This window comes from Triticum aestivum, chromosome 5B (genome assembly GCF_018294505.1).
Source record: "Triticum aestivum cultivar Chinese Spring chromosome 5B, IWGSC CS RefSeq v2.1, whole genome shotgun sequence".
In the NCBI taxonomy this organism is placed as follows: domain Eukaryota; kingdom Viridiplantae; phylum Streptophyta; class Magnoliopsida; order Poales; family Poaceae; genus Triticum; species Triticum aestivum.
The window spans coordinates 582,238,971-582,311,059 of record NC_057807.1 but is presented as its reverse complement, the minus strand read 5'-3'; the positions used below and the strand labels follow the sequence as shown (position 1 = coordinate 582,311,059).

The window sequence follows — 72,089 nt, the reverse complement described above, 5'->3', positions numbered from 1 at the left end:
CTCGTCGCCTTCCCATCCCTCCCCGTGACCCTTGGCCATGCCTACCGACGATGTGTCGTTGCCAACGCACGGACACGTCGCCTACCGCATGCCACCTCACCCCTCCCCCTCGAGCTCTCCCCGCGGCTATAAGTAGCAAGTCCCAAGCTCCCTCGCAGTCCCCATCCCTTCTTGCAGCTCTCCCACTCGCCTCGGAGCTCCCCATCCATCTTCCCATCGCCATGGCCGCCGCCTGGGGCCCTGCTCGATTCCGGTGCTGCCCCCTCCCCTCGCTGTTCTTCCTCCACCAGCGCCTCCCCCAAGGCCCGGTGAGACTCCCCGTAGCCTCAGCCCCCTCATTCCCTCACCAGAGTCCCTAGTTCGCCCGAGCCTGAAGCTTTTCCCCGCCGTCCGCCATTCTCAAATTCATCGTCGCTCCCCTCGTTGTTGGAGTCCGTGGAGTGCGGGAATGGATGCGCCACTCCGTGAGGAGCACGCCAGTTGCCATAGCCTCGCCGGAGGTGGCCCGTGTCGCCGGGGCTCGTCACTGGAGCACGGTCGTCCTCTGCCCCACGGGCGCGCGTCGGGGAGAAGAAGGGAGCGGCCAGGAGGAGGCGTTGACCTGGCCAGGCGGGCCCCGCGACCCCACCTGTCAATGGCCCTGGCGCCCGGCCCTGCCTCTGCCACTTTGACCGGTCCACGCCACATCATTTAAGTGGAGGCGCCCTCCACGAAGTTGTTTCCCCCGATCTAAAGCGCACTTCTGCAAAAACGCTTTCAGCTCAGCCCCAGCCCGCCGAAGTATTTAATTTGTGAACGTTCACTGCTTTAGTGCATTTTCTGCCTAAAAAGTGAACGGCCACAACTTTGCGCTCATAACTCCGATTGAGGTCAATCCAATGTCCACGTCTTCGTCTCGTCGAGCCCGTTCTGTTCCCATCATTTTCACTATTGAAAAATTGAAAATGACTACTTTGCCCTTGTCCGTAAACAGCCCCTCCGAGAGAGAACTGTTTCCGGCAAATTTTTCCGCGGTCGTTTCTCACTTCTTCCCTGGATATTTGTCGACCCCATGCAAGCCAACCTCTTATCTTGAGCCCTGAACTTGTAGGTTGACTTTGCTTCCACCTTGTGTGTGTGTAGTTGCAGTTGTTTCTTACGTTTTCGTTGTAGTTATTTCATTATGCTTACCATGCATGCTTGTGTGCTATCTTTTGCTATGATAGTTAGAATGTTGTTATTGATAATGACATGCCACTACTTTGCTTTATTTTCATGTCATTGTTATAAAATGCTATGATGATGGTAATGCACCATTGGTATGCAAGTACTTAGTACGGTCATATGCTATAGTTGTTCACCTGAGAAGTTCGGTATTTTATTAAAGCATTTGTATGATGTATGTTCATTGTTGCATTCGTGTTCATGATGATGGAGAAGGTAATAAAATGACTTAATAACAAAACCCCTCCGTCATCGATGGGATCGAGTCATAGTGCCTCCAAATCGAACTTTTCCAATGCAACCACATTTGGCGGTATGGGACGGCCCTAATGCGGTCTATTGTCGTGCCTCTCGCCAGTGCCTCCAACGAGGGAAGGTTATGGGTGCGCGCTACCCTGATCAGGTAGGCGGACATAAGCCTTGTGTGCCCGTAGTTGGATTTTGCGCGCTTTTGTCCCTGTGTGGGATCATTTATGTTTTGGCCACGACGGTGGTCGTTGAGGTGTCTTGAGGTAGACACGGGGCCACCCATGATTTAGCCCAGAGGGGAGTGAGTCGGAGTGGCCGGGAGAGTGTCATGGCAGTAGATCGGTTTTGTCGGAACGCCGTTGGTCCACCCGAATGGGATGACGAGGCCATGGGTTCTGTGGTGTGGGTACAGTGCGCTACCTCTGCAGAGTGTATTTAAACTATCGATAGTCGCGTCCTCGGTCATGGGCATAAGTTTGTAGTAGGGTACACTATCGGGTCTTGGTCAAAATGGAGGATAAACCTGAAATAATTAAGCTGATTAATGTGGTTGTGATCGCCGTAAGGATCACGGGCCATTTATTGGTCGGGTTGTGATCGCCATAAGGATCACGGGCCATTTATTGGTCGGGTTGTGATCGCCGTAAGGATCACGGGCCATTTATTGGTCAGGTTGTGATCGCTTAAGGATCACGGGCCATTTATTGGTCGGGTTGTGATTGCCGTAAGGTTCACGGGCCTTTTATTGGTTGGGTTGTGATCGCCGTAAGGATCATGAGTTTGTCTCTATTGGTGATCAGGAAATGAGGTGATCACCGTTGGTAAGAGAGTCCGAGGGACTCAGTGCACAAGTTTGGTTGCATTGCATGAGTAATATGTTTGCATTTAAAGAACCATGGTAGAACATGAGATGGTTGCATACAGTTAACATGCTATGTCTGCATTTGATATAATTGGTAGTTGACTTTCAGCATAGTTTCATGATGCCATGTCATGCTTTGATTGATATGATTGAGATGATATGCTATGTTTTGATGTTGCCAGGTTAGAAATAAATTTGCTATGCCATGTTGTTGCCATGCTAGTAGATGCCATGATGTTAGTCTGATTTATGTCTTTGGTTGATATCATGCCATGCTTAGTTTCTGATATGAGCTAGGTTGTTGCAGACTCTTGGTTCTTGCTTTGTCTTCTGCTTATTTGGATGCTATGTATTTGGTTGTCTTGCAAGTACATTCAATGTACTGACCTGGCGTGTCATGCTAGTTTTGTAGGTCGTTCACTTGTTCCGTCGTGCTAGGCCGTAATCTTGCCAGTCCTGTGAGTTGTGGAGCCCAGCCAGAGTGATATGCTGGCAAGTCTTCCGCCGCCGTTTTAATAGACTTCCGCTGCCATGTAAATAGCCTTAGGGTTATGCCAGAATGCTGTATCATGGACCTGTCGTGCGTCAGGTGTTATCCTGGGCTGACGTGCGAAGGCCCCCTGCTCCATGCGGATCGGGGTGCCACACTCTGAACCTAGGAAAATCCAATTCCCTGAGGTCGAGTTGGGCCCGATCGATGAGGCCATCACCGAGGAGGTGAAGGCAGCGCTATTCGACATCAACCTGGAGAAAGCGCCAGGGCCGAACGGCTTCTCTGGATTGTTCTTTCATGCCTGTTGGGACATAATCAAGGAGGATCTGATGCGAGCAGTCTGCAAATTTCAGTCTTGCAACACACAAAACCTGCACCTCCTCAACCCCGACATTCATGATCCTAATTCCGAAGCATGGATGGGGGAGCCAACCATCCAAACAACTTCAGGCCAATAAGCCTTATACATAGTTTTGCCAAGATCCTAGCACGAAGGCTCCAACTACTGATGTCCAGTCTGATTCTGCTGTGTCAAAATGCCTTCATCAAGAAATGCAGCATACACGATAACTTTGTCTATGTGCAAAGCCTAACCAGAGCACTAAAGCAAAAACACACACCTGCCTTCCTACTAAAGCTTGATATATCCAAGGCGTTTGATTCGACCTCCTGGGAATTTCTGCTCCAGTCGCCTGCACACAGGGGATTCAGAGGTCGATGGAGAGATTGGATATCTGCACTTTTGCTAACCTGCTCCACAAAGGTGTTGGTCAACGGGGAGCTCTCTACTAGGATTGACCACAGGAAAGGATTTCGCCAGGGTGACCCACTCTCCCCTCTCTATTTCGTCTTGGTTATAGACTGCCTGGCCAGGCTCATGGACAAGGCAAGCGCCGATGGAGTTCTCACCCGCTTTGAGAATCAGAGCATGTGGTTCAGAACTTCAATCTATGCTGATGACATAATCATCTTCTCCAAGCCGCTAATCCACGACGCTACGGCGATCAACGCCATCCTCAAGCTGTTTGGACAAGCAACGGGCCTCCAAACAAACTTGAACAAGAGCAGCTTCTACCTGATCTGTTGTCAGAATTTGGACACCTCACAATTGCAGCAGACGCTGGGATGCACCCAGGGATCATTCCCTTGCACGTACCTGGGCATGCCCCTGTCCGATAGGAAGCTACGTAGGGTGGACCTACAGCCAAACATTGACCGCCTAGCTGGAAAGTGCTCTGGATGGAAGGTTGACTTGATAAACCTGATAGGCAGAGTGGTGCTCATGCGATCGGCCCTCTCGGCCATGCTAGCCTTCCAGATGATTGCAATACCACAAGCGAAGTGGCTAGACAAGAAAATTGACAAAATCCGCAGGCCCTTCCTTTGGGCCGGCAAGAATTCTATTTCAGGAGGAAAATGCCTTGTCAGCTGGAAATCTCTTTGCAGACCGACTGGACTTGGGGGGCTAGGCATCTCAAACCTCGAATTCCAAGGGGCGGCGCTGAGGGCACGCTGGCTTTGGCAGCAAGCTAAGTTCCCGGACAAGCCTTGGGCGGATCTACCTTTTCCCTCTAACAAGCTCTCCGCTGCCATCTTTACCGCAAGCACTGTAATTGTTGTGGGATCAGGGGTGTCGTGGTAATGATTCCGACAATAAGAAAGGGGTAGGATAAAGGAGCATGATCTATCGAGATGCATATGGGTGACATGGTGGTTTTAACAAGTTCGGGCCTCTCACGGTGGAGATAACAACCCTATGTCTCGTGCTCCGGAGAGGCTTTGTTTTATCTTAGTATGTATCCGGAGATTACAATCAGAGGAGAACAGATCCCCGTGGTCCTGAGACTAATGGTGAAAGAGAGAGAGAGATGGAAGAAAAAGAGCCCCCAAGTCTAGTGGTGGGGGTGGCTTATATAGAGTGCGCCACCCCCTCACCTCCTATGTTACAAAGTGGGGCATGAATGCCATAATGCCAGCCCACTATCAAGCCCTATGAGAATGATGTTGACTACTTTGTTGCCTGCTGGTCTGCGTATATCCGAGTGAGTTGTACGGTCGAGTGGATAGTATGCTACTTGTCCGAGTGGATAGTATGTCTGTATGAAATTTATCTGGACCCACATGTTGTGTGGACCCCATGCTTTATGATACTTCGACCCTTCGTGGGCCTACCTATTATGTGTATCCCCAACATTAGCCCCCGAATAGATTGCGATTTTGCAGAACGAGTTTGTGAAAGACACAACTTGGCCCGAGTGATTACGGAAATACTCGGTACCTATCATCGTACTTTTAGACAACCAAGGTTTGAACAAAATCTCAATGGATTCCGGTACTATGCTTCCGACTGATCTGGGGTAAGTGCCCGCGAGGAGCAACTTGGTGACATTCGATCATCTCTCAGAAGAGGTTAACTCGTGATCAGAATATGGATGTCTCATTAAATCCAGGTAACAAGATCGACGCATGGACTGCTCTCTCGGTGAGATGCCATTCTTATCCCGGAGGAACGTCAATACGAGTCGGCTCTAGATCCAAACTTATGAGTTTCATGCATTGAGTCCTAGAAGAAGGCTCAAAACAGGTCCACAGAGGAGCCTTAAACTCACCTTATAGCAATTTTTTTTGGAAGTAATTTGGAGCTGGTCCTGCATCGAGTAACTGATTACTCGGAATTTCTTCACGCATGGAACATTTCTTTTTTTATTGTTTGGCCGTCACTCGGACCGGGCGGACCGTTCCGAGTGGATGCCATTCCAGTGGGGGCACGCTGAGTGCACCCACTGGGTGTAGTCCCCGAGACTGCAGTCGACTGCGGGCAGTCAGTGGCAGTCTTAGAGCTTATCTTTTTGTTGTTGTTTGGCCGTCACTCGGACCGAGCGGACCGTTTCGAGTGGATACCAACAGTTGGCGGGGGTCTTAGAGCCTGTCTTTTTTGTTGTTGTTCATCACTCGGACTGGTCAAGCCATACCGAGTGGAGATTACTCCAGTGGGGCCACGCTTAGTGCACCCACTGGATGTAGTACCCGAGACCGCCATCGACTGCGGGCAGACGGCGTGGGTCTGAGAGAACTAAAATTCTTTTTAGCTGGTACTGATCGAACTTGTTCTTTTCTCGGATTGGTTTTTGTTTGCTTGATACAGCTTCTGAAGAGAAATCAGCAGTCGACCAATTGGACGATCCTTGAGCAGCATTGATCAGCTCATCAGCAAGGCCCTCAGCAATGGTCTTGACATTCCTGTCTCAGCTCACCAGCAAGGCACTCAGCAATGGTCTTGATGTTCCTGTCAGCCGTCTGCTTTGGCGCCAGCCGTTGGATGGGCCTTTGACAGTGCGCACAATCTCGTCCTTCTTCTTGACGGTGCAACCCTGAAGTGGTGGTCATGGCCGACCCGCACTTTGCTAAGCCCCCGAGTGGGAGGATTGCTCACCACTCGGTAAGATTTTTCAAACTTAGGCGAGTACTGGACTGCAGCTAAGCCTCCGAGTGGGAGGATCGCTCACCACTCGGTAGGATTTTTCAAACTTAGGTGAGTACTGGACTGCAGCTAAGCCCCCAAGTGGGAGGATTGCTCACCACTCGGTAGGATTTTTCAAACTTAGGCGAGTACTGGACTGCAGCTAAGCCCCCGAGTGGGAGGATTGCTCACCACTCGGTAGGATTTTTCAAACTTAGGCGAGTACTGGACTGCAGCTAAGCCTCCGAGTGGGAGGATCGCTCACCACTCGATAGGATTTTTCAAACTTAGGCGAGTACTGGACTCCAGCTAAGCCCCCGAGTGGGAGGATTGCTCACCACTCGGTAGGATTTTTCAAACTTAGGCGAGTACTGGACTGCAGCTAAGCCCCCGAGTGGGAGGATTGCTCACCACTCGGTAGGATTTTTCAAACTTAGGCGAGTACTGGCCTGCAGCTAAGCCCCCAAGTGGGAGGATTGCTCACCACTCGGTAGGATTTTTCAGACTTAGGCGAGTACTGGACTGCAGCTAAGCCCCCGAGTGGGAGGATTGCTCACCACTCGGTAGGATTTTTCAAACTTAGGCGAGTACTGGACTGCAGCTAAGCCTCCGAGTGAGAGGCAGGCTCACCACTCGGTAGGATTTTTCAAACTTAGGCGAGTACTGGACTACAGCTAAGCCCCCGAGTGAGAGGCAGGCTCACGACTCGGTAGGATTTTTCAAACTTAGGCGAGTACTGGACTGCAGCTAAGCCTCCGAGTGAGAGGTAGGCTCACCACTCGGTAGGATTTTTCAAACTTAGGCGAGTACTGGACTGCAGCTAAGCCCCCGAGTGAGAGGCAGGCTCACCACTCGGTAGGATTTTTCAAACTTAGGCGAGTACTGGACTGCAGCTAAGCCCCCGAGTGAGAGGCGGGCTCACCACTTGGTAGGATTTTTCAAACTTAGGCGAGTACTGGACTGCAGCTAAGCCCCCGAGTGAGAGGCAGGCTCACCACTCGGTAGGATTTTTTCTTCGACTTAGGAGAAACGGATTCGCAACTAAGGCACCCGCTGGGGGATTTTAGAACATGTAAAAAATGAACAACAATCATTCGGAAGACTGTAAAATCATGTCTTTTGATAATCAAACTAAAGGGTACTTCTTTCTGAGTTCTCTTCCAGTGGGGGCACGCTGAGTGCACCCAATGGGTGTGGTCCCCTAGCCTCTGTCGGACTAGATGAGTCTGGCAGAGGGTTTAAGTCTCCCAGTAAACCTCCATGCAGTTGGCACGGTAAATATCTTTGTCTGGAATTGAATCAATCGGATGGATGCGTAACAAGGTGGTTGTACGAACGAAGTTTGACGAGTAAGGCTGCCTGTACGATTCAGCGATGGCGCTTCATTTTTACCCTTTTGCATGAAAGGGGAATTTATCCAAGTGGACGTGCTTCCCGACTGATCGGGGTATGTTGACTACAAGGAAAAACTTGGTGGCACTTGTATGTCTCCCGGAGGAGATAGACTAGTGGTCTGACATGGACGTGCCGTGAAACCCGAGTGATGAGGCTAGTGTGTGGACTGACTCTCCAGAGAGAGGCCACTCATTATCCCCGGGGGAAACCACCACATGCCATCTCTGAGTCCAAGTTTGTGAAACTGACGCCTTGGAGCCTAGGATAGGGCCAAGTGTAACCGTAGAGGAGCATTGTTTTCACCCTTTTGCAGTCCTGAAGATGGCTTTAGGTAATGATTTGGGCGATCGTCCGAGTGGACAATACTACCCTTATAGATTTTCGGCAGACTGAGCAAGTATGGTCAGAAAGATATTCCTGATGTTATCAATGGGTTGATTGAATGGGCGTAACCCCTGAGGGCGGCATGGCCAACGGCTGTGCGTAGCCCCCGAGTGATGCTCGAAAGAGGCAAGCTTGCTACAGAGTGTTATATGAGGTTTGATCATACGAGTAACTTAGTCGTTCCCGTGTTGGGGTGTAGAGGTAAAGACATGTCCAACTGATGGTGACGCGCGAGGCGGCCGAGGAGCGATGATGTGTACAACCGAGTGACGACGCGCGGGGCGGCCAAATGGGGAAGACGTGCACAACCAAGTGGCGACGCACGGAGCGGCCGAGTGGTGAAGACGTGCACAACCGAGAGACGACACATGGAGCGCCCGAGTGGTGAAGACGTGCACAACCGAGTGGTGTGGTGTGGGACGGCCGAGTGAGGATGTGCGAGGCGGCCGAGTGACATATTGTGTGTGCAGCCAAGTGGCTGAAATGGTCTTCGAAGGAGTTAGCCAGATGCTTTCGAAGCTAATGTAACGATGAGGTCGGTGTAGTTTGGTTGCGACACAACAAGACCGGCGTGACAACTGAGTCTGAATAAGAATGAAGATGGCGTGCAGAGCGTCTGGGTGATTATAAAACTTTTCAAAGTGGCGGATCGAATGCACTTGTTGAAGTGAAGGATCTGACTGGTGATGAAGTACTTGACTACTCAGGAGAGTGTCATTCCAAATGAGATGCAGCCTCCAAGTGTGGTGTAGCCCCCGAGCGTACTACATGCTTCGACAACGGACATGTCGGAATACGAGAAATATAGTTTTGAATGGATGACTTGCAATTCATCGAGTCGGACTCGGGTAAAGATGAGGAGAAGTTTCTGAGTGATGCTCGAAAGAGGCAAACTCGCAAAAAAGTGAAGTGTGTGAAGTTTAATTATAAAAGGGACTTATATGTCTCATGCCTGACGAGGTCTATATCATTGATATGATGAAAAGGATTCGACAGAGGGGTTGGCTGGATGTGTTTGAAGTCAACAGAGCGACAAGGTCGGTGTTGTGGTGTGCTAGGACCAGTACGGTGATCAAGTCTGAGCAGCGATGAAGTTGGCGCATAGGGCCGTCGAGTGATCGCGTAACTTGTGTAAGAAGAAATTCCACAAGCCAATGAAATAATTTCTTGAGAAAATTTGATGTGTGCTGATATGATTTGTGTAAATAACACCCATAGACACCCACTGGGAGTGCAAGGGGCTTGCCGGTTCAAAACCAACAAGATTCTAAAAGAGTGAAGGATCTAGTCGAACTTGACGAAGTAAAGGATCCAACTGGACATGTTGGAGTGCTGGCTCAAATAAAATGTAAGTGTAGTGTTCCGACTGAGTTGTAGCCCCCGAGGACTGATGCAAACTCGAAATGAAGAACACATGGTGTTCGTGAATGACGTATGCGTTAAAATGGAAGTTGGACTCAGGAGTGAATACTAAGCAAGTATGTGAAAATAAGAAACCGAGCGTAGGGGCACACTCGGTGGCGTGGCCTCCGAGTGTACATGATTTGTGAATTACGGGATACTCAGGCACGGGGAAATAATATAATGTAGTGCTAGAATGACTTAGCTGTCTGAAGGCGCCCGAGTGGCCGAGTGGTGAAGATGTGTTCAACCGATGGCAATGCGAGGGGCGACCGATTGATGTAGATGTGTCCAACTGAGTGGCAACGCACGGAGCGACTGAGTGGTTATGAGGTGACCAACCGATGGCGACGCGCGGGGCGGCCGAGTGGTTATGAGGTGACCAACCTGTGGCAACGCACAGGGCAGCCGAGTGGTTATGAGGTGACCAACCTATGGCGACGCGTGGGGCGGCCGAGTGGTTATGAGGTGACCAACCTATGGCGACATGCGGGGCGGCCGAGTGGTTATGATGTGACCAACCTATGGCGACGCGCGGGGCGGCCGAGTGGTTATGAGGTGACCAACCTATGGTGATGCGCGGGGCGGCCGAGTGGTTATGAGGTGACCAACCTATGGCGACGCGCGGGGCGGCCGAGTGGTTATGAGGTGACCAACCTATGGCGATGCGCGGGGCGGCCGAGTGGTTATGAGGTGACCAACCTATGGCGACACGCGGGGCGGCCGAGTGGTTATGAGGTGACCAACCTATGGCGACGCGCGGGGCGGCCGAGTGGTTATGAGGTGACCAACCTACTGGCGAAGCGCGGGGCGGCCGAGTGGTGATGAGGTGACCAACCGATGCTGACGCACAGGGCGGCCGAGTGGTGATGAGGTGACCAACCGATGGCGACGCACGGGGCGGCCGAGTGGTGATGAGGTGACCAACCGATGGCGACGCACGGGGCGGCCGAGTGGTGATGAGGTGACCAACCGATGGCGACGCACGGGGTGACTGAGTGGTGATGAGGTGACCAACCGATGGCGACGCGTGGGGCGGCCGAGTGGTTATGCGGTGACCAACCAAGTGGCGACACGCAGGGCGGTCGAGTGGTGATGAGGTGACCAACCAATGGCGACGCGCGGGGCAGCCGAGTGGTTATGAGGTGACCAACCTGATGGCGACGCGCGGGGCGGCCGAGTGGTTATGAGGTGACCAACCGAGCTGCGACACGCGGGCGGCCGAGTGGTGATGAGGTGAATGATGCGCATCCAACGGAGTGATGATGCGCGGGGCCTCCGAATGAAGTAGAGCCATCCCGTGGAGTGGCGACGTGCGTGGCGTCTCAGTGAAGTGGACGCGTTCCGCAGAGTGACGATGCATGGGGCCTCCGAGTGAAGTAGAGCCATCCCGCGGAGAGGCGACATGCGTGGCATCTGAGTGAAGTGGACGCGTTCCGCGGAGTGATGATGCGCGGGGCCTCCGAGTGAAGTAGAGGCGTCCCGTGGAGTGGCGACGCACAAGGTACTTGTGTGAAGTGGACGCGTTCCGCGGAGTGACGATGCGCGGGGCCTCCAAGTGAAGTAGAGTCGTCCCGTGGAGAGTCGACGTGCGTGGCGTCTGAGTGAAGTGGGCGCGTTCCGCGGAGTGACGATGCGTGGAGCCTCCGAGTGAAGTAGAGGCGTCCCGCGCAGTGGCGACGCGCAGGGCGCTTGTGTGAAGTGGACGTGTTCCGCGGAGTGACATTGCGTGGGGCCTCCGAGTGAAGTAGAGCCGTCCCGTGGAGTTGCGACGCGTGGGGCGTCTGAGTGAAGTGGACGAGTTCCACGGAGTGATGATGTGCAGGGCCTCCGAGTGAAGTAGAGGTGTCCCGCGGAGTGGCGACACGCGTGGCGCTTGTGTGAAGTGGACGCGTTTCATGGAGTGGTGATGTGCGGGACGTCCGATCGATGAAAACGCATCCATTGGAGTGGCGGCGCACAGGCCATCCTAGTGTTGTAGACGGGTTGAATGCAGTGGTCAAGGTCGTTGCTGTGGAGGATCTGTCGAGGGTCGTCGCCTCAGGCATCACCGGTCCGTTACAGTGGCTGGACATCAGCCGGCAGAGTAAAAGGGTTTACCGGCCGAGTGGACCCCGCGACCTCACGGTCGACTGAGCCCTGTTTGAGCGGACGTCTCATCCGAGTGCTCCCGCCTGTCCGAGTGAACCGCAGTTGTCGTTGTGGACAACGATGGGACAAGTGACCCTGCAAGTTAGTAGCAAGTATAGCTACAAATATATTTTCTGCTGGATCAAAAACGTCCCTGCAAGTTAGTCGTCTGGATGCAAACTCCATCCGAGTTACCCTGCATATTAGTAGTTGGCCGAATGAACTTGAGTCTGTGTGCGAGTCACCGAGTGGATTCATCTGTCTGAACTATGAGCGAATCTGGTCCGCAGCTGTCCGAGTGAAAGATCCATCGGGTGACCCTGCAAGTTAGCACTAGAAAATACGGCCACGAAGTTGAAGGCTGGATGGTCATACAAGCATGCATGCCCGAATTAACTGGTGCGGAACCTGTGGAAGTCGTGGAAACAGCTGCTTGGTTCTGGCCGCAGCAATTAAGTGGCGTTAGTAATCCTCATCAATTGGCCGCTTAATGAGGCAACCAATTAATCTGACGTTGAAGATCACCACGTCCTCTCGTTTCCTATAATACTTGCGCGCATTTACCTGCATGCAGGTAATCAAGGGGAAGGTGGCCCACTGACCTTGCATGGTTAAAGGAAAAAGGGCCATGGCAAGCAGACGGCGATGGAGGAAGAACCGCCGTGCCCGGAGGCGTGACCGACTTCCTATTTCCGCGCCGCACGGGGTCTGCGCGTACGCCGCAACAACCATGCGTGAGAAGCTGATGAGGGAGGAGCGCATCGCGCCTGCGACGCCAGCGGAAGAGGCGCCTCCACCATGGAGATCACTGCCGAGCGGGCGACCGGACCGAGGAGTTCCGCACTGCCGGCCAGGCTTGTGTCTCTGCTGAGCAGAAAGGGAGGAGTGCTGCACCATCGCATTATGCTAGCCGTACGACTCAGGAACATCGCTCGAGGGCGGTTCTAGCGCAGATGGACGCGCCAGAGGTCGGTGAAGCCGGACGGGCGGCGGTTGACTCAGGTGGACCGTCCATGTCGGGAGCTCGGCCTCCATGCCGCTGTTGTTCGCGTTTTCTTGTTGATGTGAAGAAGATGATGCGGCCATCCTCCTCATGAGTACATGTACATACAGAAGAAAAACAACCATTGTTAGATTAAAGATCGACTGTAAAGAATTAGATAGTATGGAATGGAACTTCCTGATCCCTCTGTACGAAGAGTATCATGACTCCCCTGTGAATGGAGTGATATCCGAAACATCCTAGATCAGATCCTCCATTGATGATTGTTGATCGGCGGACGAACATTGACGAATAAAAACCAGTTGCATCATGGCTCGATAAACGCCATGCCCCACGGTGGGCGCCAACTGTCGTGGTAACGATTCCGACAATAAGAAAGGGGTAGGATAGAGGAGCATGATCTATTGAGATGCATATGGGTGACACGGTGGTTTTAACGAGTTTGGGCCTCTCACGGTGGAGATAACAACCCTACGTCTCGTGCTCTGGAGAGGCTTTGTTTTATCTTAGTATGTATCCGGAGATTACAATCAGAGTAGAACGGACCCCCGTAGTCCTGAGACTAATGGTGAAAGAGAGAGAGATGGAAGAAAAAGAGCCCCCAAGTCTAGTGGTGGGGTGGCTTATATGGAGTGCACCACCCCCTCACCTCCTATGTTACAAAGTGGGGCATGAATGCCATAATGCCAACCCACTACCAAGCCCTATGAGAATGATGTCGACTACTTTGTTGCCTACTGGTCTGCGTATATCCGAGTGAGTCGTATGGTCGAGTGGATAGTATGCTGCTTGTCCGAGTGGATAGTATGTCTGTATGAAATTTATCTGGACCCACATGTTGTGTGGACCCCATGCTTTATGATACTTCGACCCTTCGTGGGCCTACCTATTATGTGTATCCCCAACAAGGGGCAACGATCTCCTTCTGGCACTGCCACTGGTGGCAAGGTACACCGCTCAGAGATCAATTCCCACACCTATACTCACACAACAGAGGGCGGAGGCTTTCGCTCCTGGCAGCCCTTACGGGCCGCAAATGGATAGCATGCATTAGAAGCAACCCTACTGCCCAGGTGCTTGCTGACTATGTGCATGTATGGCACATCGCTTCCCAAGTGAACCTCACGCCGGGGCAACCTGATGACATCCACTAGAAGTGGACTGCTGATGGTCAATACTCTGCTAAAACAGCCTACCGGATTCTTTTCCAAGGCATGATCAGGGCCAACTACAACTTGCTGATAGGGTCTTCCAGGACAACCCCCCCCCCTAAGTGTCAGATGCATGCATGGCTGGCCATTCAAGGGCACTGCAATACAGCCGACCAACTGGCAAAGAAGAACTGGCCTCACACGCCAATTTGCACCCTGTGCGAGCAGCACCCGGAGACTTCCCTACACCTATTTGCTCAATGCCATTTCTCCAGGTTGGTGTGGCAGCAGATCATCCAACGCTTCAACGCCCAAATCATGCCTCCATCGGCCATGGAGCCCTCCCTTGAAGACTGGTGGTACCGCTCTGTCAAATCCCTATCCCTGGCTGGTAGGAGGAAGATCAACAACCTCGTTATTTGCGCCTGGTGGTGCATCTGGAAGGAGAGAAATGCTCGAATTTTTAAGCACCAATCGACAACGGTCGATGCGGTTTGCTCGCTCATCAACGAGGAACTTCGGCTCTGGTGCACGGCCGGCCTTATCGGGGCAATGTGGATGCCACCGGACTAGAGACTGCGCACTCGTCTACTAACCTGGCCGCCGGCCTTTATTTTCGTTTTCCTTTCATTTGTAGTTGTCCTTTAGTAGCTACTAACCAACCTGACACTGTAACCCGGCCGTCTTGGCCTTTCTCTTAATGAATGAAATCAGCGCTGGCTGTTTTTCGTCAAAAAAAAGACTGGAAATAGACGGACTTGAAAATCAGAAAATGACTCGTTTGAGAAATTTCCAGCCCTGAAGCCCACGCAGCAGAGTCGGCCCTGTTCTCTGTCGCTAGTCGCCCGCTCCAAGTTGGCTTCGTCCACCGCAGTTAGGGATGGCACCCGCAGGGTTTGGGTATGGGTGGAGCTACCCCATACCCTTACCCGTCCGCTCCTAGCTTATCCATTGCCCTTACCCATACCCGTCAATGGGTACAATTTTTTCCCATACCCGTTACCCAACAGGGTAGATGGGCACCTGCGGGTAAAATTACCCACGTTTGCAAAGCATCAGCTTGACCAACTAATAGTCATAAACGACAACATATAATTATAATCTATAAACAAATAATAGATTATACAACAAGACACACTTTTAAACAACAATACATCATAAACAACACCATACTTAATAAACAACATCACTTCCTATTAAATAACAATACATTAAAACATCTTCACATAAGTCATATATTTTGAGTTCACAAATTCATGACAAAGTTTAGAGATAATTTCGAGTTCATACATATTTTATATGGGTACATGGGTACGTGGGTATGGGTCATACGATCCCATACCCGTACCCGCTCTACTCGATCGGTTTAATTTTTCCCTATTTATATACACATGGGCAATTTTTTGTCTCATACCCTTACCCTAATAGGGTTTTTACCCGCAGGGTACGTGGGTAATGGGTACCCATTGCCATCCCTAACCGCAGTCTCGTGTCCCATCACCGCAGTCGCCTGGTCCACCCCCTCGTCCGCCATGAAGGAGGGCATGAGAACCAGGTCTTCGGCGACCCCACGTCACACGCACCGAGCAAGTCAACTTCCTCCACCGTTTCACGATCGTCCCCATCTTCTTTTCCTCTTCATCCAGTACGCGCATCTCCTCCGTGTCGCCCAAAACTGGTAGTAATCCTCCTCCCTTAACACCCTTACTCACTACCAATATGAACGGTGTATGTATGTTTCAATTACTGAGTCCAGTACCCGAAATCTTTTGCGCTTGTAACAGATTATTTGTGTTGTCATTTTGATGAGAGAAACTAATTAAGCAGGCGAAATAGGCACTTTTTGCCCCCACAAAGTTTGATGCTTGACATAATAAGTTTTAGTACATCAAAGTTGATAGAGCGTCGGTTTGTTTATCGCCTGTACCTACGAATTCCCATATAATGCTCTTTACATAGGATCTTGTCCTTGTATTGCATCTGGTGGTGCCTCCACTGTGTTTGCATTACAACAATTTAGGGTGGACAAGAATTTAGCATCTAAAGTACTGTAGCTATTTCAGGAAAACATGCATAGTGATTGACCTCAGGAAAACATGCATAGTAGTGGATGAAAATTAGTAGTAGATCATCTGGTTGTTATTTCTAAATGTCAGTGTATTATTTTTTGTTCATTTATTTGAACCTTGTCTGCTTACAGGAAGACTAGTATGTAAAACCTTGTGGAAGTCGTCAAATTGGCAAGACCTGGCCTAATACACCGCTGGACGAAGTATGCCGCTGGATGAAGACCCTCAAGTACACACTGGAACAACACAACTGTCGCGGAAACCATTAGAGAAGATGAATGCTTGCTGATGGAGTAGACTTAGATTAGGGATGTCAAATTTTGCAAACTTGGAATTGAATTCATGACAAATGTTGAAGCAATGTAAAACTAATTGTTGTCCTTGACAATGTTCAATGTACCTTTTCATCTGAAATACATATGGATGATTTTTTATGGACGTGTTAAGAAGGTGTTATTGTTGCTCTTATTTATTTGATTGCTGTCCAAATATAATGTACAGTTGTACATTGTGTTGTTTCATCTAAAATATATAAGAATGATTTGAGAACTTCAATTTGGTGGGTCTCAGAAGATGCTACTTTTTTGTCTTGTCATTTAGTTGAAGTCAGACAGTATATGTCTGAAAATTCAAATGTATTGAAAATCCGTAGGCATGAAACTCAATTAGATCAGGGATTTTGTTTAGTATGAAATATGCAAGCCCTTTTTTGTACTCCCTCCATTCCTAAATATAAGTCTTTTTAGAGATACCACATAGGGACTACATTCGAATGTATATAGACGCCTTTTAGAGTATAAGTTCACTCATTTTGCTCCGTATGTAGTATATAGTGAAATTTAAAAGACTTATATTTATGAATGGAGGGAGTATGAAATTGCTAGTTTCCTTCACCTTCCATGGAGGCTGTCTCGTTTGCCTTCCTCCTCCTGACATGACGTGCGGCGGCAAGTCCATGGCGCATGTCGTAGTGTGCGTCATTGTGGACGGCATACAATACAAGGTAGAGGAGGCAACCGTTTTTGCCTGCTAGGTTAATGTGGTTCAAACCAGCCGGCGGCATAGCCACAAGGGTCATCATTATAGGCCAATGCAAGGTAAATTGGGACGCAGTGTGTCGGCCAAAGGACACTAGTAGAAAAGGGGGCAATGGTCCAGGCCGGGTCAGCCCATTAGTCCTGGTTCAATCCAGAACCGGGACCAATGGGCGCATTGAACCCGGTTCGTGAGCCCTGGGGGCCGGTCGGGCCACGTGAGCCATTGGTCCCGGTTCTTCTGGACCTTTTGGTCCCGGTTGGTGGGACGAACCGGGACCAATGGGCCTTGGTCCTGGCCCACCACCATTGGCCCCGGTTGGTGGGACAAACCGGGACCAAAGGCAGCCCATTAGTCCCGGTTGGTGGCACGAACCGGGACTAAAGGGGTGGTCCTCGTTGCGGCCTGAGTTTAGTCCCACCTCGCCAACCGAAGGGGGCTCACACCGGTTTATAAGCCCCTCCCTCTCTGCCTTGTTGAGCTGCTCTCAAAGTGAAAATAGATGCCCTTATACAGGAAATTTGACCTAAATTCATATTGAATTTCTCTGAAGTTAGTAGAAATTTATTATGAATTTAGGTCTAATTTTCTCTATAAGCGCATCTATGCTCATTTCTGAGTACTTTTTTATATAGTTTTTTTCTTTTCTGCTATATTTATTTTTTTTCTATTTTTTTCTGAGTTGTAATAAGTTATTAAAAATAAAAAAGATTTTAGTAAAGTTAATCACAACTGTTTTTTCTTCTAATTATTTCTGAGTAGTTTTTTATATAGTTTTTTTTCTTTTCTGCTATATTTATTTTTTCTATTTATTTCTGTGTGGTAATAAGTCATTAAAAATAAAAAAGAGGCGCAATGCTAGTTAATTCGCTTCAAGCCTTTCGGAATAGTGTAAACTGCACTGCACATAGCTCCGTGCAGTCTACCTTATTCCTCAAGGCTTGAAGCGAACCAACGTGTAGGTGAGCATTGAGCCTCTTCTTCATCGTCTCTGCACTCAGGGCTTATAAACAGCTGCGAGTGCCTCTCGCTTGGCGAGGTGGGACTAAAAAGGGGGCAATGGTCCTGGCCGGCCGGGTCAGCCCATTAGTCCCGGTTCAATCCAGAACCGGAACCAATGGGGGCATTGGACCCGGTTCGTGAGCCCCGGGGGCCGGCCGGGCCATGTGGGCCATTGGTCCCGGTTCGTAATTTTTCTAAAACAAAAAGCAAAAAGAATTAAAAATTAAAGCAAATAAACAAAAGAAAATAAATAATGCAGAAAACAAAACAAAAAATCTGGGAAAAAAATAAAAATAGCAACAATAAGTATTTTGTTGTAAGTAGAAACAAAATAAAATAAATAAAGCACGAAACAAAACAAAAAAACAAAAAAAGTGTTTTCAAATTTGAGAACTAATGGCACTAACAGAAAGTTTAAAATTGTTCTAAAACTAAAAGCAAAAGGAATTAAAAAATAAAGAAAAAAACAAAAGAAAATAAATAATGCAGAAAACAAAACAAAAAATCTGGGGGGAAAATAAAAATAGCAACAATAAGTAAAGGGAAAAAAGTGCCTCCTACTGGGCACCCACGGCCTGAATACGACTAGAAACCCACCATGGGCCAGGATTCAGGCCCACGGGTGGCCCAGTAGGCCCATCAGGCAATGCGGTAGTAAGTAGGCCCGTAAGCCTTCAGTGGAGAGGAGCTCGAGAGGGGTGTGGCAGTGGGGCTTATAAACCACTGCACGCCCCTCTCAGCTAGCGAGGTGGGACTAAACTTTCGTGCCGCACCGTGGCAGCACACGACCATTGGTCCCGGTTCGTGGCTCCAACCGGGACCAATGCCCACCCTTTAGTCCCGGTTGGTGGCACCAACCGGGACCAAAGCCCTCTGCTTCCCGCCCTTTGGGCTGCTGAAAAGTGACCTTTGGTCCCAGTTGGTGGTACCAACCGGGACTAAAGGGGGCATTGGTCCCGGTTGGTGCCACCAACCGGGACTAAAGGCTTTGCTATATAAGGAAAATTTCAGAACCGCATCCCCACTTCGATCTCTCCTCCTCCTCTCGATCTCCCGACGCCGTCGCCTGCCGCCACCTCGCCGTCGCCGCCCCGTCACCGTCGCCGCCCCGTCGCCGTCGCTGCCCCGACACCGTCGCCGACCCGCCCCGACACCGTCGCCGACCCGCCCCGCCCCGCCCTGCCCTGCCACCCCGACATCACCGCCCCCGACGCCGTCGCCGCACCTGGCCTTCGTCGTCGCCGTCACCATCGCCATCGACCTCGCCGTGAGAAATTTAGATTTTTGTTAGATTTTTGTTAGATTTTTTTTAGTTTATCGATTTTTTTTGTTAGATTAGATGTGTAGTAATTTAGATATGTAGTTCATAGTATGTTAATTTAGATTGTGTAATTAATTTGTTCATATTGTGTTAGATTTTTTTTCTGTTAATAGATTTTTTTTGGTGTAATTAATGTGTTCATATTGTTTTAGATTTTTTTTCTGTTAATAAAATTTTTTTTGGTGTAATTAATGTGTTCATATTGTGTTAGATTTTTTTTCTGTTAATTGATTTTTTTGGTGTAATTAATTTGTTCATATTGTGTTAGATTTTTTTCTGTTAATAGATTTTTTTGGTGTAATTAATTTGTTCATATTGTGTTAGATTTTTTTCTGTTAATAGATTTTTTTTGGTGTAATTAATGTGTTCATATTGTGTTAGATTTTTTTTCTGTTAATAGATTTTTTTGGTGTAATTAATGTGTTCATATTGTGTTAGATTTTTTTCTGTTAATAGATTTTTTTGGTGTAATTAATGTGTTCATATTGTGTTAGATATTTTTTTCTGTTAATAGATTTTTTTTGGTATTAATTTGTTCATAGTATGTTTGGTGATATTATTGTTAATAGATTTTTTTGGTGATATTTAAATTGTGTTAGTAATTAAGTACTATAATTGAACTAGCTAGTTAGAAAAATATAATTACTACTTTATTTATTTATAGTAAGTGATTAGTAGTTGAACTAGATAGTTGATTTAATTAATAAAACTACTTTATTTAACTATATATAGAAGTACATGGTTCCCGCATCGACGTCGACGATGCCTATCCTGCATCCTCGTCGTCGTCGACTCGGCGGTGGAGGCCTGCTTGATCAGGGCCATGTTCGGGACTGGGCTCCACCGGGCTGGTATTGGGAGGTGCTACCTTCTGAGGGGCGTAGGTTGGTGAGGAGGCAGCCCGTTGTTGACCTGATCCTTGTTTGGTGGCGGTCGCGTGGGCCAGTGACGGTGCCGAGGCTTCCAGACACTGCGGAGGTGGTACGTCACCGTTTCAGCGAGGAGGACGAGCACGTCCGTCGCTACATGGTTGCATTGGAGGGCAGGTTTGACAATAATTGGCAGGTTCTTCAGGGATCTCACTGGAGCTATGATCCTGTGATCGTTCCTTATCTTTGAGTGTCCACCGCCCGCGACGATACCCGTCGGGCGCTACGGTTCTAGCTGTATTAATTAGCGATGCTATATGTATGATAGTATTCGAGGAGTATTCGACGATGTACGGACACAAGAGATGATGTACTTTTAGTTATAATTGAATGCATGCTAATTTGAATACTACTTTATTTTATGATTTGGTTTTGCTTATTGAATGCTCATATTGGAAAAGTACTCCTACTTTGAATGCTCATATTTGGTTTATGCCGTCGTGGGGGTAGCTTCTCCTTCATTCCCGTGTGCTAGATAATTTGTTGTAATAATGCACTCGGGAATGAAAGGAGGAGCTACATACCATCACCGATAGTCAACCCGTGATTAATAATAATGATCTAATTTAGGTTTTTTAGTACATATATTTAATATTTGAATTATGAACTTAGGCTGGAAATGTCATACTCGGACGATGAAAACCGCCCGGGGGAGTGCGACTGGTGCCACGACGACCGAGGTATGTGCGACAGGTTCATTGAGCTAGACGAAGATCGGCGCTTCAGCATTAAGTTCGAGGAGACCTTCGATGTTCATACGGTACGCAACGACGACAATAGTTTTTCGTAATTAAGCAGGACTTCAACTATTTTAACGTGTATTTTTCATCTTTTCCAATTTTACTAGCTTATCCCATGCTTTGCAAGACGCTATGTCTTGGAGAGGATGGGTTTTGAAGACCATAAAAGTATGGAAACCAAAAAAATTATCCTAAGTACCCATCATGGTGTAGATTTTCAAGTAAAGCTGTACAATGCTCAGAGTGTAACCCATTTTGGTTGCAAAAACTGGGAAGCACTTTGCAAGATGTATGGTTTTGATGAGGGTATGCTTGTCACCATGGATCTTGGTGATCCTACAATCGCGCAAGAGAGACCTACAATTTTCGTCCTTGTGGATACACCTCCAATTCTTCCCCCATGTGAGCTTAACATAGTTATTAAGTAATTTATATTGTTTATTTCAAAATAGTTGACAACTTATTCTCCATTGACAGCTTATTTTCATTCTTCAAAGAATGTGCGGAAGATGGTAGACAGAACCTACTACACCGAAGGCTCCGAACTAACTTATCAGGAGAAAAATCATCTGGTCGCATTTTGTACTGATCTTGAGAATTACAATGTCTACAATCGAACTCCTCAACATTATGGTCAATACGTGCCACTAGTGCACGTGTTGAACTACGGTAACTACCATGGAGATACCCTGGTAAGATTTTTTACTATTACGATATCCGTGCATCTTTTTGCACACTTCTAAAACTAGTACATCATATCATTGCTAACTACGAAGTTATTACTATGTTTTTTAACTGATAATCCCGAATGATTGTGTGCCTCATCTGATGTATACACACGGTAGCCTTCATGTTTTGAACATACAACCAGGTCTTCCTATGAATCTGAACTGTCCATACCGGGTTTCTAAAAGAAGTGGAGACATGACAATCAAAGAATGGAAAAAATGTATGGACAGTCATAAGGAGCTTCTTGGAAGCAACATTCAGCGAAGGGCAAAACCAGAGACAGGATGATCGCCATTCTTCATAATGGAGAGTCAGGGTCTATATTGTTTTATGCTATTTTACCTTAAGGGTGTTTAGGTCCTACCTGATACTGATGATCATGTGCTAAGAACAATTATGTAGGGTTGGGTTCGATGACTATGAGGATGATGATCGTATGACTTATTATTAATAACGAGTAGAAGTTGTATGATGATGCATGATTAGTAGGACGAGTACTTGTTATTATATATGCTGATGTATGCAAGCATGCATGAGTTATTATATCAGCGGGTAAAAGGAACATATATAGCAGCAGCGTTGGTAAACCAAGGACGAAGATATAAGAGAGGACACTTCTCTCTATTAGCTAGCTAATATAACAACCTAAAAATAACCCCCCAAACCCCTAAAGCAGCCACTTTCCAAAAAAACATGGACTTTTGGTCCCGGTTGGTGCCACCAACCGGGACCAAAGGCCCCCTGACTGGGCTCGGCGCACAGGGCCACGTGGAGGCACATTGGTCCCGGTTTGTGTTTGAACCGGGACTAATGGGTGGAGGTATTAGTAACGACCCATTAGTCCCGTTTCATGAACCGGGACTAAAGGCCCTTACGAACCGGGACTATTAGGTGTTTTTCTACTAGTGGGACCTTGGAGGCCTTGGCATACTCAACACGGAGAAATTTGCTCGCGCTCTACGCCTGTGTTGTTTATGGTTTGAATGGAAAGACCCAACCAAGCTTTGGGTGCGCATGGGAAACCCCCGCGACAAGATGGATTATGCCTTGTTTATGCCTCCACTCCATCTTTGTTGGAAATGGAGCAAGGACGCCTTTCTGGGATGTGCCATGGGTGAACGACCGCAAGCCGAAGGACATCGCACCTCTGATTTACGAGGCATCTAAGAGGAAAAACTGGAAGGTGCGTGAATCTCTCAACAACGATGCTTGGGTCTTGAGAATTCACATCTCGGCCTCCTTTTTGTTGAATCAGTTGCGTCAATTTGTCACCCTGTGGACAACGATTCATGGCTTCCACCTTGAAGAAGACGTCGAGAATGATATTGTGTGCAAGCACACAACTAGCGGCTAATACACGGCTGAGTCGGCATACAAAGCCCAATTCCTTGGCACAATTAAATCCCCTATGGAACGTATTGTGTGGAAGGCTTGGGCTCCCCCCAAAGTCAAGCTCTTCGCTTGGTCAGCTATTCAAACCAAAGTTGGCCTTTGTACACTATACAAGCAGGAGCAAGAATTTATGGACTACCTTTTCTACAAATGCCGCTTCTCTACCCCCTTTGGGGTTTAGTAGAACTGGCTCCAGTTAGTGAACATTGATACTTCCTCATGGAATCTCTCAAAAAACATCAAAGATTGGTGGGTGGGACTTTCCGACACATCTATCCCCAACAGTAATGCGATGGCCTCACTCATCATGCTTGTTGGAACCATTTGGAACGAGAGAAATGCGCGAGTGTTCCGTCAGAAGAGTGCTCCGCCGACGGTCCTCCTCGCCAACATCAAGAAAGAGGCCAGGCTTTGGTTAACTGCGGGTGCTAGAAAATTGGTATATATAATGCCGTGAGAGTAGCTGATCACTTTTATTTGGGCTATTGTGGCGCCATCTATGCTGTAACATGAACGGTAATATTATTCCTTTTATTTAATGAATGAGGCAATTATTTTGCCTCTTTAAGAAAAACACTATTGGATTCCGGCATGGCCGCTCCTGCCGCTCTCGACGGTAGTGTCGCTTGAGACTGTAGTATCATAGCCCGCGAATCGTTTGGCGTGTGGCAGACATTATTGTCGTCTAGCCTAGGGGGGAAAATTATTGTTCTGACCTATGTGGCTAACAAAATCCCGATTTGACCTCGTTTCAAAAAAAATCGATTCTGACCTCTTTGGGTGACGCCAACATCCCTGGCGTCTGGATTGCGAAGCAGACGCCAGGGACCCTGGCGTCTAGACCCTGGCCCACACTGCCTGTCTGCCCATTGACCTGCTAACATGGCAAGGGGGGTAGACGCCAAGTACCCTGGCATCTGGCCCTGGTAACTGGATAACCCCATCGGGAGAGTGTGTGGGTCCCACCCCACACACTTTCCCCAATCCAGCCCGAGCTTGAAGAACATTTGCTACCCCCCCCCCCACTCTCTCTCACCCCTCAAGCTCCCCCATCAAATCCTCTCCAAAAGGTGCTTCCCTTAGGTGGATCTTTCCATGACTTTGTTGCTTGTGGTAATCTCCCTCAAATCACCCAATTTTTCTTGGTTAAATCTTGTTATTTAGGTTGCATTTTTTACATGTTGGTGCAACCCTAGTTCATGTTTTCTCCCTTATGTTAGTGTGAATGGCTTGGTTAACTTTGATAATATAGTGATATGCATGGTGTGTAGTAGGAATATATGCTTGTTGAGTAGAAATATTGGGGGTTAGGGTTAGTTAGTGATTAGGGTTAACTTTGCTTAGTGTGTGTTAATTAGTGAAACTTTTGTGGACATCACCAATAATTTAGTGTTGATATAATTAGGATATAATGAGATGTATTTGGATAAACACCAATTCTCATTGAAGTCTTAAATGCGTTCATGTTGTTTTTAGATGGAGAGACTTGTTAATGTTAATTACATGGACAAGGAGGCATTCTTGAGTAACAATGCCGACACGGGTGAGGAACCATTGGTTTTTGATACAAGCCCTAGCTATGAGGATGTTGTTGCAAAAGTGAGACAAGTCTTAAAGTGGATGGACACCAATGTTGATGTTAAGTTAATAGGAAGGTATGATGTTGGAGTTGGAGCCAAATCTCGCTTGAAAAGTATGCCTATCACCTCGAATTTGCATTGGGATGTATACAAGGAAAAAGTTTCCCAATCGGAAGACAAGTCACTTGAATTGTTTGCCACCAAGGTTGAATCTCCTCGGTTTACACTTGATTTGAACCGGCATGTCTCTTCCCCAATGGATGACATGAGAGAGAGGACAATGGTGCCACTTGTTGAGCATAGGGTTGTGGTTGATGCCCCCAATGCTTCTAGCCAACCACCAACTAGCCAAGCAAATGAAGTTGAGGTGATTGCTAGTGACGAAGTAATTCAAGAGGATGAAGATGCTTATGATGACAAAGAAGAGCAAGAGGAAGGGTTTCATGGTAATGATGTTGGTGACTTGGATGCGTACATAGCGCAAAAGGACATGGATCGTGAGTTGCGTTTTAGGCGTCAATATGCGTATGACTCGGATGACGAGGGTCCAGTTGAACAGTTGGACGAGGATGGATTCACAATGGAGGAAAACCAAATCCACTTTGAGCTGACGGGCTTAGAAAAAAGAACTCACTTGTTTAAAGATCTCAGCCTTGCCCATAAAGCTATTGTTGACGGTGGAATGAGAATGACGGCGATTGAGCCAACACCATGCCCAGATCCAGGAGAACCAAGGATGGAGAATGAGGATGAGAATGCTTATCTTAAGAAAGGAGTGAAGTTTCTGAGCTTTTCTATGCTGAAGTTTTGGTTGGCTGACTATGCCATTCGGAACCATAGGCCAATTTATGTTGAGCACTCCGACATGAAGTTGCGTTACACCGTGAAGTGTGAGGAAGAAGGATGCCCATGGAAGGTTCATGCAAGAAAGCTTAAAGAAACCAAAGAATGGGTGTTAAGAAGTTGTGTTGCCACTCATAGGTGCAAACCGCCATCTAAACAACTTCGAACGACACACCGTCAACTCACATCTGAGTATCTCGGATACAAATGGATGAAAGTCATAGGCTTTGATCCCACTGTGAAAGTAAGTTTCTCATGCAGACGGTGAAAAAACAATTTGGTTATGAAGTCAAGTATGGGAAAGCATGGAAGGAAAAGGCAAATGCTATTAGGATGTTGTACGGTGGTTATGAAGAAGCATACAACCAGCTCCCGAGGTTGTTGGGCGCGATTGCACATAAGAACCCGGGCATGTTTCATGTGGTCGAGGATCACGAGGGAGTGTTCCACCATGCCTTCTGGAGTTATGGACAATGTCTGGAGGCGTTTCAGCATTGTCGTCCGGTCTTGTCTATAGATGGCACGTTCTTGACCGGTAGATACAAGGGCACGCTAATGGTAGCAATGGCGCACTCATCAAACGACAACGTCTTGCCAGTTGCATTTGCTTTGGTGCCTTCCAAGCACCAAAACAACTGGGAGTGGTTCATGGGTCATGTTAGGCACAATGTGATTGGGGCTAGGGAGGTATGCATCATATCGGACCGGCACCATGGCATACTCAAGGCAATGGACATTGTTATTCCATGATTTCCAAAGCTTCACCACAGATGGTGCATGAGGCATTTCGTGGCCAACTTTTACCGGGCATGTAAGAGCAAGGAGCTCATCAAAGACCTTACCCATGTATGTGTGGCCTTCACCACCGAAGGTTTCGATGCTCGGTACAACAAACTCTTTGCAGCGGTGAACGAAGGGGGAAAAGAGTTCTTAACTAGGAATTTAAGCAAGAAACACAAGTGGGAACGCGCTCATGACGATGGTGGTATGCGATATGGTGACATGACGAGCAATCTAGTAGAATGTTTCAACAATGTGCTGAAGGGTGCTCGTGCATTGCCGGTGACTGCAATAGTGGAGTACACCTTCAAGCTTAATGAGTACTTTCAGAGGCATTCTGAAGAGACTGCAAAATGGATAGGTGAAAAAAAGGATTATCCGGAAAAGGTTGATGAATGGTTGCAATTACAAGCAAGCAAGTCTTCACGGCAACAAGTTATCATATTCGACATAATTGAAATGATCTATCGAATTGATGCGCTAGGTGGCACAACAGGAGACGGTTTTCAATATGGTGGTGCTGCATTTGAGGTGCGTCTGAAGACTCGGCGGTGCCAGTGCGAGAGGCCTAGTAAGTATCATTGGCCATGCTCGCATTTGATAACGGCGGCGAAGGCGAGAAACATACATGTTTGTGATGGAAAAACCGTGCGGATGCAAGAGTTCCATGTGGAAGCTACTAGGTTGACATGGGCACCAAGATTTCACCCTTTCTTGGACCAATCACAGTGGCATGAGTACCATGGCCCTCATATTAAGCCAGACCCTCTTCTGAAGGTGGAGACCAAGGGTAGAAGGAGAACTAAGAGGTTCAGGGGTGATATGGATGACCTGGCTGGATACACTGGCATGAAACAATTTGGTAGCAGTCATTTCATGAAGGCTCCTGACACTATCAACTGTGGGGTGTGCGGTGAAGGGCGACACAATGAGCGGACATGCAAGAAAAGGAAAACCAAGAAAAGGAAAACAAGTGGTGGAGGTGGCACCAATGTTGAACGAGTTGGAAGAGGTGACGGTGGTGGTGGTCGAGGAAGCACAAGTGACAGAGGTGGTGGTGGTGGTCGTAGAGGGAGCACAAGTGCTAGAGGTGCTAGTGTTCATAGAGGGAGCACAAGTGCTAGGGGTGGTGGTCGAGCAAGCACAAGTGCTAGAGGTGGTGGTCGAGCAAGAACAAGTGCTAGAGGTGGTGGTGGTCGTAGAGGAAGCACAAGTGCTAGAGGTGGTGGTGGTCATAGAGGAATGGTTGATAATGGATCGGCCTTCAGTTATTTGCTTAATCCAGATGGTTGATCTAATAATAATGTTATATTGTTTTTTCATACAATTCCTAGCATTTATTGATTTACTGTATTTACACATTTACTCTCTTTGTGTCTTGTGCTAACAATTGTTCTTTTTGTAGGCATGGCTTCATCCGGTTTCAGGACGAGGCCGGCGTGCGCGGATCAAGAGGACATGTCGAAGACGTGGATGGAGGCCAGGTTGGACAAGGATAAGGAGAAGGATGTGCCCACACCACCATGTTGGTGTGGTGATGTTTGCAAGTTGGAGGTGTCCACTGACCGAAGAAGTCATGGACAGAAGGTAGAAGGTTTTTGTCTGTCCCAACTATGCACATGATCGTCGAAGGCCAACTAACGCATATGACATACCACCGGTATGTTAGGTGTACATACAAAAAATGTAAATATGTTTGTCATTTTATTTCTAACACAAACATGATTTATATGTAGTCCCCTCCTCCAGTTTGCAAGTACTTCTCTTGGATAGATCACAAGGTACCAAAAGATGTCCAAGAGGACCAACGTCGAGATTGCTTACGGAGGCAGCGCCTGTTCGAGGAGTCCTATGCACGGGGATTGGAGCGGGAGCGTCGTGAGAAGGAGGCTCGTGAGCGCAAGAAGCGTGAGGAAGAGAGGGCACGCAAAGAGAAGGAGGCTCGTCAAGAAGAGAGGGAAAGAAAACTTGCAAGGTCTCGCGATGCACAAGAGGAGGACGAGGCACGTGACAAGAAGGGGAAGTGGCCCCGTACTACTCAAAAGACAAATGGAAAAGGCACCGACATCGATGATGGACTTTCGAGACTTTGTGTGTGATGAACTTGTCATTCGCAACCTCGCATGGTCATGAACTACTTATGTCATTCGAGACATCGTGTGTGATGAACTTGTAATTTGAGACTATTTGAGATAATGTGCAAACTATGTTTGTCATTCGAGACTAGTATGCTTTGTTCATATTTTTGGTTGAGACTAGCATGCTTTGTTCATATTTTTGGTTGATTTCCAATGTTTAGCAGTGTGTGCAACAAGTTTCTAAGCAAAAACATTAACAAAAGACAGAAGTGTGTGCAAAAACTATCAACAGTCAGGGCCAGACGCCATAGACCCTGGCGTCTGGGTTTGGCTATGATGCACACCCAGACGCCAAGGTCCATGGAGTCTGGCTTGTTTTGGTTGCGCAGGAGACCAGACACTTGTCTGATGTGTCTGATGCACACCCAGACGCCAAGGTCCATGGCGTCTGGGTTCCTATCCAGAGAGCATTTTTGCAGTTTGCTAATGTAAAGACCCAGACACCAAGGACCGTGGCGTCTGGCTCGTTTTGGTCACACAGGAGACCAGACACCTGTCTGATGTGTCTGATGCACACCCAGACGCCAAGGTCCATGGCGTCTGGGTCCCTATCCAGAGAGCATTTTTTCAGTTTGCTAGTGTGCACAACTAGACACCAAGGTCCATGGCGTCTGGGTCCCTATCCAGAGAGCAAATTTCGAGTGGATAAGATTCTTTGGGCCCACCTCTAGCCCTCTCATCCATTCATCTCCACCTCTACCCCTCTCATTCCATTCATCTCCACTCACTCTCACCTCTAGCCCTGCCAACGTCACTCCCTCTCCAGCACCCTAACCCCCCTCAAATCTCTCACGAATCGGTCCAGTTTCACCGTTGGATCTTCAGGATTTCCAAACAAGAAGGTAAATCAACTCCACCCCCATTTTTTGGTTAGTTTAATGTATCATAGTTTTGTGCAGACCCTAGTTTGTTTTCCTCGTGGTTTAATGTATCATAGGTTAGGTAGTCAGTGATTTGTGTGTTGTAGATGGCTAAGGGTACTCAGTGGGTGCTTAGCCCTGTAGTTCATGTCCAAGGCTTGTCTCCATGTGTTGTGCAAGTTAGTGAAGTGGACCTCACTTTTGATTGGTTGAAGACTAAATTCATGTTGAAGCAAGGGTTGAAGGAAGACGATTTTGTGTACTACGTCAGCAGGAAGTAGTCAGATGGGCCCGGGGAAATAAAATTGATTGACATAACTAATGATGGCAAGATTCAAGAAATGCTGCAAGAATGGGATTGTTATAGTGGCTTTGGAGTGACTCTTTGTTGCATGTTGAGGGGTTGTTATATGATCTATCTATGTTATTATTGTTGAGAGAACTTGCACTAGTGAAAGTATGAACCCTATGCCTTGTTTTCTACCATTGCAATACCGTTTATGCTCACTTTTATCATTAGTTACCTTGCTGTTTTTATAATTTCAGATTACAAATATCCATATCTACTATCCATATTGCACTTGTATCACCATCTCTTCGCCGAACTAGTGCACCTATACAATCTACCATTGTATTGGGTGTGTTGGAGATACAAGAGACTCTTTGCTATTTGGTTGCATGGTTGTTTGAGAGATACCATCTTCATCCTACGCCTCCTACGGATTGATAAACCTTAGGTCATCCACTTGAGGGAAATTTGCTACTGTCCTACAAACCTGTGCACTTGCAGGCCCAACAACGTCTACAAGAAGAAGGTTGTGTAGTAGACATCATTGACGCACAGAAGCAACTCTCTGCCTTGCAATTCATGAACACACCAAACTTATGTATTTGAAAGAAGACAATATGATGCAAGTATGTTAGAATAGGTTCATTAGACTACCATTTCGTCATGCATCGGTGCATAGTCAACATGAGCCCCTCTAGTGTCTCTCACAGCCGTGTTGAAGGTCTGACAACCTTCTGCAGTCTCCGGGTCTTTAGACACCAACTCCGACCACTCCTCGTGAGTCCAACCAGGCTTTAGCTTTAACCGGTAACGATCCGCATACCACACTTGATACTTCTGATATGCTGACTGATTGTGAGGTATATTCTCTGATTGCACTGACATGTCTCTTTGATCCCAAATTTGTATCCACGCACGGTGTTTGTTTGCCCAATCAGATATATCCTGATTGTTCCTTCGATCGAACCTACAAATGATGCATGGTACAAAACATTAGCAAACATAGACTAATTCAATGCGCTACTACATACTCAAGGACATGCTTGCTCACCGATGCAGAGATAGCATTTCCTCCATGCTCCCCTCAATTGGAATACCTTGTCTTCTTCCAAATTGTCTTGCCATACAGTCTACAAAGTGCCACTCGACTGCGAAGAAGCATATCATTGGGCACCTTGCCCGCCAAAGATGGCTATCACGCGTGCACATCTCATTAAGATTAAAGCCATGTCTTCCACATAAGGCAACCAATGTACCTGCAAAACAAAGAGATACATTGTTAGATACAAGTTTCATTCCTGACTAAGTTTTATCTCATCGAACATCTCAATACCTGCTCAGCAGTCAAGGTGTCCATCTCGTTCATATAGCACTCTTATCGCACATGCGAGCTTCCTGTGTACACTGTCACTTGTTCCCAATAGTACGCAAGCGTAGGGCACCGATATGGATCGTCATCATGCACCCCATCATGATTACCCCGTGGGTTTGGCATGTTGGGATTCTTGAAATCGGGCCGTCCAATAGGGATCCGCTCCCAGATCCACACAGATAGGCTCCAAACAACCGAACCAATGAGGATGTATCTCCCTTCCTGTGGCATGCCAAGTCAAGCTGCAATAAAACAAACATGTTAGATATGGAGGCACATGACAAATGCAAGATAAATGATTGCAAATATCTCTTACCTGACGATACAAATATGCTAGTGCGGCCGAACCCCAGCTATACTGGGTATCCCAGTTATTGAGTAGCTCCAGGAACATCCACAGGGCTGAGTTTCCGGTTTGATCTGAGAAGACTACCTTGGTTAGTACATACCAAAGATAGGCCAGCGCGTACTGCTGCACAACCACGTCATTGGCACCCTCAGGGCACGGATTGGTGTCTCCTCTGACTAGTTTTAGCCAAGAATGCCTCACTCTCGCTGTATCGGCCTTGCCTTCCTAAGGGCCGTCGGGCTGAACACCAACTAAAATGCCAGTCCGTTCTCGCCAATTAACTTCGCTGACACGACCGGTAACAGCTTGTCCGTTGATAGGAAGGCCGCTTATCATAGCCATGTCCTCTAGGGTCATCGTCAGCTCCCCACATGGAAGGTGGAACGAGTGAGTCTCGGGCCTCCAACGATCCACAAGTGCGGTTAACGCCGCGTGGTTCACCGGCAGAGCGCGTTGCTTAAACTGCAATACGAATGGGAGAAGACCCAATCTCCGAATATAAGGCTCGTACCGCGGGTCGTAAGTAAAGTCATCAGCGGAATGACCCCTCATGCGCATAGCAACTACAAGCTGCAAATAAAGTGATGTTTTGATCAATACAAGAACACAAATGAGAAACAACGAAATTTGATAAGTCTTGCTTCTTACCTTTCCGTTCTCAATGGCACGAGCACGATGCTCCTTATCCCACTCGTGATTAATCCGTCATACCAAGGTCCATCATCATCCGCCATCCTACAAAACAAATGACAAACATCTATGAATACATGAACAATATCAAACAATACAATTTCCTTCTCCAAGTTATGCCATATGAACACACCATTCTTCTCAAACATAACCACATCATTTCTTTCTTCTACATATGCACACATATCATCTAGAGTATCAAATTTCACCATCAAATAAATTTCATAATCATCATCCGCCATTCTATTGAACAAATCATCTCACACACAATCATCAAATTTCATCATCTCTTTTGCAAAAAAAACTTTGCCATCTATATATTCAACTATATTGTCATACCACTTCACACATATAATATTTTTTCTAAATATATTTGCTCGCCAAAGTAGTCTTCTCGGATTCAAACAAATATTATGCCATCTATATATTAAACATATAGCTAATTTACTAGCACATGCATACATCATCTATAATTTAAGAAAAAATCACAAACTATGTCTATTGGTGGACAACTACAAACATCTACCAACTACACTACCTACCAAATCATCTACCAACTACAAACTATTTCCTAAAACAAAGAAACCATCTACTAATCTAACATCACCTAATGTGAAATAATGCATCCAACAAGAGAGGGGAAAACCAAAACAAATTGGAGGGAATGGGGGAGAATACCTCAAAGAAGCTTGGGGGGGGGGGTGTCAGATCTACGAGTTTGAGCGGAGGATGGAGTAGATCAGGGGGGAGTGGTGTGAGGGGGAGGAGGGGCGAAGAACAGAGGGGTCTGTTCGTTCTGTTCGTGAGGCGCCACCAGGAGAAGTTGAGATGGGGATGGGTGGGCTGGCCCGCGCGGTTATCCAGTTACCAGGGCCAGACGCCAGGGTCCTTGGCATCTGGCCCCTTTGCCACGTCAGCAGGTCAACCGGCAGGCAGGCAGTGCGGGCCAGGGGCCAGACGCCAGGGCTCCTGGCGTCTGCTTCGTAACCCAGACGCCAGGGATGTGGGCGTCACCCAAAGAGGTCAGAATCGATTTTTTTTTTTTTTTGAAACGAGGTCAAATTAGGATTTTGTTAGTCACATAGGTCAGAACAGTAATTTTGTCCGCCTAGGTGAGTGAGTTGCCGGAGAAGGGAATCAACGGCGGCGACCAGCTCCACCTGCCTTGATCGGATACGAGGGAAGCAGAAACTAGCAAGCCACACATGCGTAAGTGATGGGAAGCAATCATACCTGCAAAATGATGGGAGCCAGATCGCATGCACTTTTTGCGGCAAAGCTATGCTTCCGAGCCGATGGACGCAACGAACGGAGCGGAAGCAACAGCGTTCGCCGGATGTCAACATGGGACACGTGGACGCATCTGAGAAATGGTACGCACATGATCGACGACCAGCGAAGCTCGCTCAGTCAACGGCGGTGGCGGGGGATTTCTCTCTCTTTGCAGGGTGGTGGTGGCCCTAGCAAACACATCGAACATGGGATAGTTTCCCGAGAGGCCGCCCTGATGGGGAGTGATCTGTGGTGATGCTCCTCAGCCGATGGTGCGTCAAACTCAAACAGTTCCGGGGCTAGCGACGACAGTAGTCGATCTCTCGGCTCAGCGGTCGGTCAACGTATGCATCTCCAGATGGACAAGGAGAGTGAAGCGGTAGATCCTTCCCTTTCCCGACAACGGGGATCGAAGGTGGTGCAACTGGAGCATGATGTAGGGAGGCCTTGAACTCATTCGGCGCATATTTACAATTCTTTCTCCAATGGTTCAACTGGGCCTTGAACTCATTCAGCGCACGGCGCATGAATTAGGAAGAAGGCGCCACCCAACAAAGACGTTGGTAGTGATGGTTTCGACAACATGTATGCAGATTCTCGGGGTGAAAATAGTGATCTCACCCATTGTCTACGTGCATGCATCTTTCCTCGAGTAAATAGCGTAAAGCTACTACTTTATAGGTTAGGGTTTCAAAAAACTATCAAATTTATTTTTTCGCTGATAACTACCAAGTCAGGGTCGACTGTTTCAAAAAACACAAAATGCTCGGTGCTTTACATCATTATGACAGTTGGAGCCCGCATGTAAGAAAACTGATAAAGTGGACCGTTAAGTTGCACGTTATGACAAATGGGACCCATGTGTCAGCCTCATAAAAATCCCCAATACAAAAAAAACAAAATCCCTATTCCTGTCTTCTTCCTTCAAACAGATCGGGAGGCAGAGAGGATCCACCCTCCCGATGCAGGTGCTCGTTGCCAGCTCGTCGGATCTGCTCTGGCCTTCACCCTGCGCCTCCCCGCCGTTCCTTCCCTCGCCGGGATACCAGCGCCGCCGACCGCCTACCGCCTGCCTCGACCCGACGAAATCGAGAGGCATCAACTGTTGCGCCCCTGCATCGAAGCTTGCCAGAAGCAGGTCGCTGACCGCTGGCCTCTCTCCTCCATCCTCCCTCGTTCTAGAACGGGAGGAGCCGGCTAGGTGGAGGCGCTCCAGCGTCGGGCGGAGCCCTCCTTGTGAGCCGCAGGAGGGGCTGGCGAGGGAGCTCAGCCTCCACCTCCTGGTGCCTCAAGCTCCAGCGTGCTCTCCCGGGTGCGTGGACGAGGGCGCCGACAGCAGGCGGCTCGATGTCGATGCGGGGCAAGGGTCGATGCGGCGATGTGAAGAGGTTTGCGGCGACGTGCGACGGCACGGAGCAGATGGGAGTTCCAGTGGCGGTGCGGCAGTTTGTGCGGCGGCCCATCCCACGGTCGGACCTGGCTTGGCGTGCAGCGGTGGTGCGGAGGTGCGGTGGTGGAGAAGGAGAGAAGAAAAAATAAGAGGAAGAAGAGAGAACTTACATGTGGGTCCCACATGTAAGTTAACGGTCAAACAAAACAGTCAAACAAACAGAATGTTTAGGAGTGGGTCCGACATGTCAGAAAACGGCTTAAATCGCTAACAACGAGCATTTTGTGTTTTTTGAAACAGTCGACCCCTAACTTGGTAGTTATCAACAAAAAAGATAAATTTGGTAATTTTTTAAAATCTTAATCTGTAAAGTAGTAGTTTTATGCTATTTACTCATCTTTCCTTATTGAAGATATTGGCTCGAAACTCGGCTCGGAGTTAAGAATTGTTGGATCGCTTTTTGTTGTTCGACTACATATTTACTAGTGGATTATGGTCATAGCGTTCGTGGTAGGTTAGTGGCGATAATACTCTCACAAGCTTGGAGAGGTTAACTTAGGTCAGTCAGTCGTATGAAACATTAACTATATTTTCTTTGTGTGAATACGACATTCATGTAGGAATAAGATGAAATAGCTAATGAGATTTTCGCACAAAAATTAGTTGTTAATGGGGGCGGCAATGCTACACGTACAAACAGTTTACAGGCTTTTATAGGATGAGTTAGTTTTCATTGGCCAACAGGTGAGCGGGACGGTCCACCCCCCTGAAAATCAGGGGGAGAGAGCTTTGTGATTGGTTGTTAGATGAAAATAGTTTACAGGCTTTTACAAATCTTTGTATGTCTAGCATTTTTGTAATGGGGGTGAGACAGAATTGACGTGGAAGCGTACGTACTTAAAATCAGAAACCGACTAGTTTGACAAATTCTCAACCTAGCTAGAAGGTCTAAAAACCAAAAAGACGAATTTGCTATGCAAAAAGCCGCTCCAAAAGGACATTATTAGAATGTTCTCGTGCTACTAAAGAATTAGTTTTCGTTGCGCAGAATTCGCATTTTATACTTCGTGCATTAGAATTCTCCAAGGACACACCAAAGTGATTACGGAAAGGGGTTAACCCATGTAGAAAATAATAGAGGGACAATTGTTGTCGTTTACATATTATACCGAAAACAACTATGTAACATAGTGGAATTAAACGCTTCAAAATTCCTTGAATGAATGTCATTCACACAATTCTTCAATTGAAATCAAATGAAAAAACAAAAGGCCCAAAGTACATTCACATCATCACATAGAAAAAATAACATGAAACCATATCATTATTATTATGCCAACTGGGATCCAAATCCAAATCAAAACAAAATCATCATTTGCAAAAACAAAAATCAAAATAAAATCATGAGCATGAGATGACCTAGTCCTCATTAAAAGGGTCGAGGACGTGTCCCGCAAAGACAACTGTGCCGGTCGCCTCCTCCACTATAAAGTACGCAAACGGATGGTCAGCTAGGAAATCCACCGGAGGAGGTGGCGATGGCGGCATTGCACAACATCCAGCTGCAACATGCATTAATGTGGAGGCTGCAGCTTCAGTGCCTTCCTCGTTTACCTCGATGACCGCCTTGTGGATGACGTCACTCTGGACCAATGGCAAACCGGATTCATCACCTTCAACCATGTCAGACAGATCGGCCTGGTCGCTGAACGGCAACTGAAGCCCCAGCTTCTTGAGAACGGTGACGAGGCTGTTGTGGAAGGACAGCTTGAATTTGGGCAGCCGGAACTTCCTAACGTCGATCTTCTCCTCGGGCAGGTGCTTGGTTGAGATGCTATCATGTCGACCAGGTTGAGATGCTATCATGTCGACCAGGCTCTGCAAGCCGTCGAAGGCATCTGGAAGAAAGATGCACATAGAAAACTGCGTACGCTTGTTACGATCGGCGCGCCACGCTGTCAACAGGTTAGGAAGATGTAATGCATGAGTGTGACCCGCGAATGAAATGATCGTGACTGTGAATGGACAAACGGATTACCTTGCGCTTGAGCCATTCGGTACCGGAGTTTGAACACCTTGAACCCTTCGTGCACCGCGATGAACTGGGAACTCCAGCTCTTCATGAATGGCACTTCGACGGTGCGGCGGGTGGAAGGGTTTGTTGGCGGTGTCCTCCTTGTCGAAGGGCTTCTCCCACTTGCCCTTGAAGTACATGGCGTTGCCGAGCACGACGCGGGTGAGCGGCGTTATGGATCCCGGGCGAAGGACGGAGCCGATCAGGTTACCCGTGACCTGCGCGACCCACGCGTTGATCTGGCCCCGTGCCGCCTCGGGATCGTTGCGGAAGTCGACGGTGCTGGCATCGGCCTTCTACGTGCTCACGGCGGCGTGGCGGTAGGCTGGCTTCAGCGGGCACGCGAGGTCGGTCCACACGCCATGCGCGAACGCGACGCGCGGCCCGCCGGACTCGGAGTGGTCCTTGAGCGCGTCCTGCGCCACGCGGAAGAGGAACTCGTCGAGCGCGGCGCGAGACGGCGCGCCGAGGACGCCGAGGATCTCGTCAAGGGTGGCGCCACGCGCGCCGGCGGCCAGGAGCGCGAGCGCCGCGTAGATGGACAGCGGCGAGAGCACCAGGTTGCTGTCCGCGTGGTCGTCGGCGAGGCGGCTCGCGAGGCTGGCAGCGAGCGCCGCCTGGCCGCCGGAGCAGGATTGCGTCGTGTCCCTCGTCGCTTCCATCGCTTGCTTTCGGGATAGAGAGACAATTCTTCTAGAATGAGCTCTATTTATGCTCGGTGATTGCTAGGCATATATACGTGACAAGTTTCAGTTCTCGAATCGAAAGGTAAAAATCTGAGACAAAAAATCATTTGCTTCTTTTTTATCAATGGAAAGCATGCCAATTTTCTAATTAATGATGAGATTCTGTGACGCATACTATGTTTTTTTATTTTTTTTTCTACTCACTTTAAGTTTATTTTTCAACTGTTATATTGTCAATTGTCTAGGTTGTCTCAGCTTAGGAAAGCTCAAATCTAAATGATATGTCTGCACATTCCGCAAAGAAATTATTTGCTGACCCTAAAAAATCATTTGCTTCCTTTTTTCAATGGAAAGCATGCCAACTTTTTCTAATTAATGTTTAGCTTTCCCAATAGGTAAACATTTACAACCCGTGCGCCGGCAGAACGCGCAGCCGGTCACGTCGCAAGTGTTCGATCTACAGGTCTTACTTCTATCCCACGTCCTCCTGCGTCCAGTTTTTTTTTCCCTTTTTCCTCTTTGGAAAAAGTCTAAAACAAACCTTAAACTTGTAGACGAAGGCTAAATCGAACCCTGGACTTGTAATCCCGGAAATCGGCACACCGAACTCTTCAATTCCGGTCTATTTTGAACCGTGAGGTTATAATTTGCTTTTTTTAGGGGTAAAAACCACTTTATTCATCATAATCCACATGGTGTGGGACGCGTCTTTGGTCATGGGACAGACCAAACCAAACGTGACGACCAGGACCTCTAGAAAGGGAAAATTTCGCTAGACTATGTGCTTCATAATTTACAGCACGACTCTCGAACCTAAAGATACACTGAAACTCGGTAACTTTAAGGTTTATCTCGCTTAAGATTGCTTCAAATCGCCCTTGCGATCGCGTGTTGATGCCCTGCACCATCTGTTTGCAATCTGAGGAAACCACAAATTTCCTGACATGCAAATCTTCCGCCAGGGAAAGAGCTTCACGGCAAGCTACTGCTTCCAGCGTGGCTGGATCAAAGCTTCCCTCGTTTACTAAGGCCGAACTACCCATGTAGTTGCCCGCTTCGTCTTTGCACACAGCAGCTGCAGATCCTCCTCGTGATCGCACCCCCGCGTCGACATGGATTTTGCAGAAGCCCGGTGGTGGTCTTTTAGGTTTCTGTTGACGTACGGCTGGGGCTTGATTGTTTGGAACAACTCGACTTTGTGAATTACCAAGAATCCCTAGTTCATCAACGAACCTCTGAACAAAAAGATGTGTTGCTAGAGGGCTCTGGAAGATCCCTTTGTGGGTTGCCTTCCATCGAGCATACCAAATCGACCAAAGAGTTACAACCATCTTGACAAATTTCTCGTGGGGGAGCACCTCCATCAGAGTAAATAACCATTGCTTGGCATGAGGTTCTATTGTGGTCGTGATTTTATGTGTGATATCCTCTTCTGACAAAGCCTAAACGCTTCGCGATGATGAACACTCCAGTAGCGAATGACGCCATGAGTCTTGGTTTCCACACAATCCACATCGGTCAGAATCTGCCATGTGTCTGTGAGCACGGACATCATTTGTAGGCAGAGACTGTTTAGCTAATCTCCACATGAACATATGAATCTTGCCCGGGACTTTCGTCTTCCATAACGACTTCCACGCACCCTGCTCCGCAGAGGAACTAGATGACCCTGCATTACTCTCGAGCCAATCCTCTCTTCTCTGTCTCGTGGCCACAAGCATGTTATAAGCTGACTTGACTGAGAAAATACCATGTTTATCAAAGTGCCATGCCCAGAAATCTGGTATATTCTGTGTGCACAACGGAATGCCCATAATCACCTGAACGTCCATTGGCATGAACGTTGCAACAATGCGCTGCTTATTCCATGAAGCCGTTGTGTGAACAATTAATTCAGAGATCATAGTTGGCCTATCGTGTGAGAGGCACCAGTACGGGCGGAGCATTTCATCTCGTGGCATCCAGTTTTGTGACCATATTTGTGTCGTCTCCCCATTGCCAATTCTTCTTATCAGTCCTTGTTTCAGGACATCTCTCCCTTCTATAATTGCTCTCCACACTTGGCTCGGGTGGCTACTCAAAGTCGCATCGAGGAAATCGGACGACGGGTAGTATATACTCTTTAGCAGGCGGGAGCTTAATGTCTCTGGGTTCTGGAGAATCCTCCATGCCTGTCTGGCTAACATCGCCAAATTGAATAACTCAAAATCTTTGAAGCCCAGACCACTTAATCCCTTCGGCTGAGTCATAGCTTTCCAGGACACCGTGGTTTCCGTTTTCCTTCTTTACTTCCCCACCAGAACTTCCTTATTAACATGTTTAGGTGTTCATATAAACCCCTTGGCAGCTTAAAACATGACATTGAAAAGACAGGGACTGCTTGAGCAACTGATTGCACTAGCACTACCTTACCCGCAGATGACAAGGTGCTCTCGATCCACCCTTGAACCTTGCTCCACAAACGGTCCTTTAGGTATTTAAAAGCCCCATTTTTGGAGTTACCAATGTCAGACGGCATTCCCAGGTACTTCTCGTTTAGGGTTTCATTTGGCACATGCAATATATCCTTGATTTCTTGTCTCACGGAGTCTGGTACCCCCTTGCTGACAAAAACTGAGGATTTTGAGTAGTTTATACGTTGCCCAGTGGCCTGACAGTAAGTATCAAGAACATGGTACACCTCATTAGCTCGCACACCGTTTGCCTTGAAAAACAGCAGGCTGTCATCAGCAAATAGGAGGTGGTTTACTAGTGGCGCCGTTAGCGCTACCTTTAGCCCACCCAAATTGGATGACTCACTCTTGGATTTTAAAAGGCACGATAGGCCCTCTGCTGCTAACAAGAACAAGTATGGAGATATCGGGTCCCCTTGTCTGATCCCTCTTGAAGGTGTAAAGCTACTGAGCTTCTTGCCATTGAACAAAACTGCAAACTCAACAGTTGTTACCATACCCATAATGATGTTTACCCATCTTTCAGTAAAGCTCAACTTCAACATTATAGCCCTTAAGTAAGGCCACTCCACTCTATCATATGCCTTCATCATGTCTAGTTTCAAAGCACAAGATTGATTTTTCTTTGCCTTGTTCATCTTCATAAAATGCAAACACTCATAGGCTGTGATGATGTTATCTGTGATCAACCTGCCTGGGACAAAAGCGGATTGCTCCACTGATATGATGTCAGGCAAAACTAGCTTCAATCTGTTAGAGATAACTTTGGAAGCAATCTTGTACAACACGTTACACAAGCTTATTGGCCGAAACTGGGACAATAGTGTTGGATTTTTTACCTTTGGTATGAGAACCAAAATCGTCTCATTGATGCATTTCGCAGATTCAGTTCCTTCTGCTATTTTCAAGACCACCTTTGTTACATTGTCACCACAAATTTCCCAATGATGTTGAAAGAAATGCGCTGGATAACCATCCGGTCCTGGAGCCTTAATTGGGAACATTTGAAACAGCGCAGTTTTCACTTCATCCTTACTGTAAGGAGCATTCAACATGTCGTTCATTGTCTGTGTTACTTTCACCGGTACCATATCAATGACCTGCTGCATGTTTTGGACTCCCTCTAATGTATACAGGTTTTGATAAAAGGAAGTGGCCATGTTCTCCATCTCATTCACATTATCAGTGAGCTCCCCGTTCGATTTCTGCAAAGCCTTGATTTGATTCTTTCTCCTTCGTCGGCTCGCTTGAAGATGAAAAAAGTAAGTGTTTTTGTCCCCGTGCATGAGCCACTCAAGCCTAGCATGTTGCCGCCATATCATCTCCTCGCGGTGATATAATTCTGTTAACATGTCAATTATTTTTATTTCTGCATGCAGCGAACCCGATCTGCTTGGGATCCTGCACATCTCCTGTAGCTCACTGCTGAGGCGCCGAATCTCCTGTCGCACATTCCCAAAGTGCATCTTGTCCCATGAAGTCAGATCAGTTGAGAGGGACAACAGCTTGTCGCATAGGTCGTGGACAGATTCCCCTGGGGCGCGAGCCCATGCATGCTCCACCAGCGGCGTGAGGCCCGCATCTCTCTCCCAGGCTATTTCGTATTTAAAAGACCGTGTGCCCCGATTGCATGTAGCTTCATGCACGTACTCGACGTAGATAGGAACGTGATCACTCGTTGCGACAGTCTTGTGTTCCAGGCTTGCTGTGGGGAAAGCAATCATCCATGCTAGGTTAGCCACCGCGCGGTCAAGTCGTACTCTTGTGTATGTCCCCCCGGTCACCTTCTTCTCAAAAGTCCATGTGTTTCCCGTGTAGCCTATGTCCGAGAGGCCGCACGTGTCCAAGGCGTCTCTGAATGCCTCCATCTGAGCTTGGCTTCTCTGGCCAACACCGTCATGTTCATGCGCCTGGATTACCTCGTTGAAATCACCCAATACTAGCCAGGGTATATCATTTGCGCCTACTATACCCCGGAGCATATCCCATGTTTTGTATCGTTCATTTACTTGAGCCTCTCCGTAGATGAATGTCACTCTTGTTTTGGAGTCAACGAGTTCATCCATCACAGCATCGATATGATAGCGAGAATAACCAACAACTTTGAGCTTTATTTCATCGTTCCAAAAAGATGCCTAATCCACCACTTCTTCCTGAGCTACTCACCGCAAAACTCTTATTATAGCCTAAAGAACCGTCCATACTCTCTACTCTAGAGCCCTCTAATTGGGTTACAAGGATGCATAACACAGAGGGGGCAAATTGCCTCGTTAGATCACGAAGCTCTTGAACTGTCGCGAGTTTGCCAGCTCCGCGACAGTTCCAGCAGAGGAGACTCATTGCGCTCGGCGCGGCCCCACTAGAGGGCCCGCCGTACGCGCATCAGAGTTTTTAGTTGATGTTGAAATCTTCCCGTCAGCTGAGTCACTCAGAGTCTGTGTGTTTAGCTTGTTTCTTTTTGGTTCCTGATTGGCCGAAGGACTTAAAGGACCTTCCGGAGGCGGAAGAAGCATGAGCTTATCTGCCTTCCCCTTAGTTGCATCTTTGATTGTATTTGCCTTCAGATCTGACCCTGCTCCCCTCTTCCTGTTACCATCAGCGTCTTGCATGGTGACATCCAAACCCTGGGCCACAGCTTCAAGATCTTCAGCATCATCTGTGCTACTGTGGCCATATTGCCCTCTGCCCCGGCCACTTCCAGAGCGACCAGAACGGCCTCTCCCTCGGCCTCCCCTTGTGTTGCCTCCTTCTGATTGGGATCTCCCTTCACCGGGACCTCTACCCGGACTTCTGAACCATGTTGCCTTAAGATCTTTGTACACCAATGCTTTTTGGGGGTGAACTCCATCACCACATTCTTTGGAAAGATGCCCCAGGTACCCGCAGACCGCACACCAATCGGGGAGACGCTCATATTTCACCCTGAATATAAGTCGCTGAACTGTGTCCTTCTTCTTGATTACTAGGGACACTGCATTCTTGAGGGGTTTAGTGACATCGATTTTGACACGTACCCTGCCGAAGTTCCCCTCAAAATCGTGCGAGCTCGGCTCAGCATATATGAACTCGCCGACTGTTAATGACAGAGCCTTATTCTTGGAGAAGTAACCCTCCGGGAAGTTATGAATCTGGATCCAAATATCAACCTTATTGAGCTCTATCGTCGACGGCTTAGTAAGGCCATCATACGGTGCGAGTACCACCATCTTCCCTTTGTATGCCCATGGCCCATCCTCCATCACACGCTCCCAGTCGCCCAAGCAGCCAAACTGCATTGTATACAAGTTCTCTTCTAATGGCTTGATCTTCACTACCTTTGCCAGATCCCATGCCACTCACATGTTCCTATAGAACCAATACTGGTTGTAACTTTTCTCGGTATGAACCCTAGCAATGATCATCCAGCGTGAGGTTATAATTTGCTGACGTGGCAGGGGCTGGCTGGACATTAGGACGAATTGGGCTGGCCCATTAGCACAGTCGCTCGCTTGCTCTACTCTCTTTAGTTTTTTTTTCGTTTTTCTTTCTTTGTTTTTCATTTTCGTAAAAATAATAAATTCTAGTTTACATTTTCGTAATGACAATACACACTTTTTAGAACTACAAGTACCCACTTTGTCTTCCCCTAAGGGGTTCTCACTTGTCTTAGGAGTGACAAAAAATACCAGCAAACGCAAAAATAAGTTACACGTTGGAGGAGTTGAACTCAGGACAACACACTAGCAAAGACCGCACCTAACCAGTAACCCCGACGGCTGCTAGCGATTATAGACAGGGCTTCATTTTAAAAAACTAACAGAAGCGTTCATATATGAAAACATTCCTGATTTTTTTAAATATTTCTGAAACAAAATGTGCGCAATTTTGAAATACCCATTATTATTTTTTAAAGCAAATAATTCAAGAAATTCCATTTTTTAAATGTGACACGGTAACATTTTTTCCAAACACGTGTATTACGTTTTCTTAATGATAATAAATATTTTACAAAATTATAGAACATGTTATTTCATTGCGTATTTTTTTTAAAAACAATCAGGTTTGAAAATAATTCCCTCGAGAACCACGGCATAGCCGGGATGGTAGGCATGGGCTGATGCATGCCTGCCCGCCTGGGTTTGAGCCTCCGTGCTCGCAATACCAGCGCGTACTCACCTAATTCTTCTATAAAAGTAAACCGAGGGATTCTTCCCCTCCGGTCTCGAATAATAATAATAATAATAATAATTCTCTCAAAAAACAAAAAAGGGAACAAAAAACTGATATTGTTTTCAAAAAATGGTTCTTTTGTCAAAATATTCGGAATTTAATGAAAAAGTTTGCACTTTAAAGAATGTTTGGCGATTTAAACAAAATACGTTTAAAAATGTTGCTCTCAAAAAATGTTTTCAATGCCGACTTTGCGGTCTGTTATTAACTATGTTTGAGCTTCGAATTATATATCACTAACAGCTATGTACTCAGGTGGCTGGCTGGTGGAGGGCGGCAGCGCCTAGTCGCAAGTTCAATACCCCGAAGTGTCTACTTTTGTTTTTACGTCGCGCCTTATAGAAACGAATTAAAGAAAAACATTGCTTCATGCCCGATGGGCCGGCCCAATCGCGTCTGCAGCCAGCAATCCCGGTATTTGATCTGCGCGTCCACAATCCCTGTTTGGAAACGTTCTTAGGGTTCAAAATAGACTGGGATTGAAGAGTTTGATGTGCTGATTCCCGGGATTACAAGTTCAGGGTTCGATTGGGCTTTTACCTACAAGTTTAAGGTTTATTTTGAACTTTTCCCTTCCTCTTTCCCCGGCAAGCACCATCGGCCAGTGGGCTCGCGCCCAGCTGCGCGACCGTTGCGCCCGTTGCTAAGCAGCATTAAAACCCAATCCCGCTGCCTTCTTGCTGCAACCTCATCGCCATGGCCACGCCCGTCGCCATGGATGCGCACTCGTGCTGCTCATGTCGCCATAGCCGCGCGTGATGGGGCGTGGAAGAGGCGGCGGGTGCAGACCTCAGGGACGACGCAAAGATGACTTGCAGTGTTGTGTTGGGAGAAGGCCGGGCCGGCGAGGCTGGCCGGGAGGAGTTGCGTTTCTGACGTGCTGCAACCGGCGATCGTGGAAGCTACCACCGGTAACTTTTTTGCTGCAATCATTCAAAATTAGCACGAACCCGTGATGGCGATGATGCCCTTTTTGCTCATGTCACCATAGCCGCGCGTGATGGGGCGTGGAAGAGGCGGCGGGTCAGGGACGACACAATGATGACTTGCAGTGTTGTGTTGGGAGAAGGCTGGGCCGGCGAGGCTGGCCGGGAGGAGCTGCGTTTCTGACGTGCTGCAACCGGCGATCGTGGAAGCTACCACCGGTAACTTTTTTGATGCAATCAATCAAAATTAGCACGGACCCGTGATGGCGATGATCCCCTTTTTGCTGCTACCATCGTCTATTTTTGCAACCATCGAAGATTTTCTTTTTGCTACATCCATTATGACATAGCTGGCGACCACCCGACGACGAGACGATGGTTTTTATTTCAACAATATCTTGATTTTGCTACTACCGGCCAACGTTTTCTCTACATCCTTTGTACACGAATGCCGCCTCACCGGTCACCGGGGATGGCGATCAAATATGCTACAACCGGGGGGGGGGGTGACGATGAAGTGTAACCGGGCATGTGACCGGAGAAGGTGATGCTGCGTTTTCTGCAACTAGCAACAAGAAAGCTACCACATGCGACCAGATGTGTTGCAACCGGCGATGGTGAAGTATGATCGTCGAAGACGGCGCCGTGATTTGCTACAACCGGTACCACCGTTGATGTGCTGGAACTGGCGCCGGCGATGGTGAAGTATGGTCGTCGACGACGACGCTATGATTTGCTGCAACTGGCGCCGGCGCTGGCGGAGCCGCAACTGACGAGGAATGCTTCGACCAATGGTCAATTTTGCTGGAACCGGCAGTGCGGATTGTGGCATAGGGGTAGGCCCACGCGGGCACCAGCAATGCAGCGATGAGCGGCCAGACAAGCTATGCCGCTGCGCGTAGGAGCTTCAATCGAGAGACCGTAGGGAGGCGACAGAAGCAAGCATGCCCAGGGGGAAGAAGAAGACATGTGTGGGGTGCAGGCTAAGGCGAATCGTACGGCTGCTAGTGCATACATCATGTGGCTGCGAGTTGACCGGCCCAAATTTGGGCCGGGCACCGGCGCAGAGTGCTACCCATCCCAATAAGAGATTCTCTGATGCAAACTATGTTTTTTTTTCTATACCAAATATTAAGCTTCTAACGGTACGTCACGTAAATTGTCCCCAAATTTGAAAAATATTATCCACCAATGCCACCTATAAATGATAAAAAAAAACATTTCACACAGTGGAATCTGGCTTCTGGGCCGGCTCATACAATAGGTACCTCCACTGCACTCTACGCGCTGCGAGAAGGCCAGCCGCCTGTTTGGGCCGGCCCATATCTGGGTAGCCTGTTTTTCGAATTTCGTTTTACTTTTTTCCTTTTTCCTTTTCATTTTTCTACTTTAATTATTTTGGCAGTTCAAAAAAGTTAAATATGAGATTTTTTAAGTATTTTTTTTAACAAATTATAAAATGTTTGTGTATTCAAAAAAATCGTGATTTTATAAAAAGATGTTTGCTTTTTCAAATAATATTCGAAATTTTAAAAACAAATGTTCGGGAAATTAAAAAATACTTGTGACTTTTTAAAAAGTTCATGTATTAAAAAATGTTAATGAAATTGAACAAAATTTTGTATATTCAACAAATGTTTATGTATGGAAAAATATCCTAAAAGTTCGAAAACTGTTTGTGACATACCAAACAGTTTATTCATTCATAAATTGTATGTTGATTCAAAAATGATCATGCTTTTCAAAAAATGTTCTTTAAATCAAAAAAATGTTATACCAGTTTCAAAAACAATGTTATTCCATTCTAGAAATGTTCGCCAATTCAAGAAAATTGTTAAAAAAATGTTTGCAAATACTATAAAATGTTCATGAATTAAAAACTTGTTCTTGATTTTCAATTTTTTTAAAAGTGTTCATGAATTTAAAAAATGTTCATGGTTTCAAATATGTTCCGGAGTTTAAAAAATGTTCATGATTTGAAGAAATTGAGAGTGATAGTATATCTCAGATGCAACAAAATGTGATCATGTTCATGATTTTTTCTCCCGTTGCGATGCACGGGCGCTATTGTTTGTTTATTTTTAGAGGACTTACATAAATCCTAAGAAATTCTCAAGTGTAACATTGGAATTTATAAGGATTGTTTTGCATTCACATCCAGTCAAATCTCTATAAAGTTTATCTATTCCAGTTGTTGTATGCCAAACAGTTATTTCCAATAATTTATTTAGTTTTCTAATCATCGGATTCAAAGTACATAATACTTCCTCCATCCGAAAATAAGCAACTTTTTATGAAATCAGCGACACTAATTTTAGGATTGGAGAAGTATATACGAGAAGCTGACGCCTACTTCACCGCGCCGGACGCTCATACAACAAACACACATACAGTCATCCTACAAAAGCACGCATGCACACCAAGTCCCTATGAGCACCTCCCATAGACTGAGTCGGTACATCATCTTGAGATTGACGAAGTAGCCGCAGACGCCTTCATAGTCTACAAGGATGTCTCCTCTAACTCAACGCACATTGTCGACAGGTATGTCTCCTCTAACCATGTATGGCCGCCCTTGTTGGTTGTCATTTGCAATTGTTGGATGGACAAAATCGGTACAACATCCCCGCTGCCTCTTTCAAACCAATGCATCCAGTGGATGCATCCCCTCATGGGATATATACGTGGAAATCATCATAATAAAGTGACTGTTGATTGCCATTTGCAATTGTTCTAACACAAAACTTACAACTCACTATAGCTAAATTGGTACCTAGGAATTTAGTATAACTATTTTCTTGTGATTTTACAAGAAAACGTTCCGATGATAAACTGCACTTGACAGCTTGCCGGCATATATAGAACTAGAAGTAGTTTATGCTTGAGGTACAGGGTAGCTATAACGCGTGCCGGCGCCCAAGCCGAGCTCGGCATTCGGTTTCCACCACTGCTGGAGCCCGTGCGCGTTGAGGCTGCTTTGCGCGGTCTTCCACAGCATCGCCGATGGAAGGAGGTGCGGCCGCTCCTTGACCTTGCCAAGCAGGCGCCAGAGCATGTCACGGTACGACAGTGTCATGAACTTGCTTGCAACACAGGGAAATCGGTCCACGAACCGCTGCCGCAGCTCGAAGTAGTCGATGAAGCCCTGGCAGATCCAGTCCTTCTCGTGCAGGTACAGATTCGGCACCCATGGGGAAAGCCGGTCGAACAGCTTCTCCATGCGCTTCTGGTGGCGACCCGAGACCGTTGCCGCACCGGCCTTGAAGAGGTAACTCGTGAAGTGCAGGTGCCTCTTGGCCACGTCCTGCGCGTTCAGCAAGTTCATGGCCGCCGTCAGCGACACCTGCGGCGGGTTGAAGAGGAAGGTCGGCAGGTTCAGCTCTCGCCTCTCCATCATGTCCCGACCCACGTCCAGCGCCAGTGATGCGCCGAGAGAGTGCCCGGCGAGCCAGACGTCGTCGCCTCCTAGGCCGGCTTCGCCATCCATAAGTTTGTCTACCGCCGCGTACGCCAGCTTGGAGCGCGTGCGTTTCTTCAGTTTGTTGGTCAGTATTTTGAAGTCAAGGTAGATGTCTTGTGTCGCTACCGACCACTCGGGGTGCTTGCGCATGGTGCCCCTAAAGGCGACGACATACCGTGGAGCACGCGGGTGGGGAGGCGTGCGGGGGCAGGGCGCGTACTTGAAGATGGCACCATAGATGGTTTCGAAGATGGGGGGCTTCTGCTCTCTGAGTTCATTCTCGAGGTGGAAGCCAAAGCTCTCCCACCACGCCGGCGCGAGCTCCTCCCTCCTGTCCATCGTCGCTCTGTCGCTCTCCAGGACGTAAGCACCTTTGACCATGCAGGCGACGACGCAGCGGCGGTGCTCCTCGTTGCCCCTGTGACACATGTGGAGAGATCATCAGGCTATGCTACTAAATCGGGTTGGCTGGATCATATAACGTACCAGTCAATCTTCGCCGCGGAAGAACCGTCGCGCAAGATATGCTTCAGCTCATCGACGTTGAAGCGGTCCGAATCCATCGGTCAGTATGATGCGCTTTGATCGACCTAGCTAGCTAGAGGTCTGAGGTGGCAGAAGCTAAGCTACCTATGATCCACAACCTGAGCTTGTTTTGGTTGTATACTACTGAGCTTTACTGCTTTGATTGCGCTGAAGTTGCTGTGAAAACTTGCTTATATATACTCCGCTTACAAGTAGCTGCCGAAAATCTACTCGTTATTATCGGGAAGAAAGAGAGAAGAAGATGGCAAGTCAACTCGGTCGTAACTGTCTAACAGACCCAGTCACTAACATGACATGCTCTTGCACGCAGAACCATAATACTACTACCATATTAGCCAAGTGGAGTGGGTACAACGATGTATGGCTCCCCATCTTCTCTTAAATACAAAAGACACGCGGCTTGTGTGTTTCTTCAAGGGGAAAAAAAAGCCAAGTGGAGTGTACGTACGTAACGTACGTACTTGCTCGATCAGGTCAAATGTCGCGTTTTGGCAAATGACTGGCTCCTTCCTGACGGAAATGTTACTTGTAATATTTTCCACTGTGGTTTCCATAGACCGGGGCTGCATTGACGTGGGAGCGTGCGTGTAATGGAGATATAGTCACTGAACTATTTTTCGCCGCGCAGCTCCGTCCCACAACTCAAAGTATACGGTTCGCGATGACGAGTTCGTCGTTGCCCCATGTTCGGGCGCGATGCACGCGCGGCATCGCCTTCGATGCCGAGGACGCGCCCCACGATTTCCTTCAGCGCGCAGGCCAGGCGCCTTCGATGCTGCAAAACCCGGCACCATCGCTCTACACGGGGCTCCGCCGCGACCTCTTGGCGCACGTCCGGCAGACAAGGAAGAGGTCCGTCTCACACTGTTGGGCGAGTGCCGCAGCGTGACCCGGCCTCCGGATGCGGTGGAGCTGATGCCTGCAGGGGCTGGAGCATCTGTAGCTGAAGAAAAGGAGCAGGCAAGGTTCACTGAAGAAACTGAAGTCGGTTTGGCGGAGAAAGCCATGGCGGGAAATGGAAAAGGCGCTGCCGATCGGTTGACGTAGACTGGAGTAGTTGAGCGTGGGCTACGTGGTTAGAATACCCCACAGTGGGGGGTAACTTCAGCAGTAACGTAAGGTCCAACTCAGCAAATTTACTTATGTGACAATAATTTAATGAGAAGAGAGATGCATTGAGTAAGAGCATCTACATCCGGGCGCTTCAAATCCACCTCCTACGTACGGACGCGCCGCCCGGTCACTGTCCGGTCACTTTTTTTGATCTAGACGGTTCTCAAACGTCTGGGCTGACCGGCGCAACACATATCCAGCCCAATTATGGGGCGGATATGGGGCGCGTGGGACCCCATAGCCCGATCCCACCTCAAATTGCACCTAATCCATCCTGAAGACCAGCCGGGTCCATTTGCTATCTCCTCTCTTCTTTCACCCCAAATGCATCTCACCCTGTTTGTCTAATATTTGAATTCCCTCCCGAGTAAGAACAAATCCCTTTTCTGGTAATGGAACCCCCAATATACCCTCTATTATTTCATAAGCAGTGTTGGCATCACATTCAATAAAATTACCATTTGTGGCAAAATCAAGAGTTGTCTATGGGGCATGGTTAATCCTACATAAAAATTGTGAAGCAAATTTTTCATATCCCCCTTTGTGGTGCAAACATGATAAGAGTTCATTAATCTATACCAAGAATCTTCATATTTTCTCGTTGTCTCTGCTTGAGGAACAGTCATGCTAGTCATACTGAAAAAGCAAACAAACAAGCAAGCAAGAGAAAGGCACACACAAAATATTTTCGTATTTTTGTAAAAACTTTTTAGAAGTGGAGGAGATAAAAACGAGATGCAAATAGCAAATAAAATAATTGCAAGGAGATGCAGATTTATGCGTAGGTACTTGATAGATATTGATGATCACTAGTAGAAAACATGGCATATGTTCGGTCCAGATAAGCCCATTAGTCCCGGTTCAGTCACGAACCGGGACCCATGGCCCATTGGTCCCAGTTCGTGAGGCCAGGGGGCCTTCCGGGCCTCGTGGGGACATTGGTCTCGGTTCGTCTCGCATCTTTGGTCCCGGTTGGTGGGACGAACCGGGACCAATGGGCCTCGCTCCTGGCCCACCACCATTGGTCCCGGTTGGTGGCTTGAACCAGGACCAAAGGCTGCCCTTTAGTCCTGGTTCATGCCACGAACCGGGACCAATGAGTTGCCTATATATACCCGCTCGCCCGCGAGCAGAGCACTCCACTGCTCTGTTTTCTGCCCGGTCGTTGGAGAGCTTTGTGGTGCTCTAGCTCACCTCCTATGCATACAAGGTGTTCGATGGAATGCCCGAGCCACACTACCTAAGCTTTCTCCTCTCCACGCTCGACCTCCAAGCTTCATTTTCCTCAATATTTGTCTAGGTTTAGCGGTATATCACGTCCTGTCCCGTCTTCACCGCCGTCGATCGCCCGCGCCGATCTCGTCGCCGACACCACCGTGGTGAGCCTCTTGTTCTTATCTTCTTTTTGAAAGGAAAAAAAATCTTACTTGTATGTTTATATAGATACTTGTATAATTTTTTTACTTTTATTATTGCTTCTTATTATTAAGTGTGATGGTTTTGGTATCCGCCCCCCTCGGCCCTCGTCCTGTCTATGATTTAGATGTGGTATATATTATATTTATAACTATTTGGTTCATTTATTGTTTATGACAATTATGCCGACCAACGTGACATAGATTTTATTTATCTAGGAGGTATGTAAACCGGAAATTCCAACCGACCCTATTGTCGAGAGGTTAAATTTAGTTGAAGAGGAAAACAATTTCTTGAAGAAAAAAATAAAAAAAATTGAGGAGAATAAGATGATATTGGAGTTGCATGTTGCGGATGTCGTCGATGATCACAAGATCAAGATGGATGCAATGCGCTTGAAGATTAGAAAGATTAGAAAATATGCCATTCATACCGAGGCTTGGTATCATTATGTCATTGGGTGAATTGTTACCTTGGTTGCAATTATGATCGCATTTGTTTTCACATTGAAATGTTTTATATAGTTCCAATGTATGGTTTAATTAATTAGATGCTCTGGAGAGCTATATGTTGTTCAACGAGAACTATGTATGTGCTTTGGTTTTAATGTGATGTGAACTTATATTAATTTGGTCACTTAATTATCTATTCATGATGTTTTGTAATGGTTTTTGACACACTTAATTATATATAGGTATAATTAATTTGGTGCCCTTAGTTGTGTCCCACTCGGCAGGTTTACCCCTAGTTTCCGAAAACACTTGTTCCTGCCCAAACCACTTTGCTCCTCTTATACTTTTGCCAGTTGACCGTTTGACCATCACTTTGAAAACTTCATAAAAAATTCATACTAACTCAAAAAATTCAAAAAGATATCAAAATGTTCATAAAAGCATCACCTATATGTGCATGTCATTTGCATTCATGAAAAAAGTGTTGGCCAGTACCCATCTTAGTTTTAGCTCATATGACCTTATTCCTGACCTTAATAAGATAGGTCTCCCTCAATTGCGGTATGAGGGGAGACTGGGTGGAAAATGCATGCTAGGAGGGGACACAATAGTATGTAGGGACGGGCATTCTTGGTCTCAAGCACACTACACGGTTCTACAGAATTCTACCTTAGTGACCCCATATGTCGATGAACACAAGAACATTCTGCGCCCCAAACACCCGGATCAGTGTGACGACTGGATCACATGTGAACACATCAGGAGTTTCGGCAGTTGGTTCCAAACACATCTCAGGTGTGACAAAACTGTTTCTGATGACCTGTACTCGTTGGCGAGGAAGCCATCTTCGACTGTAATGACCTACAAAGGGTATGAGATAAATGGGAATACATTTTACACGATCTCCCAAGATCAAAAGAGCACCAACCAAAACAGTGGTGTCCGCTTTGATGCAGCAACCAAGAGGGGAAAGGACACATATTATGGTTACATAGTGGACATATGGGAACTTGGCTATGGAAATGATATTAAGGTCCCTTTGTTTAAGTGCAAATGGGTCAATCTGTCAGGAGGCGGGGTACAGATAGACCCACAGTACGGAATGACATCAGTGGATCTGAACAATCTGGGGTACATAGACGAGCCATTCGTCCTAGCCAATGATATGGCGCAGATTTTCTATGTGAAGGACATGTCTACCAAACCGAGAAATAGAAAAGATAAGGAAGAGGATACATCATACGATGACCCAAAGCGTCATATAGTTCTTTCAGGAAAAAGAGACATCGTGGGATTGGAGGGCAAGACATGCGTGTCTGAAGATTATGAAAAGTTTCATGAAATTCCTCCCTCAAAGTCAAGGCTGACCCAAGCACCCTGCTAAATGATGAAGATTATCCATGGTTACGGTGCAATAAGCAAAGAGCACAAGCGAAGAAAAAGTGAAGACTTTCTATCAACAACTATTATGATGATGCCTTTGATGTAGAATATCACTGCAGTTACGTTTGAACAAATGAAATCCCTTTGTAACAGATGAGTTTTTGTCCAAAACCCTGATACTTCTAAAGAGATCGTCTGTTTTGTACACGAAGTGCATCCAGTTTTTGTCGTAGCCCTCTTAACTTTTTAGCACATCCTATGTGGGTGAAATGATGATACCATGCCAACTTTCAACATTTTCAGAGTTCATTTAAAATGCTTTCATAAACCTCTAGTATTATTGAAACTAAAATTATATAAAATTTATGCAACTAAAATTGTCAAAGTATTTTCTGTTCAAAACATTAAAAGCAAAAAGAATTTTCATAAAATAAATAAAAAATCTAAAAAGAAAAGAAAAGAAATAAGTACAAACAAAATAAAATAAATAAGTAGAAACAGAATAAACTTTAATAAATAAGTAGAAACAAAATAAACTTTAATAAAGTAAAATAAATAAACTTTAATAAAGTAAAATAAATAAACTTTAATAAAATAAATAAATAAAAAGAATTTTCATAAAATAAATAAGAAAAGCAAAAAACAAAAGAAAATAGATAAATAGAAACAAAATAAAATAAATAAGTAGAAACAAAATAAACTTTCATAAATAAGTAGAAACAAAATATACTTTAATAAAGTAAAACAAATAAACTTTAATAAAATAAATAAAAATAGCAATAGTAAGTAGAAACAAAATAAAATAAATAAATAAATAAAAGAAAACAAAAAAATAAGTAAGTAGAAACAAAATAAAATAAATAAATAAATAAAAGAAAACAAAAAAATAAGTAAGTAGAAACAAAATAAAATAAATAAAGAGAAAAAGAAAAAAGTGCCACCTACTGGGCCACCACGGCCTGAATACGACTAGAAACCCAACGATGGGTCAGGATTCAGGCCCGTAGAAGGCCTAGTAGGCCCACAAGCAGCATAGTACGTGATTAGGCCCAGTAAACCTGCATGAGGAGCTCGAGAGGGCAGCCGCAGTGCGGCTTATAAACCACTCCGAGGCCCTCTCCACTAGCGAGGTGGGACTAAACATCTGGGCGCGGGCAGCACAAGGCCGTTGGTCCCGGTTGGTAGCACAAACCGGGGCTAAGGTGGGCCTTTGGTCCCGGTTGGTGCTACCAACCGGGACCAAAGGCCCACCTTAGTACCGGTTTGTGCTACCAACCGGGACCAAAGGCCTCTGCTTCTCGCCCTTTGGACTGCTGAAAAGAGACCTTTGGTCCCGGTTGGTAGCACAAACCGGGACTAAAGGGGTGCATTGGTCCCGGTTTGTGCCACCAACCGGGATCAAAGCTCTCGCTATATATACGACACTTGTCAAAAATCTCATTCAGTTCCTCATTCTGCCCGCCGCCGACGCCGCCCTCTGGCCCGACGCCCTGCTCCTCATCGCCGTAGCCATCGCCCGCGCCCGTCGTCGCCGCCCTCGTCGCCGCCTGTGCCTCAGGTCGCCCCGACACCGTCGCTGCGCGCCACCCCGCGTCATCGCCATCACCTACCCACGCCGCCCCGCGTCACCCCAAGCCCGCCGTCCTTGTCACCGCGTGCCGCCCTGAGCCCGCCGTCCTCGTCACCGGACATCAGCCGTCGCCGACCCCCTTGAAGTGCGCCCCCACTCCCTTTTCCACATGGTCCCATGGAGAGCAGAATTAAGGAGAGGAGAGGAGAAGAAGGAGCTACTGAATCTGATTCAAATTTCATTTGAATGAAATTTGAAAAAATTGAACTATGGATCAGAAGGTTTTTGGTGAAAAGGAGTGTGGGTACTGTCATGAAGTTGGAGTAATTTTTCTGGTTGTAAAAGAGTTAGGAAAATTTAGAATATGCTAAATATGTCAAAATGTTATTTTTCATAGAAAGTTTTTTGTTCATATATAGAAAGTTTTTATATATGACTATGGATATATGAGCAATGATGATCCCGGATAGGATAGTCCACCTTTTGGTACAAATTTCAGCAAAGGCCTTCCAAATAGCGATATTCAAAAGGCTCTTGCTGAACTTTGTACCAAAAAGCGAATTATCCTATCTGGGACTCCGTTCCAAAACAACTTTGGAGAACTTCGTACCATCATGCGCCTGTTACTTTCGCCTAATGATGAAGACATGGTTTTGTTGAATCCTTTGACACTAGAAAAACGTCGGACAATCATGAGAGAGGTGGTCGATATACCCCCTCTCCGATAACTTCGACATGAGGGGGGGTCGATATACCCCCTCCCCGATAACATTTTTTTCTATGTATATGTCGTCGTTGTCGATATACCCCCTCCCCGATAACTTCGATATATCCATCTCTCATGTTTGTATATTAATTGCCATGTTATAATATTTGTAGAAACTATGGATCATCAAAGAGACTTCGATCATGAAGAGATATTGGGGGACATAATCCGCGACGGAGGTGATGTAGTCTTGTCATTTCTCAACGACATCCAAGAAGGTCTGCAAGGAAAGGAAGCAGGCTGCGGTGATAAAACAATGGAGGATGGTCATGATCGTGATGGTGGCTCCGGCGACCGTGATGACGGCCCCGGTGACCGAACAGAGTCGGGATCAGCTGTTGCAAAGTCCGGCGAGGTATATATATATATATATATATATATATATATATATATATATATATATATATATTAAGCCTGTGCTGACTAGCTAACTGATGCATTAATTGTTTTGGTATGTAGATATATTAACTCTTCTTTCTTCTTTTATATAGCCCTACGTATCAAGCAATACTTTAGTAAAGAAACGAGGCCCGAAGAAAAAGTTGCGCCCGGATGAAAGGTTCACGATCACAGAAATCGCGTGCGATGGCCAACCGATTAAACCCCTCCGGACCAAGGAAGCATTTTCTGCTCAATACATGGTTCTTGTTAGGTACATGATCCCGATCAGCATCGAGCTATGGAATGAGCCTAAGAAGGATGAGCTACAAGTTTCTTTTGTCGAAGATAGACAGAAAGAATATCTTTGGAAACCGCTGAAGGTAAATTTCACCCTACCGGAAGAGGAGGACCCAGAGAATCCAGTTATAGAGCCATTGATCAAGTCCTGTGCTCTCAGGAAGATGGCAAATCTATTCAGGAGGTGGAAGAATGAGTTGAAAACAACATATGTCGGCCAAGACAAGACTCTAGAATTCACCGGCCGATTTGAGAAGATAAGAGATCACTGGCCCGCATTTATGGCCAACAAGACATCGGAGAGGAGTAAGAAGATGTCAGCGACTAACAAGATAAATGCTGCAAAGAAGGAGCATCACCATCGCATGGGGTCAGGTGGCTACCTCAAAGCCCGGCCGTTGTGGAACAAGGCTGAGCAGGACCTGATTGCTAAAGGGGTCAAACCAGAGACATTGCACTCGCCAGACCATTGTAGGACTTGGTTCTTCGGGGCTGGTGTAACATTGGACCCTGAAACAGGGAAGTGCTGCTGGACGGACAAGCAATGTGCAACACCCGTCATAAAGCTTCGGAACGCAATCAACAAAGTGCGAGAAGGGAAGTTTGTTCCCGACAGAGAGAATGACGAGCTCACAAGGGCCCTCGGGAATCCTGAGCACCCTGGACGAACACGAGGCACGCCAGGCTCTGTTGCGTGGAAGGTTGGGTTTCTCGGTGCAGGCGGTTACGAGCAGAGCAAACTACAGGAGTTTAAGGCAAGGGTAAGAAAGCTAGAGGAATGAGATGTTGAGAACCAGCAGCTGCGAGATCCTGCCCAAGAAGCTACCCCAGAAGCTACCCCGCCATCTCAGCGGAGAAGAAGCGTGGCTTCCACTGAGCTCGTTCAGCAGCCTGACTTGACGGGTCCTAGCTACCCCGTGGATTTTATCACGGATTCACACCAATGCCACCTTATGACGCAATGGCTTCAGCTCAAAGTCAAGGCGGTTGTCGGCTCTGTATTCCCTCCTTCACCCGGAGCAACTTTTCACTGCAGTCCCATTCCACAAGGCTATGTTGTTGTGATGGTGGACGAAATACCGGAGGGATTTGAGGAGCTCCAGCTTGACCACCCTACAGGTGATGGGGAGACTCGGCTAGGTCTTGCTATGCATACTCCGTGTCTATGGTGGAAGGAGCACATCAAGCTTCTGAACTTCAAGGCTCCTGCTAGTCAGTTGGGCACTCCGCCTCCTCCTCCTCCTCCGGCGAGTGATCAGGGCACTCCGCCTCCTGCTCCGGCGCGTGAGGGTGGCAGTACTCCGCCTCCTTCTCCGCCTGCTCCGGTGTGTCCGAGCAGCCCGCCTCCTCCTTCGCCGCCTCGTAAGCAACGGCGGAACACAGAGACCGCCGCCCCGGCTGCTCATGCGCGTCGTAGCAGTCCACCTCCGGCTGCTCCGCCTCTTCAGCAACGAAAGAAGATAGCCGCAGCCGCTCCGGCTGCACCGGCGTCTAGTAGTACAGCTCGGCAAAGGCTAGCAGAACAAAGAAAAGGGAATAAAATTCCCCAGCTCGGCGAACAAGCGAAGAAATCGTGCCCCCCGTGCTCAATGTGTCTAGCGATATCGTCGCTAATCTTCTGGGGATGTTGCCCGGTACCAATCGTAGAGATTACATGACCGACGATGATGCAACTTTTTTTGAAACAATGGAGGTGGACACATTAAGATTCAAGCATGGGAAGCCTCTCGTCAGACCTGGTACTTCCCTAACAACGATGATGCGAAGATTCCATGATTGGTACATGGACATCTGCAGGAAGTCTGGGAAAAATACTTTGTCGCTGAGAGTTAAAGAGGAGCACAACCTCGTTGGAATTGATGTGTTGTTAGTTTCATATGAGGAGTTCTTCCATTTTTTTTATCAAAAGGCTCTCGATAAAACAATCATCACTTGCTGCTGTCTGTAAGTACTACTTCTCTGTAATTAATTAAGTCTCTATATATAGCTCAACTCTTTCATTGCATGTATATATAATTATCCTCACTATATTATGCAGATTGAAGATCGCCGAATTGAAGAAAAGACAAGTAGGTGATATTGGGTTCATTAACATAAATCTCATGGATGAATGGAGTGTTAAACATTCTGCCAGAGAAACCGAGACCAACTTGCTCGCATCGTTACTTCAAAATCAAAACAAAGCTACAATACTCTTTCCTTATGAATACAAGTGAGTGTTACTGTCTTGTGCATATTCAGTTTCCCTTATTACTCGAGGTTATAGTAATGTAATTGATGAGTTATGCATGCGTGCGCAGCTTGCACTTTATTCTGCTAGAGATTAAGCTTGAGCAGGGACTAGTAACCGTCATAGACTCCAAACGAAAAGATCCGGAGGAGTATGCGACCATGACTAAAATGCTCGAGAAGTAAGTTCAATCGATCATTATCGCACCATATCGGCAACTTTGTTCATTTCCTGATATCAAGTAATTGTTTTTCTTTGTCTGGCAGGGTTTGGAAAAAGTTCTCCACACAAGCTTCGGGACTGCCGGCGCAACTGCGATTTGACCACCCGAAAGTAAGTAGTAGCTACTAGCTAGTTCCGCGCATCTCTCATTGATTCTATCTAGTTTCATCAATACCATTTAGCATGCTTTCTTATCAGTTTGATTGACCTCTATTTCTTGTGAAGTGGTTGTGGCAGGAACGCGGGAATGATTTGGGTGGACACTACATTTGCGAGTTCATCCACCACACCACCTGTGAGCGGGGCTACCCTAAACAACAATATGAAGTGCGTAAGCAATAATATTCACAATTTTATTTTTTTACCATCATTTCTGTTCAGTTTCATTCATATATATGTATTGACCCCCTTCTTGAAATTATATGTGCAGATGCGGGATGAACTCCTACCACAAGATCGCATACGAGCAATTCAAGAGGAATTGGCGGGATTCTTTCTTGACCATGTCATGGACAAACATGGAGAATACCATGTGGAAGTTGGGTTCAGATGTAGCTAGTAGCGTCAGATAGATATACGAAAACTTGTTGTTCGACCAATCTATCGGAGAAGGAGAGGTCAATCACTTCTCTCTGTGTATATGTTCATGACGATCTTCTGTACTTAATGGTTTCCTTCATTTTCTTACTAGCTAGCTAGCGTGTCGAGTCCTCTTTATACGTAGCATCGACCAAGCACGGAGATAAGAGAGGACACTCCTCTCTATTAGCTAGCTAGCATAATATATGAAACCTCTAAATTAAGCCTGCAAAACCCCCAAAACCCCCCAAACCCCCACCCCTTTCAGGAAAAAAACAAAAAACCAGCCCCTGAACTGCTGACGTGTGGAAGCCTTTTGGTCCTGGTTGGTGGCACCAACCGGGATAAAAGGTCCCCTTGCCTAGGCAAGCCGCAGCGGCCAAGTGGAGCCCCATCTGTCCCAATTCCTGAAAGAACCGGGACTAAACGTATAGGGCTTTAGTTATGACCCTTTAGTCCCGGTTCAGGAACCGGGACAAATGGCCCTCACGAACCGGCACGCATGGCCCTTTTTCTACTAGTGGATGTCTCCTCGGCAATGGCGCCAGAAATTCTTCCTGCTACTTGTGGCGTTGGAATTCCCTTAAGAGGAGAGAATGATGCAGTACAATAGAGATAAGTATTTTCCTCAGTTAAGAACCAAGGTTATCAACCTAGTAGGAGAACCAAACATCTCGTTAGCAACACCTACACAGAAATAACAAATCCTTGCAACCCAACACGAACAAGTGATTGTCAATCCCTTGATGGTTACGCGCAAGATTAAATTGCATAGTATTTGATAGATAGATCAGAGAAAATTGTATGGTATTTGATAAATAAAATAAATAAAGTAGAGAAGCAACAAGGTATTTTTGGTTTTAATATATGATAAAAGATAGACCCGGGAGGCATAGTTTTCACTAGAGGCTTCTGTCATCGAAAATAGCATATGATGGGTAGACAAATTACTGTTGGGCAATTGATAGAAAAACAAATAATTATGATGATATCCAAGGCAATGATCATATATAGGCATCACGGCCGAGACAGTTAGACCAACTCCTCCCTGCATCTACTACTATTACTCTACATATCGACCGCTATCCAAGATATTTCTAGAGTATTAAGTTCATAAAGAGCGGAGTAACGCCTTAAGCAAGATGACATGATGTAGACAAGATAAACTCACATATAAATAAATCCCATCTTTTTACCCTTAATAACAATGACATACGTGTCATGTCCCCTTCTGTTACTGGGATTGAGCACCACAAGATTGAACCCATTACAAAGCACCTCTCCCATTGCAAGATAAATCAATCTAGTTGGCCAAACCAAATCAATAGATCGGAGATAAATACCAAGCTGTAGTAATCATGCATAAAAGAGTTCAGAGAAACTCAAATAATATTCATGGATAGATCTGATCATAAACTCACAATTCATCGGATCCCAACGAACACACCGCAAAAAGTGATTCCATCGGATAGAACTCCAAGAACATCAAGGAGAACATTGTTTCGAAGAACATCAAGAGAGAAGAAGCAATCTAGCTACTAACTATGGACCCATGGGTCTGTGGTAAACTACTCACGCATCATCGGAAGGGCAGTGATATGTATCCAACGTATCTACAATTTTTGATTGTTCCATGCTATTATATTACCTATTTTGGATGTCTATGGGCTTTATTTTACACATTTATATCATTTTTGGGACTAACCTACTAACCGGAGGCCCATCCCGTATTGCTGTTTTTTTGCGTATTTTAGTATTTCGAAGAAAAGGAATATCAAACGGAGTCCAAATGGATGAAACCTTCGGGAGCGTGATTTTGGAACGAACGTGATCCAGAGGACTTGGAGTGCAAGCGAAGAATCAGCCGAGGCGGCCACGAGATAGGAGGGCGCGCCCACCCCTCCTGGGCGCCCCCCTGTCTCGTGGGCCCCTCGGGCGGCCACCGATGTACTTCTTCCTCCTATATAAGCCTACATACCCCAAAAACATCCAGGGAGCCACCGAAGAAATATTTCCACCATCGTAACCTTCTGTATCCGTGAGATCCCATCTTGGAGCCGTCGTCGGCGTTCTGCCGGAGGGGGATTCCACCACGGAGGGCTTTTACATCAACACCATAGCCCCTCCAATGAGTTGCGAGTATTTTACCATAGACCTTCGGGTCCATAGTTATTAGCTAGTTGGTTTCTTCTCTCTTTTTGGATCTCGATACAATGTTCTCCCCCTCTCTTGTGGAGATCTATTCGATGTAATCTCTTTTTGTGGTGTGTTTGTCGAGATCCGATGAATTGTGAGTTTATGATCAAGTTTATCTATGAATAATATTTGAATCTTCTTTGAATTCTTTTATGTACGATTGAGTTATATTTGCAAGTCTCTTCGAATTATCGATTTGGTTTGGCCTACTAGATTGATCTTTCTTTCCATGGGAGAAGTGCTTAGCTTTGGGTTCAATCTTGCGGTGTCCTTACCCAGTGACAGAAAGGGTTGCAAGGCACGTATTGTATTGTTTCCATCGAGGATAAAAAGATGGGGTTTATATCATATTGCTTGAGTTTATCCCTGTACATCATGTCATCTTACTTAATGCGTTACTTTGTTCTTATGAACTTAATACTCTAGATGCATGTTGGATAGCGGTCGATGTGTGGAGTAATAGTAGTAGATGCAGGAAGGAGTCGGTCTACTTGTTACGAATGTGATGCCTATATACATGATCATGCTTAGATAATCTCATAATTATTCGCTTTTCTATCAATTGCTCGACAGTAATTTGTTCACCCACCGTAATACTTATGCTATCTTGAGAGAAGCCTCTAGTGAAACCTATGGCCCCCGGGTCTATCTTTTATCATATAAGTTTCCAATCTACTTTTATTTGCATCTTTATTTTCTGCATCTATATTATAAAATACCAAAAATATATTTATCTTATCATATTATCTCTATCAGATCTCACTTTTGCAAGTGGCCGTGAAGGAATTGACAACCTCTTTATCGCGTTGGTTGCGAGTTCTTTGTTTGTTTGTGTAGGTTCGTGGGACTTGTGAGGAGCCTCCTACTGGATTGATACCTTGGTTCTCAAAAACTGAGAGAAATACTTACGCTACTGTGCTGCATCACCCTTTCCTCTTCAAGGAAAACCAACGCAAGCTCAAGACGTAGCAAGAAGGATTTCTGGCGCCGTTGCCGGGGAGGTCTTCGCTCAAGTTAAGACATACCAAGTACCCATCACAAACTCATCTCCCTCGCATTTACATTATTTGCCATTTGCCTCTCGTTTTCCTCTCCCCCACTTCACCCTTGTCGTTTTATTCGCCCTCTCTTTCCCAATCTCCTCTCTTTTCCGCTTGCCTTCTTCTTCCTCTCTCTTTGGCTTGCCTTTTTATGTTTGCTTGTGTGTTGGATTACTTGTCGCCATGACGCAAGATAATACCAAATTGTGTGATTTCTCCAATACCAATAATAATGATTTCCTTAGTACTCCGATTGCTCCTCTTAATGATGTTGAGTCTTGTGAAATCAATGCTGCTTTACTGAATCTTGTTATGAAAGATCAATTCTCCGGCCTTCCTAGTGAAGATGTTGCTACTCATCTAAATAACTTTGTTGATTTGTGTGAGATGCAAAAGAAAAAAGATATGGATAATGATATTGTTAAGTTGAAGTTATTTCTGTTTTCACTTAGAGATCGTGCTAAAGTTTGGTTTTCGTCTTTGCCTAAAAATAGTATTGATTCTTGGAACAAGTGCAAAGATGTTTTTATCTCTAAGTATTTTCCTCCCGCTAAGATCATCTCGCTTAGGAACGATATTATGAATTTTAAACAACTTTATCATGAGCATGTTGCCCAATCTTGGGAAAGAATGAAATTGATGATTTGCAGTTGCCCTACTCATGGTTTGAATTTATGGATGATCATACAAAAATTTTATGCCGGATTGAATTTTGCTGCTAGAAATCTTTTAGATTCGGCCGCCGGAGGCACATTTACGGAAATCACGTTAGGAGATGCTACAAAACTTCTTGATAATATAATGGCTAATTATTCTCAATGGCACACTGAACGATCTACTAGTAAAAAAGTGCATGCTATAGAAGAAATTAATGTTTTGAGTGGAAAGATGGATGAGCTTATGAGATTGTTTGCTACTAAGAGTTCTTCTATTGATCCCAATGATATGCCTTTATCTACCTTGATTGAGAATAATAATGAATCTATCGATGTAAATTTTGTTGGTAGGAATAATTTTGGAAACAATGCTGATAGAGGAAACTTTAATCCTAGACCGTTCCCTAGCAATTCCTCTAATAATTATGGAAATTCCTACAATAATTCTTATGGTAGTTTTAATAAGATGCCCTCTGATTTTTAGAATAGCATGAAAGAATTTATGATCTCTCAAATGAATTTTAATGCTTCGCTTGAAGAAAAATTGCTCAAAGTTGATGATTTGGCTAGGAACGTTGATAGACTTTCGCTGATGTTGATTCTCTCAAACTTAGATCTTCTTCTCCTAAGCATGATATCAATGAGTCTCTCAAAGCTATGAGAAGTTCCATTGATGAATGCAAAGAAAGAACCGCTAGTTTGCGTGCTAAGAAAGATTGCTTTATAAAAGCGTGTTCTTCTAGTTTCCATGAAAGGAAGATCTTAAAGTTATTGATGTGCCCCCTATTAGATCTTTATTTTTCAATATGAATCTTGATAATAATGGGACTAGAGATGAGTCAACTTTATTTAGAAGGCGTCCCAAGAATTCGGAGTTTTTAGATCTTGATGCTAAACTTGGTAAAAGTGGGATTGGAGAGGTCATGAATTTAAGTAGTATTGAACCCACTATCTCGGATTTCAAGGATTTTGATTATGATAATTGTTCTTTATAAAGTTGTATTTCCTTGTTGCAATCCGTTGTTAATTCTCCTCATGCTTATAATCAAAATAAAGCTTTTACCAAACATATTGTTGATGCCTTGATGCAATCTTTTGATGAAAAACTTAATTTGGAAGTTTCTATACCTAGAAAACTTAACGATGAGTGGGAACCTAGTATAAAGCTTAAAATTAAAGATTATGAGTGTTTTTCCTTATGTGATTTGGGTGCTAGTGTTTCCACGATTCCAAAAACTTTATGTGATATTCTAGGTTTCCATGATCTTGATGATTGCTCTTTAAATTTGCACCTTGCGGATTCCACCATTAAAAAGCCAATGGGAAGGATCAATGATGTTCTAATTGTTGCTAATAGAAATTTGGTGCCTGTTGATTTTATCGTTCTTGATATAGATTGCAATCTTTCTTGCCCTATTATTCTTGGTAGACCTTTCCTTAGAACGATTGGTGCGATTATTGATATGAAGGAAGGGAATATTTGATTCCAATTTCCATTAAAGAAAGGCACGGAGCACTTTCCAAGAAAGAAAGTCAAATTACCTTATGAATCTATCATGCGAGCTACCTATGAATCAAGTGCCAAAGATGACACTACTTAGATCTATCTTCGCTTTTATGCCTAGCTAGGGGCGTTAAACGATAGCGCTAGTTGGGAGGCAACCCAATTTTTCTTTGTGTTTCTTGTTTTTGTTCCTGTTTAGTAATAAATTTTGCATCTACTTTCTGTTTAGATGTGTTTTCTTGTTTTATTTAGTGTTTGTGCCAAGTAGAACCTATAGGATAACCTATGATATGAGTTGATTTGATTCTGCTGAAAAACAGAAACTTTGCGCTCACGAGAAAAAATTCAATAAATCACAGAAACGAGATTTTGCATTTATTCTTTCTGATGCTGTTCAATTAACAAAGTGTTTAGGACGTCCTATTTTTGTAGGATTTTTAAGGTTCCAGAAGTTTGCGTTAGTTACAGATTTCTACAGACTGTTTTGTTTTTGACAGATTCTGTTTTTAGTGTGTTGTTTGCTTATTTTGATGCATCTATGGCTAGTATGTAAGGGTATGAACCATAGAGAACTTGGAATACAGTAGCTTTAACATCGATATAAATAAAGAATGAGTTCATTACAGTACCTTATGTGGTGGTTTTGTTTTCTTTCACTAACGGAGCTTATGAGATTTCCTGTTGAGTTTTGTGTTGTATAGTTTTCAAGTTTTGGGTAGAGCTTTGATGGACTATGGAATAAAGGGTGGCAAAAGCCTAAGCTTGGGGATGCCCAAGGAACCCCAAGATATTCAAGAATAGACAAAAGCCTAAGCTTGGGGATGCCCCCGGAAGGCATCCCCTCTTTCGTCTTCGTTCATTGGTAAATTTACTTGGAGCTATATTTTTATTCGCCACATGATATGTGTTTTGCTTGGAGCGTCGTGTATTATATTAGTCTTTGATTTTTAGTTTACCACAATCATCCTTGCTGTAACACACCTTTTGGGAGAAGCCTACTTGATTGAAATTTATTAGAATACTCTATGTGCTTCACTTATATCTTTTGAGCTAGATAGTTTTTGCTCTAGTGCTTCACTTATATCTTTTAGAGCACGGCAGTGGATTAATTCTGAAGAAATTGTTGATCTCTCATGCTTCACTTATGTTATTTTGAGAGTACTTTAGAACAGTATGGTATTTGCTATGACTATAAATTGGTCCTAGAATGATGAGCATCTAAGTTGGGTATAATAAAAACTATCATAGGAAGTGAATTGGATGCTATGATCAACTTGATACTTGATAATTGTTTTGAGATAGGGAGGTAGTGATATTAAAGTCATGCTCGCTGGGTGATTATGAATTTAAAGAATGCTTGATTTTTGATGACTTCTAAATTTTTGCAATAAGTATATGAGTTCTTTTTACTAATGTTGAGTCCATGGATTATACACACTTTTACCTTTCCATCATTGCTAGCCTCTTCGGCACCGTGCATTGCCCTTTCTCACCTTGAGAGTTGGTGCAAACTTTGCCGGTGCATCCAGCCCCCGTGATATGATACGCTCTATCACACATAAACCTCCTTATATCTTCCTCAAAACAGCCACCATACCTACCTATTTATGGCATTTCCATAGCCATTCCAAGATATATTTCCATGCAACTTTCCACTGTTTCGTTCATCATCATCATGACAACCATTACTTTTGTTATATTGCCATTGCATGATCATGTAGTTGACATCGTATTTGTGGCAAATCCACCATGCATAATTTTTATACATGTCACTCTTGAATCATTGCACCATCCCGGGTACACCCCCGGAGACATTCATATAGAGTCATATCTTGTTCTAGTTTCGAGTTGTAATTCATGTGTTGTAATCAATAAAAGTGTGATGATCATCATTATTAGAGCATTGCCCAAAAAGAAAAGAAAAAGATAAAGGCCAAAAGAAAAAGAAGAAAGGTCAAAGAAAAAAAGGAAAAAAAGAAAAGAAAAAAAAGAAAAATAAATAAAGGAGCAATGCTACTATCTCTTTTTCCAAACTTGTGCTTCAAAGTAGCACCTTGTTCTTCATGCAGTGAGTATCATATATTGTGCTTCAAAGTAGCACCATGTTTTCATGTAGAGAGTCTCATAGGTTGTCACTTTCATATACTAGTGGGAATTTTTCATTATATAACTTGGCTTGTATATTCCTACGATGGGCTTCCTCAAATGCCCTAGGTCTTCGTGAGCAAGCAAGTTGGATGCACACCCACTAGTTTTCTTTTGTTGAGCTTTCATTCATTCATAGCTCTAGTGCATCCGTTGCATTGCAATCCCTACTCCTCATGTTGACATCAATTGATGGGCATTCCCATAGCCCGTTGATTATCCTCGTCAATGTGAGACTTTCTCCTTTTTGTCTTCTCCACACAATCCCCAATCATTATTCTATTCCACCCATAGTGCTATATCCATGGCTCACGCTCATGTATTGCGTGAAGGTTGAAAAAGTTTGAGATTATTTAAGTACAAAACAATTTCTTGTCTTGTCATCGGGGGTATAGAAGTTGGGAACATCTTTGTGTGACGAAAATGAAGCATAACGTAACTATATGATTTTGTAGGGATGAACTTTCTTTAGCCATGTTATTTTGAGAAGACATGATTGCTTTTATTAGTATGCTTGAAGTATTACTATTTCTTTTGTCAATATGAACTTTTATTTTGAATCACTTGGATCTAAAAATTCATGCCACAATAACGAGAAATTACATTGAGAATTATGCTAGGTAGCATTCCACATCAAAAATTCTGTATTTATCATTTACCTACTCGAGGACGAGTAGGAATTAAGCTTGGGGATGCTTGATACGCCTCCAACGTATCTATAATTTTTGTTGTTCCATCCTATTATATTACCTATTTTGGATGTCTATGGACTTTATTTTACACATTTATATCATTTTTGGGACTAACCTACTAACCGGAGGCCTAGCCCGTATTGCTGTTTTTTTTGCCTATTTCAGTATTTCGACGAAAAGGAATATCAAACGGAGTCCAAACGGAATGAAACCTTCGGGAGTGTGATCTTTGGAACGAACGTGATCCAGAGGACTTGGAGTGCAAGCCAAGAAGCAGCCGAGGCGGCCACGAGATAGGAGGGCGCGCCCACCCCTCCTGGGCACGCCCCCTGTCTCGTGGGCCCCTCGGGCGGCCACCGACGTACTTCTTCCTCCTATATAAGCCTACATACCCCAAAAACATCCAGGGAGCCACCGAAGAAATATTTCCACCACCATAACCTTCTGTATCCGCGAGATCCCATCTTGGAGCCATCGTCGACGCTCCGTCGGAGGGGGATTCCACCATGCATGGCTTCTACATCAACACCATAGCCCCTCCAATGAGTTGTGACTAGTTTACCACAGACCTTCGGGTCCATAGTTATTAGCTAGTTGGCTTCTTCTCTCTTTTTGGATCTCAATACAATGTTCTCCCCCTCTCTTGTGGAGATCTATTCGATGTAATCTCTTTTTGCGGTGTGTTTGTCGAGCTCCAATGAATTGTGGGTTTATGATCAAGTTTTCCATGAATAATATTTGAATCTTCTCTGAATTCTTTTATGTATGATTGAGTTATCTTTGCAAGTCTCTTCGAATTATCGATTTGGTTTGGCCTACTAGATTGATCTTTCTTGCCATGGGAGAAGTGCTTAGCTTTTGGGTTCAATCTTGCGGTGTCCTTACCAAGTGACAGAAAGGGTTGCAAGGCACGTATTGTATTGCTGCCGTCGAGGATAAAAAGATGGGGTTTATATCATATTGCTTGAGTTTATCCCTCTACATCATGTCATCTTACTTAATGCGTTACTTTGTTCTTATGAACTTAATACTCTAGATGCATGCTGGATAGCGGTCGATGTGTGGAGTAATAGTAGTAGATGCAGGCAGGAGTCGGTCTATTTGTTACGGACGTGATGCCTATATACATGATCATGCCTAGTTAATCTCATAATTATTCCCTTTTCTATCAATTGCTCGACAGTAATTTGTTCACCCACCGTAATAATTATGCTATCTTGAGAGAAGCCTCTAGTGAAACCTATGGCCCCCGGGTCTATCTTTTATCATATAAGTTTCCAATCTACTTTTATTTGCATCTTTATTTTCTGCATCTATATTATAAAATACCAAAAATATATTTATCTTATCATATTATCTCTATCAGATCTCACTTTCGCAAGTGGCCGTGAAGGGATTGACAACCCCTTTATCACGTTGGTTGCGAGTTCTTTGTTTGTTTGTGTAGGTTCATGGGACTTGTGAGGAGCCTCCTACTTGATTGATACCTTGGTTCTCAAAAACTGAGGGAAATACTTAAGCTACTGTGCTGCATCACCCTTTCCTCTTCAAGGAAAACCAACGCAAGCTCAAGACGTAGCAGGCAGTAAGGTTGATGTAGATCCCCTCCGTGATTGATTGCCCCCCCCCCCAGCGGAGTACCAAAAAAGGCCTCTAGATGGGATCGCTCGAGAACAAAGGCTTGCAGAAGTGGAAAAAGTATTTCGTTGACTCCATGTTGGTTTCCCAATTTAAGAGAATTTATAGAGGCGGGGTTAGGTCAAACGGAGCCACGTGGGCCCCACAAGCCACCAGGTCACGCCCTACCCCCCTCGGCGCCCTGGTGCTTCGTGGGCCACTACTCCATCTTCTCGTCCTATCCCGAAGCTTCCAATGTCTCTTACATCCAGAAAAAATCTCCAAAAAGTTTCGTGGCATTTGGACTTTGTTTGGTAGTGATATTCTGCAAAACCAAAACAAGCAAAAAATAGCAACTAACATTGGGCACTAAGTTAATAGGTTAGTCCCAAAAGATGATACATATTTGCTTGTAAATGTATATAAAACATCCAAGATTAATACTATAATAGCATGGAACAATAAAAAATTATAGATACGTTGGAGACGTATCAGGAACCTATTGTTACCGTTTATCATTCCACACGTGCATATGAGTCTTCCACTGTGTAAGGGCATATTTCTCCCTATGTGATTTTGGTGATTGATGAGAATGCATTTTCGGACTAATCGTGTGCATTGAGCATTTCAGAATGAATTTCATCAGTCAGATGTTTTCCAAGATCGATTTCAAATTATTTTTCATTGTTGGCTCTACCTCTTTATTTTTCATTCTCCCAGACTATCTCAACAATTCTTTTTAAGAGAAAAGGCGCCGGCCGAGCCCGAGAAGAGCTTGAACCTTGCCTGACTTTGAATTAACAAAGCCATCAACCGGCTAGGATAACAGGGGCACCACATTAGAAAGAGAAGAAAGCAATGCAAAGTGGAAAGAAGATACATAGAGCTAGGCAGAACAACACAATGGAAACAATGGAGCATCGATGCCGATGACCATCACTACGCCTACACCAACTAGCCAACTAGGTACTTGGGAGGAGGGACATGCCATGCAAGCATTGAGCGCCGGCTACATCCATGGCCAGACTTGGGCAACACTTGAGCTGTCTCCACCATCACAAAGGGCCACTACCCTTTCACCCAGGATCGATGGGTGCCGCACCGGCGACCAGCAGAGTGGCTACACATAGCCCAGCTCAAGGTGACCGAGCTGCCAAATGAGAAGCCGCCAACGCTGACCCACGAGCAACGGTTGGCCAACCTAACGAGAACCAAACCGGCAACGGCAGCACGGAGCAAGGGATGCGAGCTGTCGGACGAAGACGCGCATCCAAGACGAAGACCGAAGAAGAAGAGCAGGACAACCAGGCTGCCATGCTTTGGAGCCGAGACACCAACCGCTCCACCACCGAGAGCAACTCCCGACCGCCGCCTTCAAGAAGGAACACACCATCGAGGTGCCGTCGACGCCTAGACCAGGGGAGAAACGGCTTTCGCCGGAGCTCAGGGAGGAGGCGGGAGGGGGAGGGTCAACCCCAAAGCCTCCAAGGAGGGGCTCGCGTCAAAGACGTCGACTTTGGGGGGGCCACCACGCCGGCCAAGGGTTTCCCCCGGAACCACCCCCACACGCCAGATCCGGCCATCCGGCACCACGGGACAATGGACACCACCGCCAGAGACCAGCGCCGGCACGGATCGGAGCAGATCGGGCTGGCACCAAAGCTTCACCATGGAATCCCGGCAGACAGTGAGGGCCACCGCTGCGCCAACGACCGTGACCTCCACGCTGCCCACGCAGCCGTGGGAGGCCACCCACCAGCACCCGCCGGCGCTGCCCGCCGCCCAGGCCGCGCCGCACACCGCCAACCAGGGCCGCCGCCCTGGGCCCGCAGCCCTCCATCTAAGGAGGAGGCGCCAGATCCCTGCTGCCACCATCATCGGGGACGCGCGCCGAGCGTCGGGCGCCCCTCTGGCAGCGGCGGAGAGGAGGAAGAAGGAGGGGGAACCGCAGTGGCGGCGCTAGGGTTGCCCCTGAGTCTCCTTAGAGTACGAACCACTATCTCAACAATTCATGGTGGTTCTCATCATCATTCTCAACATTTGAAGACCGAAGAAGGATTTCTCTTAAATCTTGCTCCATTCTCTTCAAGATTCATGGTTCTAGATTGATGCCATCCTCTCTTAATTATTTTCAGTTGTGAGAATTCTTTTCAACCATCTGACGCATTTCAAGAGTTGCTTCCTTTCTCGATCATCCGAAGGCTATCATTTCTGAATATTACTCATTCTCAGCCTTTAGCTCTTGTTCTCCAAATCTTACCGGTGTATCGTTAAAGTATACTCTTTAGTCTACTCATGATCTCTTCATTCTCATGTATCTAAATCCCCTCAAGTATCTTTCATTCGTTTTCCAATTCTTCCCGGTGAATTGTGTCTTTGCTACTTTCATTTTCAATTCTTACGGTGGTTCGTTCAAGATTTCACTTCCTTCGTTATCATATCAGTTCATTCGTTGTTTCCAAATCCCACCGGTGGTTCCATCAATACCTTCTCAAGTTTGCGATATATCTTTCTTAATCCTTTCTACAGGAATAAGTAGTATGCCAAATCCATTGCTTGTCATCAATTTAATTTGATGAAGAATAAGCATACAATAAATCTTATTCTTATTTCCTAAAGGTGATTGAATTCTTTTGTTTCGAAGATTGTTCATGATGAAGTAATTCTTGGTTCTAGTGTTTCATCTTTTCCATTTCCGGAGTTCCAAGTTTTCTTGGTTATATCATCGCGAAGCTCCATCTAAATCATCGCAAGGCTTCACCTTGTGTTTTCAACTTCTCTTTCTTTTTATCATCCTTTTATTACCGGAGTTCTTCATGGAGGCTCTACATGGTGGTTCATCAAGGATTCTTTTCATTCTTCAATTATTCTTCAAGATTTCTCTCGAAGCTAAGATCCGACAAGCTATACTCAAAAATAAACATGGTGCCCAACACATGTTTTTTCCCTGAGGCGTTCAAGCATT

General features: G+C 46.0%; 1 pseudogene; it reads right to left on the bottom strand.

Annotated features, from left to right (window-relative positions):
- Positions 1–35,930: 35,930 nt before the first annotated feature.
- LOC123115057 (putative serpin-Z8) lies at positions 35,931–37,247 on the bottom strand (annotated as a pseudogene).
- Positions 37,248–72,089: the final 34,842 nt, after the last annotated feature.